A 72,089-nucleotide genomic window follows, 5' to 3' on the forward strand; every position below is an offset into this window, starting at 1 on the left:
TTTATTTCCACGTTGAAAGGTGTGAACAACATTAAAGTTGATAGGTGCATTACAATAGAACAGTCTAAAACAATCGAATTTCATGGATTTGCTGATTCATCGGAGAGTTGTTATGGAGCGGTCGTTTATTGTAAGTCTCTCAACTCTGCAGGTGACATAAATGTGAAATTAGTTGCTAGCAAATTTAGAGTTGCCCCACTTAAACCCCTAAGTATCCCCAGACTGGAACTTTGTGCTGCAGTCTTGTTGTCCAAGTTAATGAAAAAGATACTTTCCGCATTAAAATTGCAAACAGACAAAGTTTACCTTTGGTCTGATTCCATGATTGTACTAGCATGAATTCAAAAGGAGCCAACGAGTCTTAAGACATTCGTGAAAAATAGAATTGCACTCATACAAGAACTGACACTAAAGTCCCATCATGTGCCATCCGAGATGAATCCCGCGGACTTGATATCTCGAGGATCGGACCCTGTGAAACTTTTAGAGTCAAATTTATGGTGGAAAGGCCCTAATTTCCTTTATGACAATGAGTATCCTAACCAAAACTTTCCTGTGTCGCAAGAACTGAGTGTCTTCCATAGTGAACTTAAAAAGCCTTCAAGCTTAGACATTGAAGATCCCTTAAAAGCCTTTACATTAACATCCAACAATTTTGTGCATGAACTAATTATATTGAGTAATAATTATTTTACTATAGTGCGTGTATTAAGTTATATTTTTAGATTTTCTAAGAATTGCAGAAATCCTACTGAAGGAGCTTCAGGACCTCTGAGGAATGAGGAGACCAACGCCTCCGAGCGGTTCCTGTTGAGAGTAATACAGAACGAGGAATTTGGATCAGAAATTCGGAGTCTCAAACTGCACGGGAAGGTGTCTCCTACGAGTAAGATAAGAAATTTGAATCCTCTTTTAGATTCAAATGGAGTTTTAAGAGTTGGAGGACGATTAGGTAACACTGAATTGAATTTTCTTAGAAAACATCCTGCAATACTCCCTAAAAATAGTCCTTTAACTTCTGTTATTATTTCGACATATCATCTTAAATATTTGCATATTGGTCCAAATGGTTTATTAAACTGTGAAAGATAAAAATTTTGGCCCTTGTGTGGCCGTTCTCTATGTAGAAGAATTACTCATAATTGTGTTCGTGTTAAAAACAAACCCATTGCTGCGTCGCAAATAATGGGAAATCTACCTAGAGAAAGAGTTGTGCCAGATTTCGCATTTAATTGCTCTGGTGTTGACCTTACTGGTCCGTTTTTCATTAAATGTAAACATCAAAGAAAAGCAATTTCTCTAAAGGTGTATATTTGATTATTCATATGTTTTGTATCTAAAGCAGTGCATATAGAGATAGTTTCTGATTTGACATCCGAGTCTCTAATTGCCACGTTGAAGAGATTCATCGTGCGTAGAGGCAAATGTGCCAAACTGTTTTCAGACAACGCGACGAATTTCGTTGGCGCTAACAAGGAGTTCCTAATGAAAAATTGGCTAACTATCGATCCGCTGAAGGCATAGAGTGGAGTTTTATCCCGCCTAGAGCCCCCAACTTTGGTGGTCTCTGGGAGGCAGCAATTAAGTCGTTTAAATACCATTTTAAAAGAGCTGTAGGTAATGCCTCTTTAACTTACGAAGAATTGCATACTATAGCCACTCAAATTGAAAGCATTTTGAATAGTAGACCGATAACTCCACTATCCGCGGATGAAACCGACTTAGAAGCTTTAACTCCTGCGCATTTCCTGATAGGGAGAACAGTGAACGCCATAATTGAACCGGAGTTGACAAATTTAAAGGAAAATAGGTTATCCAGGTGGCAAAGAATAACCAAATTAGTACAATTAATTTGGAGAAAGTGGCAACGAAGCTACCTAGGTGAACTGCAGCAGCGTGGCAAGTGGAGATTCGAAAAGGACAATGTCAAAATCGGTAGTCTAGTCTTAATTATTGAGGATAATTTACCAGCTAATAAATGGTTAATGGGGAGAATAATTAAAGTGTTTTATGGCACTGATAAGAAAATCAGAGTTGTAGAAGTGAAAACCCATCACGGGACCCTTAAGAGGTCTATTTCTAAAATATGCTTGTTACCTGTATCATAAAAATATTCTCATGTTTAATTTTATTTTGAATTTAATATTTGTTGTATGAGAAAATCGGTTGCAGTGTAAAGTATCATTAATTTGTTTTTTCTTATTTGTATCAGTGTTACTAATTATCATCTAAATGCTTTGTAAAGATTTTTTTAAATAATGCAAAATGTGCTTTGTTAAATTACATATTAATTGAATGCTGAAACATTGCAATGCCGGGCGGCATGTTCGCGCATGTGCGACTGCCGCGCCACCCCTTTGAGAGAGAATTTTTTACACCTTGAGAACTCCATGAATGGCGGACGTAGTCCGTGAGTCTTTAAAAATAAAGTGTTCTACAGTCCAGTGCAAACCAGTGTTGTTATTTACCAAAAATACATTTTGAGCTATCGATTAGAGTGATCACAAATAAATACCTTCTTCAAAAAATCGGATGATTTAAGAATAATACGGGCAGAATGTTTATTTACATCCTTTTTAGAGCACAATCTGCCCTTAAGCTGAGCAGATCATATCAGACCTTTGTTAAAAAAGATTTTTCGGTAAAACGAACTAGCAAACAGCTATAAATGTGGTAGAACGAAATCTACAAACATTGTGGGAGAGTTTGCTACCCAAGTTACTGAAAAATTAAAGATAATTTTACAAAGACAGCCCTTTTCAGTAGCTACTGATGGTAACAACGATTTTGATTCAAAGCTGTATTCGCTTGCAGAGCAGACTTCGATATGCTGAAATTAGTCACAACGAAGTATCTCCGATGCTACTACTGCCTAGTAGAAGTCACTTTACGAATCTTGTAATTCGCAGAAGTCACGAAACGAAAGATTACGATATGCAGGAGTTGCTGATACATTAACAGACGTTCGAGAAACCTATTGGATTATTAAAGGAAAGCAAAGAATTAAGAGTATTATTTTCAACTGCAATCTTTGCAAGAAATTTCGAGCTAAGCCCTTTACCCAAGACGAAGCTCCTCCTCCAGACAACATTAAACAGGCTCATCCATTCGAAGTAATAGGAATCGACTATGCGGGTCCTCTTTATGTGAAGAGTATTAACGGAATGAAAAAAGCTTACATTTTGCTTTTTACCTGCGCTGTTCTGCTTTTGGCAACAGTTGCTAGTTTGTTGTTTATATTTTGCTATGCCGGTACGGTAACGGCATCTTTTCTCCGTTCTTTAAATAAATAAATACACAATCTAGACCACAATACATTTCTGTTATGTTTTTAATTCAACACGTTATCAGCAAGAAGTTCTAAAGGAAATGTTTTGTTGAGTTAAGATCGATGAAGATTTATATTCCTTTGTCGATGTAAGCAATGCCGAAGTTAACAATGCCAGTGACTCATATTTGAAGAAGTTAAAATATTTTGTTCAACTGACAACTGAAGGAGGTAAAATACTCCGAGGGATATTAATATTTTTTATTAATATTACTCAATCATGACTGACGACTACAAAATACCGAAGCTGAATGGAGGAAACTACCATGCGTGGTCCATACGAGCACGTGCCATGCTTATTCAAAGGCGATGTTGGGATGCAGTAGAACCAGGCATTGAAACAAATATGTCTGAAATTGAACGGAAAAAATGACGAAGCGTTAACATTGATGTTCCTGATCGTAGAGGATACTTTTTTAGACGATATCGGTGACTGTATAAGAGCTAGAGATGCATGGAATCTATTGAAAGAATTGCATATCAAGTTTGGATTGCTCGAAATTTTGCAATTAATGTGGGAGTTCTTTAACGCATCGATAAATCACAAGGATACTGTGCAGTCATACTTATGAAAACTAATGGACTTGCATCGAAAGCTGTCAAATGGTGGTTACTCGTTTACAGACCATGAAGTTGCATTAGTAATGTTGATGGGTCTACCCAGATCTTATGAGTCATTGATTTTGAATCTTGAAAAGAACGAATCACTTTTCACAACCACCATGGTGAAATCAAAACTATTAGTAGAAGAAAAAAGGATTGCTAGGAATGAAAATACAGTTATTGTTAAGGAAGAACGAGCATTACAGACTAAAAATTTTGCTCAGTAGAAGACAGCAAGCAGGAGTGCTAAAATACATGCCTTTAACAATGTCAATTATTTTTCGAAACACATTTCTTCGTAATGGCAACATTGCTTTTTATCTGCCATTCTGCTGTTGGCAACAGTGAGTTGCTAGTCTGTTTACATTTTGCTATGCCGGTAACGGCATCTTTTCTCCTTTCTATTAAATAAATAAATAAGAAATCTATAATCTAGACCACAATGCATTTCTGTTACGTTTTTAATTTAACAATCACAACTGAAGTTAGATAATCAACAACCGACAACTTTGCTCCGACGTATGCGAGAATTAGCAGACGGTGTGCTATCGAACGATTTTTTAAAAAAGTTGTTTCTCAATCAATTGCCTAATTTTGTGCTGGGTACACTCGCGATTTCTAACGAACCATTAGACGCTTTAGCAAGACAGGCAGATCAAATAATTGCTTTTTCGAATCCACAGCAATTTGAGATCCACGCTGTTTCAAAATATCCTGACCCCATTATGGCAGCATTAAGCAGTAATACAGAAGAACTCACAATAAAAATTGATAGATTATCTCGTACTAAATCCAGAACTCGATATCAAGGTAGAAACCGATCTAACACACCCCGACGCGTACAGAATAATTCAGGAATGTGTTATTGTCACGAAAAAATTAAAGATAAGGCACACAGATGTAGAAGGCCCTGTAATTTTGTTATTAACGACTTAAATGATTCAAAAAACGAGTAACGCGAACTTTTGACAAGATGCACGCCGTTCATTTGCACAACAATAAAAGTCGTCTTTCAGGTCAATCAGCATTTTATGCATCCCATTTTTAAGGCTGTCTATGTAAATAAAATTGTTTACTTGTTTAACAAAATATTTTTTTTACACTATAAAATCTAATTCAAATCTTGTTTAATTTCAACAGGGGAGACACAAAGCTCCATTGCTTTTCAGCTCAGGGTTGCCCAGAATACAATATCAGGTATTATACCAGCTGTATGTTCGGCAATAGCTGAAGTTTTAAAAGAAGAGATGCAAGTTCCGCGTTGCCCAGAGGAATGGCTCAAGATTTCAGAGGACTTTTTCGAGAAATGGAATTTTCCTAATTGTATTGGAGCGATGGATGGGAAACATATTTGCATTGTCCCACCTCCCAATTCAGGATCATTGTACTATAATTATAAACATTTCAACAGTATTGTATTGCTAGCTTTGGTTGATGCAAATTTGAAATTCATGTATGTAGATATAGGCACGAATTAGTGATGGTGGCGTGTATAAAAAGTGCACACTTAAAAAAATTATTCAGGAGGGGAAACTAAATATACCAGTAGGACAATTACTTCCTGGTACTAATCTAGCCGCACCATTTGTTATTGTGGCTGATGATGCCTTCCCCAGGAAAATCTCTTTCAATAGAGAATCGAATTTTTAATTATCGTTTATCTCGGGCAAGAAGAGTATCCGAGAATGCATTTCGCATCTTGGCCTCAAGATTCAGAGCTTTTCAAACAAAAATTCTGACACGTCCTGTCCAAGCTACTAAAATAGTCATGGCAGAGTGTAGTTTGCACAATTTTTTGAGGTCAAGATGCCTTAAGAAGACCTTGAAAAAAGAAAATATTTTAAAGGTAGTTGGGGAGACAGCGGCGAGCCCCTTATCCCTCTTACAAAAAGCGCACGGAATGGGTCTTTTGTAGCCAAGGAAGTGAGAACAAGATTCTCTACATATTTTAATGAAGCTGGCATTGTGTCATGGCAAAATAATATGTGCGATTTGCACTGAAAATTTTATTGTTATATATTATGTTATTGAATAAATTTTTCTCTGTTCTATCTAAAACTTATTTTTTTGAACTTCTACATTTTTTATTATTCCACTGATCTTAAAGGACTAATGGTAACTCATAGATTAATTGCTTCATAATCAATAAATTTATAGAACAGGGGTGGCCAATTTGCGCCTCTTTGAAGGATTATTTGTGGATCTCGATAAATGTACTTAAGTTCCCTTTTCATTTTTGTGCTATTATATTTTAATATGTTTCTGAATCCATTTGAAATTTCAAAGGGAATTTTCCATTTCCAATATAATTATGATCCAAAAAGCATTTGAAGAATTATAATAAATAGAAATGCAAAACGATGAAACTCTACAATTAAAATATAAATCGACGTTGATTAGTAAATACTAGAAATTTATAAAAGTATCGAAGTATCCTGAATTATAAAAGGCTGCTTGTCGAATTATTTCAATATTCAGAGCAATGTACTAATGTGAAGAATTTTATTCCACTTTTAAGTTTGTTAAATCCAAACACCGATCAGTATTAATTAACCAGCATCTAAAAGAATTACTGAGAAGTGCTGTCACCAATTATTCATCAAATTTTAAAGAATTATCAAAAGAAGTAAATGTGTTTAATATTTAAGTTCAATACACATATTTTGTACTTTTATTTATATGTTTTCAATAAATATAATTTCTGTAAAAAAAAAAGAAAAGAAAATTATTAATAATTTTTGCATACCTTTTGAATACGTATTTAATTGCGGCTCGCTAAAATTTCAAATTTTGAAAAATGGCTCGACAATCAAGGAGCTTGGCCACCCGTTATAAAATTATCACTTAAAAATACACTTCTGAAATTCATACATATGTACACTTTTAAGTTTCCTATAGAAAACCTTTTCCTAGTGGTAACAAAATGCACACATTATGTGACTTTTTACTTAATAAAATAAATGAAGAAAATTCTAAAATAAATGAAGAAAATTCTGTTCTTGAAAATTCTGTAAGTTTTCAAAAGATAAATAAAAATATGCCTAATTGTGTGAATAATGATGATCAACTTACAGGAAATAGAATTATTTGTTTAAATATACTACAGGATGTTTTTTCTGAGTTATGCTGCCCTAAGTGCTTTGCTACAGATCTCCATTTGGCAGAAGATTCTAAGTATGGATTATGTTCTAATTTTGCATTAAAATGCAAAGTTTGCGATTATGTGAAAGGGTTTTCCTCTTCAAAAAAAATTGGATCTGCTCCTGAAATAAACAGCAGATTTGTGTATGGAATGAGACAAATCGGAAAAGGGTTGCTATCTGCAAAAAAGCTGTGTGCTACTCTCAATATGCCCCCTCCTCTAAGTCGCAGTGCATTTTCAAAGCAACAAGAAAAGTTATTAAACGCTGTGTCAACTGTTGCACAACGTTCAATGTCTAATGCTGCTAGAGAATTGTCGAAGGATACCCCAGAGTTTGAGTGTGGCATTTCTGTGGATGGTACCTGGCACAAAAGGGGATACTCATCTTTGAATGGCTGTGTCAGCGCTATATCTGTTTCAACTGACGTTGAAATAATGTCTTCTTATTGTGTCGGTTGTAAAAGGTGGAAAACTATGCCAAACAATTTAGAACATCAAACTTTCAAAGCTGACCACCAATGTCAGCAGAATTATTCAGGTTCAGCTTCAAACATGGAAGCGGTTGGAGCGTCAAGGATTTTTAATCGTTCAAAAACATTGCGTAGCTTAAAATATGTGGACTATTATGGAGATGGTGACTCTAAAGGTTTTCTGCAAGTTAAAAATACATATGGGCCAGACAGTGTTAAAAAGTTAGAGTGCATTGGCCATGTACAAAAAAGGGTTGGCTCACGTTTGCGAAAACTGAAAGCTACGACCAAAGGAATATCTGGCAAAGGAAAGTTAACTGATAATTTTATTGACCGGTTACAAAATTACTATGACATTGCTATCCGTAGCAATGCAGGAAACTTACAGAAAATGCAACAAAATGTCATTGCTGCACTTTTTCACTGTGCGTCTAGCATAAAGCATCCAATGCATGGACAGTGTCCTAAAGCAGCTGATAGTTGGTGTTTTTACCAGCGAGAACTCTGCGTAGGTAAAGAGCCTAAACAAAAATGTGCTGGCTTTCCCCAAACTGTTTTGAATGTTGTAAAGACAGTATATATGACTCTTTGTACAAAAGAACTACTATCAAAATGCCTACACGGAAAAACGCAAAATGCCAACGAGTCATTCAATGGAGTGATATGGCAGCGTTTACCGAAAGATGTATATGTTGGTTTAAAAACACTTTGCATTGGTGTTTATAATTCAGTTTAACGAAGGATATTCAGGATGCCAAGAAATGCTGAAAGAATTAAACATTACAGACATTGGAAAATACACCAAAGAAGGGTACAGAAGTCTCGATAAAGCTCGTATAGCTTTATCAAGGCGCAAATCAACTGGTTCTGTAAAGCAACAGAGAAAGATTTTGAGGGTTCAGAGGAAAAATAAGACTGCCTCCTCTGAAAAAAAAAGAAGGTGTAACTTATAAGTGTGGAGAATTTTAGTGATTTTTTAGAATTTTAGTGAACATGAACACTCAATTGTTATGTTTGTGCATTTTTGAAATTGATATTATAAATGTTTAAATTTACAATTTGCAACATATGAAAAAAAAATTTCATGTCAAATTATACTTGATCTTAAGTATTTTATATTTAACAATATTTAATAACAAAAAAATTGACAAAATGTGTCGCTTTTATTTTTGATATTGACATTTTGATGAGACTAATGTTGTAAATTTTTTTTACGTCATTCCTACATATTATGATAATAGTTCATAATATTTGTGAAAAAAAGACCTATAACATGAAATATGGTAATATAAATAGTTAAACAGTATGCGTTTGTATTTCTTTACAGTTACACAGACTTTGGGTAAATAAAACACCATAAATATTCAAATGATTTATATTTTTGCGTTTTTCTCAAAATGAATTTTTCTGATTTTTCGATTGTCGCAAAACACAATAACTCATAAACTTTTCATTCAATTCTTTTGAAATTTTTTTACATACTCCTGTTAAATAACTTAAGGTAATAGACCTTGATCTTTGCTGTAAATAGATATTTTGTTAATTTATAGTGCTGAACATTAAAAAAAAAGTGTTGATTTGTTGCGTTTTCACAGTGTATATATAAAATTGTGCTGTAATTTATTAAAATTTTAAACTACAAGCTAATGGAAGGTCTATTCCCTGCATTAGTGGTTATTTAACCATTTAAAAGTGACTGAATTAAAAAATATGAAATTGTTTATGAATTATGGTGTTTTGGATGTGCATCAAAATTTTCAACTTTTAGACACTTTTTCAGCTATAAATGAAAAAAATAAATTTTTAAAGGCAATTTTTTGCTATTTATTTTAATTTTTAATCATAAAGTTTCTAAACAAGCTAAAGGAATTCAACTAAATTCAAAATTTAAAAATTTTTGTGTCGAAGGTGATCAGCCACCTTAACTACGATGGTCTCAAACCATTGGCCTTCTTTTCTCGTAAACTGAGTGCAGCGAAAACAAAATACAGCACGTATGATAGGGAACTCCTAGCAATCTACTTGTCCATTAAATATTTTCGACACCAGCTCGAAAGACAAAAATTTAATACGTTCACTGATCATCGTCAGTAGTAGCTAGGGGTACTCAGTGAATACAATGGAGGGGGGCGTGGCACCTGTCAATCATCTCTGTGGGGGGGTCGTGAAATAAACGTGTTATAGTAGAGGGGTTTAAAAAAAGAAAGTGAGCGTCATCAACTGCTTATTTCTTTTTTTTTAGCAGAAAAGGGATTAGTTTTGGTTTACGAATAAATTATTTCTTTTCTGCGGTGGCAACAGGAGATGGATGAAATATATGTGTTATAGTAGAGGGGTGTGAGAAAGTGAGCGTCATCAACTGCTTATTTCTTTTTTTTAGCAGAAAAGGCTAACTAGCTAATCAATATGACTTTTTTTTTTACCACGGTTTTTGCATTTTATTAAAAGTAAATTATTTTTATGGAATTAATTTTCCTTTGGTTTTCTTTCTTTTTTTTTAAATTCATCATTACAGTTGATATAATTTAATTTTAACAATATTGATTACCACGTGCATTGTATGAAACTATTACTCATTTGTATTTTTATAATTTGCTTTATAAGATTATTATTTATTTTATCGCGTGATAAATTTAAATATTTTTTTTTTTTTATATATATATTTACAGAGTGCTTTTTATTTTTAAAAGTTTCATTGTTTTCAAGAGAGTTGAATTATATTGAATTTTTTTCACGTGTTTTTTTTTTTTTTTTTTTTAATTCATTATTACAGTTGATATAATTTAGTTTAACAATATTAAATACCACGTGCGTTTTGTAAAACTATATCTTTATTTGTGTTTAATATTTTAGTATCATTCTTAATTTTGGCAAGTTTTAATTGTTTTGTTTTAAAAGTAATAAAATTTTTATTTTAACTTACCGCATGTCTTAAAATCTTATCGAAGAATGAATGTATTTAATATTTACCACGTGTTGTTCTTATTTATTTTATATAACTCTCTTTCTTAAAAGTTTTATATTTGTCACGTGCTGATTTTACCATATTATGCCTGTTTGTTGTTATTTGTTTTACCACGTGGATTTTTTTTTTTTATTAACGTATCGGATCGTATTTTATTTTTTAAAGTCTGTTTCTTTTATCCAACAATATTTTGTTTTACCGTATTGTAACTCATTTATATACCGATTGTATTTCATCTCATTTGTTATGCATTACAATATAGTATATGGGATCGATGAAACGTATATTTGATTTTAATTTGGCGGGGATATAGTGGACTCTCAATTTCCCAACGAACAGCATTTCTTTGATAATTATTTTATTTCATGGTTTTCTAGGCTCACAGTGAAACATCGGATATTTTCGAGCAGAATCCTGTGCCTGATGTACCGGAATTAGATTTTATTTTGGATGACGATGAGGTATGTATTATTTAACAGTTATTCTATATATATATATATATATATATGTGTGTGTGTGTGTGTGCGTGTGTTTATTAGAATAGCTTTTCAATTTTTTATCATTAATAGGTGATGAGTGAAACATCTCAAATATTCGATGAAAATCCCCTTTCACCAACACTAATAAAGAGCTTTGATGATCATCCGGTAGTTATAATTTTTTTTTTTTTTTTTTACTTGGCATTATTTAAATATTTGTTTTTAAATATTTATCAGAACTTCAAACAACAATGATATCCGTGTTTGCTTTTTTTTAAGGATTCTCCGAGTGTATTCACTCAATTTCCCCTAAATTTCAGCGAGACATCTCAAACGTTTGTGGAGAATACTTTCAATGTAAACCAATGTGGTGGTGGATTAGAGGAACCGGTAGCAGGACCCTCCTCCAGTTTTTGGACACCATTGCCTGTCATTGATGGAAATTTTAATGTGAGTATATATATATATCATTTAAAAATTAGGTAAAGGTGTTTTCAAATTAATTATCTTATAATAATATTTTTTTTTCTCTTTTTCAGCTCATGGATGCAATCGTCCTAACGGAGAATAGTAGAAGAACAAATCGGACTTATGGTGCAGTCGAAATTGATTTTTCAGCCCTCGTGGACGTAGATAGATTGCCTGCACATGCTAGGGGTGCTTTTTTAATTGATGTGGTGGATGTCTTGGCTTCGCTAATTCAGACTGTTTTGACAAAAGCTACTCGTGGGTTGAACCAAGGAGATCTTATAAGATTTATTTTATACCACGATAAGCTTGATCGTCCAATTTCTACATCTCTGAAAACTGTCGGTGAAATGACGGTCGAACATTTTTTAGCATGCGTCACCAAAGTCCTTCAATCGAAAGACGAAATAGCATTAGATGAAGGATTCACAATTAACGTGGTGACAATAAAGAGGGAGTCAGGTTCTGGGAGAAATAGGCGCGTGATCAATCCTGATGTCGACAGACTTGTAAAATCGTCTGTCATTAGGATTAAAGACGACACAGAAGTTTGCTGCGCAATGTCGATTTTGCTTGGAAAAGCGATTTTAGAAAAGGACTTGGAGTATTCCACATTACGCAATCCAAGATGCAATCTGCTAGAGAGGCGGGCATTAGCGTTGCACGCTGAGACGCAAGTCTCCGTAGGCCCGTGCGGGTACGCAGAGATAGCGGTATTTGAGAGACACCTGGACATTCAAGTCGTTGTGATCAGCAGTGAAAAAATGCATCAGGTGATGTTTTATTTCGTTATATTTTTTATTTACCTTGTATTTAATTCCATTTTTTTTTTATTCATTAGCAATTTTCTATGTTTTTTCTTTCAGGTTTCTTACAAAGGAAGCAAAAGGAATAAGACGGTTTATCTTTATCTTCATAACTCTCATTATGACGTCATCACTTCACCTAAAGGCTTTTATGCCTCCGACTACTTTTGCGACTCATGTTACAGGCCATTCCAAAGCCTTGCGCTTCATAGATGTGAGTTGGTGTGCCATGTTTGTAGACGATCTAGTTGTACCAAAGATGAGTCAGCGATAAGATGCACTCAATGTGACAGGTTGTGTAACTCTTCTACATGTTATAGTAGTCACATAGACAGAGGAATCTGTGCTGCGGTATGGAAAGTTTATTTTCATTTTTTTTTTCGTATTGTATAAATGTTTTCCTTCTGTAACTAAATAAGATGTCTCATTATTATTATTTATTTTTTTTAGATATATCAGTGCATGGCATGCTCCAAAGTAATAGAGAGAAAGAAATGTCCAAAGAGCGAACACAAATGCGGCGAAAGACGCTGTAAATCGTGCAAGAAATTATTTCCTCCGGGACACTTGTGTTTCCTGAATAAAGTTGAACCTAAGAAACATAATGATAAACTCATTTTCTTCGATTTCGAGACAACGCAAGCAACTGGAGAGCATATTGTAAATTATGCCATTTTGCAATATGCAGATGGGAACACAAAAAAATTTGAAGGGGTGAACACGCTTACAGACTTCTGCAACTATGTATTTACTCCTATACATAAAGGATACACATTGCTCGCCCACAACATGAAGGGATTTGACGGACAGTTTGTTTTAAAATGGCTATTGGAAAAGGGGTATCAACCCAAAGTAATTCCTCAAGGGTCGAAAATCATCCAAATTCTCGTTACAGCACTAAGTATCCGTTTCATTGATTCTTACAGCTTCTTTCCGATGTCCCTTTCAAAGCTGCCAAAGACATTTGGTAAGAATGAACTAGCAAAAGGCTTCTTCCCGCATCTATTCAACACTCCTGAGAATCAAAATTACGTAGGTACAATACCAGACCAGTCTTTTTATACCCCGGAGATGATGTCCAAAGACACACGCCAAAAATTTTTATCGTGGTACGAGGAGCAGAAGGATGACGTCTTTGATTTCCGGAAAGAAATGGAGAAATATTGCCTGTTAGTATTATTTTGAAGTATTAGTTTATAATGATCCATATATATGCAATGTATTTTATCATTATTTATCTTATTTTTTATTCTTAGATCTGATGTGGATATACTACGTCAATGCTGCTTGGAGTTCCGGAAACAATTTATTGAAATTTGCAGTGTTGATCCTTTTTGGTAAAGTTTATTTTAAATTTTCAATATTTTATATTTATTATTATTATTATCATATATTTAGATATATTAATGATTATTCAATTTTATAATTTCAGCTACGTAACAATTGCTGCTTCGTGTATGGCATGCTTTAGGAGTCAACATATTACACCGAAGACGATCGCCATGGTCCCAGTTCATGGATACGCAAGTGACAACTATAGCCGGGACAGTATACGATGGTTAGATTTCATTTCTGTTTCCGAAGGACGACATATTAGCCACGCATTGAATGGTCGAGGGGAAGTGATTATAGATGGATTGAAGGTAGACGGTTTTTGCGCTGAAACTAATACTATATATCAGTATCACGTAAGTATTTATTTTTGTTTAAACTTTGATCTCATTTATTAAATGTTTTAAGGAAATATTAGAATATAGATTTTAAACAAATATTTTTTTTCTTTATCAACAGGGCTGTTTTTACCACGGATGTGAGAAATGTTTTGATCCCGATGCTGTCAATCCTGTGTCTGGAGAGACGATGAATAAGCTTAGGACTCAAACAAATATAATATCGGATCGACTGAAAAAAAAAGGATATACTTTGCAGGAAATATGGGAGCACGACTTTAATGATTTGAAGGTGAAAAATTCAGAATTAAAAACCTTTTTGGAAGATCACGAAATTGTTGATCGACTTAACCCCCGCGATGCTTTCTTTGGTGGTCGCACCAACGCAGTTAAACTTGTATACGAGGGAAGTGCTAAATATATAGATTTTACAAGTCTATATCCATGGTGCAATAAATATTGCAGGTAAGCCCAAAAGCCTTTTTTTAATATCCTCTTCTTTATTCTTAGTATTTTTTTTTTTTTTTTTTTTTGTGCTTATAATTTATCTGTTGCAGATATCCCATTGGTCACCCAGCGATAATCACGGATAATTTTGATGACGTTAACAATTATTTTGGTTTCATAAAGTGTAAAATTCTCCCACCACATGGATTGTATCATCCTGTACTACCTTATCGGAATCAAGGGAAGTTAATGTTCCCGTTGTGTAGATCCTGCTGTGAATCTAGCCAAAAGACTCCATGCACTCACGACGAAAATCAAAGATCATTGATTGGTACTTGGGTATCAGAAGAAGTGAAGAAGGCAGTAGAAAAAGGTTATAAAATCATAAAGGTAACTATTATTATCTGAGAAACCAAATTTTTAGTAATAGGAAAGAAAATGCTCATATACATATATATATATATATATTACTTTTTTTTTTTTTTTTTTTTTTTTCCTTTTCAGATCTTTGAAGTGTATCATTTTGAAAATTCATCTACAGAATTGTTTCGCACATACATCGATATGTTTTTGCGTTTAAAGCAAGAAGCAAGTGGATGGCCATCGAATTGTATGACAGAGGCCGATAAGGATGACTATATAAAAACATATTTTGAGAAGGAAGGAATTCTGCTAAGGAAAGATAGAATTGAGTACAACCCTGGTCAGAGAGCCGTTGCCAAGTTAGCACTGAACAGTTTTTGGGGCCGCTTTGGAATGAGCCTTCTAAAATCGATGCTAAACTTCGTTAGCAGTTTGGAAGAATTTAACAAGCTCCTTTGTGACAACACTAAGATCGTAAGCATTATTAATCTGTCAAATATTACATTTCAGGTGTTTTTATGATTGCATATTTTTTTTTATTTTTTTATTGAATCATATTTTTTAACTACTGTTGCAGGTACAAGATGTGTGCTTCCCAACGGATAATATCTGTGCCATGGAGTGGAAGCAAAAGGCTGAATTCATCGATCAAGATACTAGCACTAACATTTTTATCGCGGCCTTCACGACTTGCCATGCCAGGCTAAAATTGTACGATGAAATCGACCGTTTAGGAGAGCAGGTGCTTTATTTTGACACCGATTCGATAATTTATGAATCTACTGGAACAAATGATCCACCTTTGGGGAACTTTTTAGGAGATTTCACTGACGAACTTGGAGGAGAGACAATTTCAAAATTTGTGTCTGGTAAGTTATACGATGAGAAAAAAAAAAAAAATGTTGATTTGTTTTTTTTATATTATGATAAAAATTTTTTAAAGTTATGCTTTTTTTTTTTCCCAGGGGGACAGAAAAACTATTCTTACATAACTAACAGTGGTAAAAGCGTGTGCAAAGTGAGGGGGTTTAGCTTAAACTTCAAAAACAGTCTTATTCTCAATTTTGATTCTATCTATAGTTTAGTGTCGAATCTAGATGATCGCTCTTCCATCCCCATTTACAACCCAACCAAAATAGTCAGAGATTCAAAGAAGAGGAGAGTCTTCAACAAGGAGGAAATAAAACAGTACAGGATGGTCTATAGCAAGAGAGTAATAAAACCTGATTTCTCCACTGTTCCGTATGGATACTGAGGAGCCATGATGAAAAGGAGGGTATCGGAGGAAGAAGAAGAAGAAGGAAGCAAGCAAGCACAAATACACATTTTATAAAAAAAAAGGGCCCTTTTCAGGGCCAACAAATATTACGCAAACATTCACTTACACTCACAGACACAGGTATAGTATATTAAAAAAAAAAAACTTATATGCATTTGTTTTGTTTTTCAATAAAAGTAAAAAGACACATTTTATTTTATTTCCTTTTTGTTTATTTATAAAAAAAACACCATGTTACATAATATGTCACGTTACTTAGTATTTCAGCCAGCGTTTTTTTCTAGCAAACAGGACTGGTGTACTCGTTACAGGAGGTGAGTCAGTAAACACTTTTTTATTAATTACATATTCTTCAGGTATTTTCATTTCTTTTATAGCTTCAAAAAATACTTGTTGCCCTTTTGGTTGTTTCTTCTCGTTTCTAAGTACATTATTAATTAGGTGAGTGATATTCGTTCCAGGGAGTAGTTTTTGTTTGTACAGAATTTCTCCTTTATCAGTCCAAGAAAACAGTTCTTTGTTAGATTGCAATAATTGGAGAAACTTTTTAGCTCGCTCTTTTTGACTTTTAGGTACAACATTCATTAGCTGCATTTCTATTACATCACTGTTTTCCGTAACATTTTCTTCTTTAATTTCGTTAGGCTTTTCTTCCATTTCAGGTGAGGTATCAACCACTGATTCAGTTGTTTTGTTTTTATTTTCCAAAAAGTTAGGAAATTTGACATACTTTTGAAGAATTTGCAAATATAACACTGCTTTTTCATTCTCAGGAATAGTTTGATTTTTAATAATATCATGCATTTGCCTGTCCAATTCAGATAGATATTCTACAGTATTAGCTTGTAACCTATTTTCTGGAACAAGTAAAAATTTTTTAGCGTGTTCCATTAATTAAAGATGTTAGAGCTGTAATGGCAGCTGGTATCAGGAATCCTAAAAATCCGTCACCTCGCTGGACAAGAATTTCCCTCTTACGGAATAAAGGTACTTTTTTTATCAGAAAGTTTTCTTAAACTTCTTTTGAATGGTGAGAGCTTGTTTTTTTGTTTTTTATTGAGAGGAATGTTACCTTTTAACAAATTAAGCACGCATTCACAAATGCTCTTAATAGATTTAGCTGGACAGTGTTTTAAGAATTTCCGTTTTGATTTCAGTTTAGCAACAGCTTGTAAGACCTCTAGACAACAGTGCTTACTGTTCGACATTCTAATCGCATTTGATTGTTTCATTCCTAATTGGGATTAATTTATACTTTAGAAAATGACCAAATGTTTCAGCTTTAATGGAGGCACAGTGATTTCTGCTGAAGTGTTTAAAATTACAGTTAACAGGTGATTTTACCAAATCATTGATTTTCGGGCACCCGAGAGTTTCTAAGTTCACACAATAACGATTCGTAATACTTTGAATAAATTTTGTCTTCTCCTCTCCTTTTATATAAATCTTTTCATATTTCTGAAATATTTCTTTTAAAATGAAACATAACTCTATGTAGGGCGATTGTCCAAAATTCCAATCATATCCATGTGTATTATTTTTTATAAAAAAAATATTGTCTTATCTCATGCTTCCTTAGCTTTACGAAACTAAATGGTGGTTGAAATGTCCAATTATTTAAATGATTGTTATTTATATCAAAGATTGCTAGCTCTTTAATAATAAATCGATTTTCAGTGAATAAATATCCTTCGAAATCTAAGACACAGACACTACTCATCTTCGCTAATGTTAATGGACAAATGACTATCTCGGCTGGTACACGATCATTTTATCATTTGGTAATATACCAGTGCGCAGGCGCAAGTTATCTTCCGTATCTGGTTTCAAATCGACTAACAGGTAGCCGAAAGGTTTCGAAGTCGCGTCTTGATACACTTCTTGGAAAAATTTCAATTTTGTTGGGTAGAGCTGACGACCTAAATGTGTAATTTGGCTTTGATCTCGGGGGTTTTTGAAGAGAATAAGGTAGTGAGAATTCAGAGATATTTCTCTCATTTCTTTTCCTTTATGGAATATATTTTGAACTATAAAAATTACCGAGACATTACGATGATGACTATACTTTGTAAATAAATGAGTTAATTTGGAATTACTTCCTAATTCAGACATAAGATCATCGAGAATAATTAATGCATTTGAAATATTATTTAAATCAGAAGGAACGCCCTCATGAAATGTCACATTCGGTATTGTTTCAAACATAGCTTGATACGCTCCATAACACCAAATAACCGATTTTGGAAAAGGTTGAATAATTTTAGACTCGATTATTTTTTTGCAGAGTTGGCTTTTTCCACATCCTGTTGGACCAGCCAAAATGCACGTGAACGAATGCCTAAGTTTAGGGAACTCCATAATTTATACAAGGGGATTAATAAACGAGAATATTTATTAAAAATAAATAACGCAAATAACGGTATGTAAATAAAAACACAAACACAATTTTTCTTTTTAAAAAAAATATTTTTTTTATTGTTTGTAAGCAAAGCGTACACCAAATTTCTTTTTCACAAATTGATACACTCTAAAATCATTTTTTTTATTAACATTTAGCATTCTTAGAATGGAAACCATAGAATGATTCTGACAACGTTTGTAAATGAAAAATACACAATAGGCTCCACATACATTTGAAGTGAGTGATTGAAAAGTTATAGAATTCCAACATACATTAGTAATGTTAAATAATTTATAAATATCAAGTCCATAAAAATGTGGTGAATGTCCATAGGAATCAAAGAATTCCAGTTTTTTTTGTTCAGTCATGTATAGAGCTAACCAATGAGATCCTGGTCGAGTTGATTCATCTGTATTGACGATGATAGCTTCATTTTCTTGCAAAGTGGGTATTGTGTCTCGTGAGTAAACACCTCTAAACTTAGATGCTGTTGTAGGGTCTTTCGATAATATTTCATAAATCTTTCTTCCGCCCATTGTGTATCATTAATTTCCAAAATCGTATAGGATGTCTCTCGATTTGTTAATTTCTATGACGTTTTCAAATTCGGCAAACACTATGACACACACTGTTTTCTCTAACGGTCTCTCAAATTTCATTTCAACTCTTAAATTACTATGTTTTATTAAATTAAAATGATCGCCATCACATAAGTCAGGAGATAAGTCAAACGCATAGAGAGTATACCCATCACAAAATTCTTCTCTAGAAATAAAGTTGCCCCTGTCGCTTCTCATATGTTCAGTGCTCATAAATAAATTTTGATAAGCTCTGATATATTGTTTTTTCGAAAAATTCAGCTCCAGTGGATTATGAGGGACTGGTTGACCATCTACGTAGACTGCGATAAAATTTAAATTAAAATGTTTAAAATCAAAAGGATTTTTCTCAAATGTTCCATGAAATGCATCGTTTTCCACACATCCTATGATGAGTCGTTTAGGAATCTGGCCCACAAAAACATTGTCTTGCACAAATGACATGTTACCTTTAGGAATGGAATACGCTTTACACAGAACTCGATCGATAGGATATTTTGCAGTATCTTTTTCTAAAGCTTTTGCGTGTCCTAAAATTACTCCAGGACTTACACACACTTTTCTTATTAAAAGTGAAATTCTATCTAGTATAACTTTATAGCCAGATTTTCCGATCAAACAAAATTCAGGTTTACTACGAATCAACTTTATTTTTATATCTACCATGTTCAATAATAATCTGTTTTGGTGGAACAAATCGCTGTGTATACAACCAATCATGTCCACACTTGAACTTAACTTAAAAAAATCTGATCTTTTTTTCAGTCCATCATTGGAATCCTTATAATAAAGTTCTGCTGTGAGTTGGGAGGTTTTACTGTCATAGCCATGGTTTAAAAGTGTTTCTATGTAGGATCTATAAGGGTAGGTGTTGCTCGAATTTGAAATGATGCGGTCGTTTAATGATACATCCACTTGAGAAAACAGAGAATGTAAAAATAGATTAACGGGTCCGATATCGTCATCTTTCGTTAAATTAGTATTATCATTTTTTAAAATTTTTGCCTGCACGTGAAGCTGAGTCTGACTTAAATCAATAAATTCCTCGCCGGAGCCTGATATATGAAATTCTACGGGTCCGCCATCAAATACATTAGATAATGGATGGAACTCTACCCACTGCCCACTTTGAATGACGGTTTGTGTGCCAGGCATATGAAACAATTCCAGTTCAGATTTGACACATTCTGGAGAACCCTTCAAAAGAAATGTCATGATTAGGAGTCAAAAATATCACGTCCTCTCGCTTTCTGTTTCTTTGATGGAATGATTTTTTTCTTTGTCTTGCGCTTTCTTTTATATCCACCACTACCGATCATTGACTGAATTTTTCCAATTGCTTTATTGGCCAATATTTTGCCTGATTCCTTTGTTCTATTTTTGGCCGATGTTTTCAAGTCCTGACCTGCTAATACATCCGACACAACACGTGATCCTGTGATTAAGGCTTCTTTTCCAATAGTTTTTGACCCCCGATATATGTATGGTAAAGCTGCTCTAAATAATCGTCTAAATATACCGCCCAGACCATAGCCTTTTTGGTAAGATATACCTCGATAATATGGCAAACCATGTCCGGTTTGAGAAGTATAATGGTCTTCCAACTTCTTTGAGCAAGAAACATAAGGTACTTTCATCTTGGTAGCTGATTTTGTAATGAATCATTTTTGAAAATACACTCCATATTTATAGTATTTGTCGCATTCGAAAATGCAGTACAACCATCACTTTACCTCTTTCAAAGGGTACAAAGTCACCTGAATTTAGTCTGAGTTCAACTTGAATAGTTTGAAATGAATGTCTCATTAAAGGTAAATATTGAGGTCTATCATAATACTGACTGATAGTTTCTCCGTCTTGTCCTTTTATTCGAACTATCCGCAGTAAAGGAGCTTGCGTATCGCCCACAATTTGGGGGGATACAAGATCTGTGTACACGTAGAAAACCGAAAAATTAGTCCATGCATCCGCAACCTGATCGCTTTTCATGTTACCCGTAATGATTGTTTCACGTTGGAATCCTAACAGCTCACCTAAATTCTCTAAATGAAGGCTGCATCCCTGAACCGCATTAACTTTTACTCGTTTTGTAGCTTTATTGTAAGTAAGTGTGAACCGACTTGGATTTTTAGGTAAAGCAAGTTGTATAGATGATACAATATCGAACATTGTTTCATAACAACCTACATCAATTGTTTGCTTAATAGTCGATATGATATTACCATTACTAATCTTGTAGTAAAAATAATTGTTAGTTTCATTTACGTTAAGCCAAGAATGGGGATAGATGATTTCTGATAGGCCTACTTCCCATTCACCTTTTAAATCCACTGGTATAGGTAATTGAGTTTTAAAATGAGAGATTTTGTTATCTGGAAAGAATCGCATAGAACTATCGGAGGGCAACGTCACGTAGAAAGACATTTTTAAAAATGAATCTCTTACGATTAGCCTTCACTATTTATACTTTTTGAATATCAGTCACCCAATCATTGAACTTATCTGGGTACCCTAAAAATTTAACATAATATTGTAATTTTCCATTAATTCTTTTTTTCTTGATTACTTTTTCTACAGGGTAAAAACCGGAATCAACTACTTTTTGTAATTCTTCAGCATAAAAAGTACCGTTTATTGGTTCATTCTTTAAATCTTTTATTTTATACACTACAGGATTTCTTCTGATAATTTTATCGATGATGAATAATTCTCGAGTCCAATTACTTTCATATCCTTTCTCGAATGTAAGTTTTGACTTACTAATTCGAACTGTATCTCCTATCTTAAAAACACTTATATTTGGTTTTTTATTATTAATTATATCACTATATAACGTATTCCAAACTTCTTTTTGATTATCGATATTAACAGAGACTGGATCTATTTTTATACTTCTGTGTTTAGTATGATTATAACTATGTACTAACTTTGAAATGACATTAATATATTTCTTCGTGTTATATTCTGTAAAGTATTTCCACATCTTAGTTTTCAAAGTGCGGTTAAACCTCTCAACAATACTTGACTTAGTTTCATTATTCGTTGTAAAAAAATGAACTCCTATATTTTTAAGATATTGTTGTACAAGTTTATTAGTGAATTCTGTTCCTTTATCTGATTGCAGTTTCTCGGGTTTTCTTTCTCTAAAAATAGTTTTTAAAGCCGGCAATACATTTTTGGCTGATTTGTCTTTAATAGGCACAGCCCATGCAAATTTTGAAAAACAATCTATACAAGTTAACAAATATTTGAATCCATTATTAAATTTTGCTAAAGATTGCATGTCAACTAAATCAATTTGAAATTGTTCATCTATACCTCCAACAATCACTCGATTCCTTTTAAATTTATGTTTTAATGGTTTATGTAATGTATAAGAATCCTTAGTTTCTAACCATTTTTTAATTTGACTTTTTTTAACTTTGCCCTTTACAGCATTATAAATTGCATTAACACCACCGAAACTACCTGGGTGATCAGGTTTCTTATAAACAGAAGATAGTAAATTATTCATTCCGACTTAGATTTTATTTAAGATTAAAATACATTTTCCAGCTATATATGAAATAATGTTATCAATTTAAATTTAATTTTCCTATTTTAATTAAACTTAAACATACTGGTACATCAATTAATTTAATTATTTCTTTATTATATTAAAGTAATATAAATTAACTAACGTGGAAGCAGTATTTATTCTGCGGAAAACAGTAATTTTTCTCTGAAAAGGAAAATTGTTCGTTTATCTGAAAAAAAAGTTCATGAAATAAAATTTTTCAAAAAGAAAAAACAAAAAATTAAAACATGGTACACAAAGAACAATAGGAATATACTATTTATTCAAAGATAAGTAATGCTCGATTAACAAGTGACAGCTAATCAAAATCTTCAAAATATTCAAAAGTATCTGAAGGACACATGAATTCTCTGGCAGATCTTAATACAAAATGTAAATGTAAATTTTCAAAAAATTCCTCAGTAGCATAACTAAGAGGTGGTAATAATAAAAACTTTTGTCTATCAAATAGGTTAGAATAAAATCGTTCAGCCAATTCCATTGCTTCCAGAGAAAAAGCATTAGAATTAAAAGTTTCACGGCGGTTACCAAATTGTTCCTCAGCAAGTCTACGTGGCTCTTTCATACCATTGTCAATAAAAATATCACATACAGACCTTTTTAAAATTTTTTTCAAGTACTCTTCACCAAGACTAGTGTCCAAAGAGCTTGGTAAAGCTTTATCAATAGGAGATTCACAAACATTTTTAAAAGCATCTAAAAAGTTCATGTTCTTAAATATAAAATCCAAAACTATGAATGAAATATCAATGTATTTGTCTAGCATCTCTTGCCATTGTTCCTTAGTGATAGTTATTCGCTTTGAACTGGGTATTTTATCAGCTTTGTATATGCGTTCAAAACAAAAATCAGAAAAGTTCTCACTTGTGATTCGGAATTCCTTTTCTGAGACGTAAGGTGCAATAGCTAACTCACTTTTTGTTTCAGGAACTTTTTTGAATCCCATGATATATTGTATCCACCACGGTCTTAGAGTTATTCCTTCACTTGATGGGTAGTACACTTTACCATATTTTTTGTATTGCCGCAAGTGTACTGTAACGAATCCGCGATATGTTGTAGCATTTACAAAGACATCGTTGCCGATCGGGAATACCTCATCTGGCATGTGATCATCGGTGAATAATCCATCCTGTAAAAAATATAAAAAAAATACAGATTTAGTAAATTTTATAAAAAAACAAATAAATTAGATATAACATTTTTAATTTAATAATACACAGTATAACAAAATAAACTTACTTTAGAACTATCTGTTTTCGACTTTTTGCAAATATCTTGTGAATTGGCCTCTTGATGATATTTCCTTTTGTCCATAATGAAATGAATGCAGATATAAGGTTTTCAAATTTTCAAAAATAAAGAAAATATTATCTTGTGAAGGTATGAAATTTGGTATACACTGCGCACAACAACGTCTAACACAACAACGAGCCTAAACTAAACGAGTAATGCACAAGAAACTGATGCCATTCCGAGCAAGTAGAAAAATAACTGACCAATGAAAAAATTTTAAAAACATCACGTGTGTACAACAATCTTCTTCAGTGAAAGGAACTGAAATCATCATGCATACGTCACAGTACAAGATCTACCTTGCAAAAAAAATCTTGCCTGAACGAGAAGGGAATGACGTGGAGTGACGTCAGCCCCAAAACCGGTACACACTCTCAAACACGTGCATAAGGGTATCGTTGCCAAGAGGAAAAAATAATTGTAACTGCCAGGTGGTCAGAAATAATATTCTAATAACTGATAAAAATTGAAGTGAAGATATATATCGATGAAACTAGAGGATGTGATCGATATCGTTTGTGCAGATGAATGATATTCAAACTTATTAACGCAAAGATGTACAAGCATCCATAGGACAGTGGTTTAGATACCCAACTACTGTCCCATGGAGGCTTTTTGTTAGCGCAGGTTCGATCCTCCACGATCGACATTATATATAAATTTATAAGAATAATTTTTAAGATTAAAAAATAAATAAACTCATTTAATTATATCTTTTTTTTTTTAAGTTTCCAATATTCATACATAGATGGCGCCATCAGATGATTCTAAATAAATCATTTTTTTCCAAAGATAAATAATACTAATAAAGTATTGCCACCGCAGGAAAAGAAATAACATGCTCCAAAACCGAAACTGTTTCCTTTTCTGCTAATAAAAAGAAATAAGCAGTTTATGACGTTCAATTTCTAACACCCCTCTACTATAACACATATATTCCATCCATCTCCTGTTGCCACCGCAGAAAAGAAATAATTTATTCGAAAACCGATACTGTTTCCTTTTCTGCTAAAAAAAGAAATAAGCAGTTGATGACGTTCAATTTCTAACACCCCTCTACTATAACACATATATTCCATCCATCTCCTGTTGCCACCGCAGAAAAGAAATAATTTATTCGTAAACCAAAACTAATCCCTTTTCTGCTAAAAAAAAGAAATAAGCAGTTGATGACGCTCACTTTCTTTTTTTAAACCCCTCTACTATAACACGTTTATTTCACGACCCCCCACAGAGATGATTGACAGGTGCCACGCCCCCCTCCATTGTATTCACTGAGTACCCCTAGCTACTACTATCGTCCATTAACGTTTGCATTTTCCAAAAATTCAGACTCTTGTTCTCCGCGACAGCTCAGGCACCTTGACTTCATCTCCCAATTTTGCACAGATATTCGTGATGTTTCTGGCACTGAGAACGTCATTGCTGATGCTTTGTCTCGAATAGATGAGATTAATATATGGACTTTCGAGAATCTAGCAGAAGCCCAACAAACAGATCCTGAGCTTCTTAACACATTAAATAATTCCGCAACTTCGTTGCAACTAAAAGCTATTAACATAGCAAACAACATGAAGCTTTGGTGCCAAATAGAAAAGGACATGATGCGCCCTTTTGTACCTGCTTTGTACTGAAAAACAATCTTCGACAGTCTTTACAACCTTTCTCATCCGGGCATTCGGGCTTCAAAGAAATTGATATTGGAACGTTACGAACAATTACAAAAGACGTTGTCACTCGGGTTGTGTGGATTGTCAAAAACCTAAAGTCTTTAAGCACACCCGTAGTCCGATACAACCTTTTGTCCAACCACCTAGGCGATTCGACCACGTTCACAGTGATCTGGAGAGTCCTCTGCCACCTTCTGAAGGTTTCCTGTATCTCCTCATTTGCAACGACCGCTTTACGCGGTGGACAATGGCTATTCTTGTCACGGATATTATGGCTGAGACTGTGGCACGTGCGTTTGTGTCACAATGGGTGTCACGCTTTGGTGTGCCTTCGACTATCACCACCGATCAAGGACGACAATTCCAGTGTACCCTCTTCTCTACCTTGACTAGGCTTCTGGGTATAAGGCACATTAGAACGACACCCTATCATCCTGTAAGCAATGGAATAGTGGAAGGGTTTCATCGTTCCTTAAAGCAGTCTATAATGTGCCATGGTACGCAAAGATGGAATGAATCTCTTCCATTGGTGCTCCTCGGATTGCGTTCTTCATTCAAGAAGGATTTAAAGTGTACATCTGCAGAGCTAGTCTATGGCATGACACCACGCCTGCCAGCTAAATTCTTATCTCCATCAAGTACCATCGATCCTCATCCGTCGGACTTCCTTGACCACCTTAGAGACACTATGCAGTCCTTAGCCCCAACACCGGCATCAACTCACAACAAGCCAGACTCATTTGTGCACCCGTCCCTGAAAAGCTGTACACACGTCTTCATTCGTCATGGTGGTGTAAAGAAATAACTTCAAGCACCATATGATGGACCTTTTCAAGTGCTACTATAGATTGACAAACACTTCACCATTTTGGTAAATAAAAAGCCAACAACTATTAGTGTCGATCGCTTAAAGCCAAGTTTTGTAGAGATGGATGAAACTCAGACCTCATCATGTTCCTCTTCCAATACCGTGCCGAAACAACCATCGATGACCATACATCCTACAGTTCTGACAACAGAATCAGCTCCAGCAGTAGTCACCCGCTCCGGCAGAAAAGTCCGGTTCAACACCAAGTATCTCTAGCCTCAGTGCCTAAGGCACTTGGGGGGGAGTACTGTAGTTCGTTATATCGCGATAGCAAGTATGCGCCCTGAACATCGAACTTTCAGGTGTGCGAATGGCAAAGATTGGAAAAAGGATGAGCTAAATAATATCGGCGAGTAGTTGGGCACCAACCACGATCGGTGAACGACGCACGCTATGTCCTATTAATAATCACCCTCAATACGAATGTTTAACTATGTTATTTCTCTCTAATATTTATTTCTAATTAATTAAGAAATATGTAGTCCAGTTGGTTTAACTTTCATTTTTTATTTCGATTTATAATTAACTAGGTTATCTATTGACTCTTATAAGTTCTTAATTTTACTGTTGCTTTACCCGTTCTTCAACTAGATAATGAGATCGCCATCCGTCTCATTAAGAATTCCGAGTTTCATAATCGAATGAATCATATAGATATGAGTTATAAATTTGTGCGAGAAAAGTTTGAAATTGGACTACTAGATGTTCAGCACTGTACAAGTGAAGACCAAGAAGCTGACCTCTTTACAAAACCCATTCCTAAATTTCGTTTTCAGAAACTGAGAAAAATGATTGGCATGTGTGATTTAAAAACTTTAATTTAAATTCTGTTTTTCAGTAATTTTGTTTTTAAATTTAGCATGCCATTTCTGTTACATATTTTTTTATTTAACTTTTAAAAGGAAGACATTTTTTTTGTACATATGTCAAGTTTGTTATAAAAGTTTCTTTCTTTTCTTTTTTTTTTTTTAGCAAGTATGGATTTAGGGGATGTTTTAAAGTATTACATCAATACTTGTTAGCTGTAACCTGTTTTTATAACCCTAAAGTCACCTCCTACCACAACTTTAATTTCCATCATTAGATCAATTGTTTGTTGTGTGCTGTTCTAACTTATGTCTGTACGTACAACCGGCTGAGCAACTGCGCATCGCTTGAAATGTATCAACGTGTTTCTAAACGTGTACCAAATTTTTTATGCTGAATAATTGACTTAAGGTAGTTTAAGATTTCCACGTAACTTAGTTAGGCTTAGTAGCATTACTTATTTTACGCTTTCGGTTTTAACTTTGTTTTAATAAGAAATGTCTGACAACAAAAAATTGGGCATGAAAACGTGAAATGCAAAGAATGTGGACGAGAATTTACAATGAGGAAAAATTTATACGCTCACATGAGGAACTTGCACGATGATAAGCCCATTGATATGTCCAGCTAGTTAGGGTGCGCTTTGTGCAATCAGATGTTTGTGAATTATTGTTTGTTGAAAAAACATTATCAGAGCGAACATTCTGAAGTATACCTGTCATTTGAAATTAAATCTTTTGATGATCAAAATTCGTTTGACATTTGGAAGGAAAGTTTTGGAAGAGAGACAGTATCTCATTTTATACAGCGATCTATTAAGAAATTGATTTACTATCAGTAGTTAAGTATTATGTGTGTCATCGTAGAGGAAAGAGCCGCATTGAAGTCAGCGACGGGGAAAGAAAACTTCACGTTAAAACCATGGGGACCAATAAAATTAATAACAGTTGTCCAGCTACCATGAAAGTTACGAAACGTTCTGGTCGCGGAAATATTTCTGTTGAGCTTCAATCTGTACATGTTAGTCATGAAGGCGAGATTGCCTCTAAGTCCGAATGAACGTAAGCTTTTAGTTATTCAGATAAAGCAGGTAATACAAAAATCTAGGGTTTTAGCCAATGTTAGATCAAATGATACACCCTCTACGCGATTATCATTAATTGACAAAAAAGATTTGCACAATAATCTGTACAGAATTTAAGTTAAATAGTGAGGTATGTTTGGATAAAAATAATGCTCTTTCTGTGCATCTTAAAGTTCAAAAAATGCTGAAGGGGCCTGGCAACCATGTTTTGCTGTACAAGAAAGTTGGAGATGCCTCTGAAATGCCAAGAATTTACGAAAATGATTTTTTGCTTTGTATTATGAGCAATGCTCAACAAAAGCAGTTAGAATTAAATGATGGTATTATTATGATAGACTCTACACAAGGTCTTAATCAGTATCAGCGTAAATTCACCACACTGATTGTTAATGATATTAATCGTGAAGGTTTTCCAGCTGCTGTATTTTACTCTTCTAGAGAAACAGCTGACGTGGTGAAATATTTTTTTGAAGCAATAAATAAGCGTGTACAAAATCTTAATTTCCTACTGTTTTTATGTCAGATAATGCACCAGCCTATTATAATGCATGGGTTAATGTTTTGGGGGAATGAAACTTTCACTTATTATGTAGCTGGCATGTTAAAAGGGCTTGGAAAAAGAACCTGAAATCTAAATTTAGTGTCGCTGATTTAAGATCCACCATTAAATCTGATTTATTTGAGCTTCAAGAAGAGACTTATGTTGTGACATTTGATCATTTATGCAAATCATTCTTTGAGAAGTATAGCTCTAATACAGATGCGCAAAGTTTTTAAAATTATTTTAATGACGAATACATGTGCAGGAGAAAGCAGTGGGCTTAATGTTATAAAGTTGATTGTAGGATAAATGCTAACATGAAATTGGAAAGGTGGCATAGGTTGTTAAAGTATGAAGAAGGCGCTGGGCGTGTTATTATGAGACTTGATAAATCACTTTCTATGGTGTTGAGTGCTATAAGGGCTAAACTTTTTGGAAGGTTATTTTCTCTTGAGAGGCATAAACTTACAGCTAGGGTATTGGATATGAGAAATAGGCATGACAAAATAAAAGATATGAGCGACAAATATTCTGTTTTAGAATTAGATAAAACGTGCAGTTGGGTGGTTTCGAAACCTCACGGTAATTTAATTGTAACATATGATGTTAATAAAGTTGATGTTACATGTAATTGCCAGTTAAGATGTGATGCTTGTAATATTTGTGTGCATCAGTATAAATGTAGTTGTGTAGATAATTGTATCAGGTTCAATATGTGCAAACACATCCATTTTGTAATTTCACGTTTTTCTGTTACATCTTCGAATTCTACTGAGCCAGTCATTTCTCCTAGCAACTCAGGGGAACATAGTGCTATATAGGCTGAATTAATAACTAACCATGCATTAACCACTTAAAATAAGAGGAAAATGCTCCTCGAAAATCTAAACGATATAAAAGATTTAATAGTCAATGCCTAAACTGATTCAGAGCTAGATTTGATTCATAATACATTTAGCGAGTTAAAAACAAAATATCCATTGATGTCAGACAATAGTTTAGTTAATTTTACTCAGTGTGAAAAACAACCAGCAAATAAGATTTTGTGCATTCTAGACTTTTTTATAATTAGGATTGATTATAAATTTCTTTACGTGAGACTCATTTGGTCAAAAGTTTTTTTTTTTTTTTTTTTAAATATAGAAGTTCTCTCTGTACATAGTTGATACACATATTTCAAATAACTATTTATTTATAGATTTTCTTTTGATCAAGATTCTATTCTTCTGATCGAGAGTTTATTCTTTTGTACATAAAAAACAATCAAGAATAATTTATATAGAGTAGTCAAATTTTAACGTATATAGAAAACTATAATCAAGAATAGTTTATGTAGACTGTATAATTCCTTTGTACACAGAAAATTATAGTCAAGATTAATTTATAATCCAGATTGTTTGTAAATTTCTTTGTATATAGAAAATATAATGAAAAATAATTGTTAGTCTGAGTTTTAGTTGGATTTGATATATTTTTTACCTGGAGCTAAGTTCCTAAATGTTAGTACTTTTAATGACATTGATAATATAATAGATTTTCTTTATGATTATTTTATCCTATGTAGATTTTCAAATTATGGTACTTATGAAGTTGAATTTATCACATGTAGTAAGTATATTTTTTTCTGGAGATAAAAAAAAAATGATTACTTTGGTTGAGCCTACTTAGCAATGTGGTGACTGTAGACTTTTAAAAAACATTGAATTATGTTATAATTATTTATTGTGTGCATGATTATATTTCCCATGTATATATTATTTTTGTAATGTAACTAATATTCAGTGGCAACACATAGTTTATCTGAGTGCTTTGGCAACAGTATTTGTTGTCGCTTGGCTTGAGAGATCGGCGAATGTATCGCTGCATGTAATTCCTTTATTTCCTTTTGCTTAATATATTATTAACTTTAATATAGTATTAAACTTAATAGATTATTTGTGCAGCTTAATTTATCCACTAAATCATAAATAACAACAGGTTATGGGCACCAGCGAGTTCAATGCGCCAAGATTATGTGCAAAGTGGATATGAAAATTTAACGGCAATCCATAGGCCTAACTAGATCGGAACACGTGATCATTTTTCCCCCGATACTTCAAGACTGTGTAATATATTCTAAAAATGGAACAGGGTAAGATCCCATTTAAGCCATTATCGGCCAAAAATTATTGGCCCATGTGGAAATACAGAATAAAATTCGTATTGAATCATTATACAGATGCCTTGGATGTCGTTGAAGGAAGATTGGAGACAGTGCCGTAGCGAGCTTAACTCGCGCCCGGGGCACAATACCTTTTTAGCGCCCCCCATTCGAAAATCATCTAATATTATAAGTAAAATATACTCGCAAAGTAATAAATAAATAAAGTCATAGGCTCAAGCTAGGCATTAAATTTGAGACAAAAAATGTAGTTGAGAAAACAAGACTAGATTTTGAAATGTATATGATCATCTAGAATTAGTTCAAAAGATACCTATTATTTATTTTACATATTTATAAAGAAATATTTTAAAAACACGCAGTTTTAAAACAATAAAAAAGTAAATATTTATTATCTCTAAGGAGATACATATGTTTAATGTAATCATATTTAACAATATGATAGGAGATAATATGTAATCATATTTAACAATATGATTATAATATATTAATAAAACTAATTACTATGTATAAATTTTCCGCTTTTGATGAATCAAATTTATCAATAATATCATCAAAGTTGATCATTTCAAATTCTTTCATACCCTATTCACTGAATAATAGAATCGTCGAGTAGATGTAGTAAGTAATCTTATTTGTTTTATTACTAACCAAGAATGCCTTGAACTTGAAAGGTAGCAACACAGTGAAATATACACTAAAATTTATGCTAATATTAAACTTATAACATTTAATAACATTTCATTTTTATTCTAAGCAGAGCGCGATGACAATGACGCAAAACTGAAAAATACAAGCACAAAATAACTTCAACGTTAATATTTCGGGTATTTACCTAACTTGTAGCGGAATTCCACAACCTGTCGCAAGTGTCACGGATATGTACAGTCACGGAAAAAAGTATCCGGAAAGTAACAAATAAAGAATCATTAATTTTTTGAAACAGATAATTCTCAGGTACAGAACAAATACGGCGTTTGTGTCCTTTCCTAGAAACAGCAAAACGCTGTATTTGTTGTGTGTCTGAGAAGTATCTATATTAAAAAATAGACAATCTTTTAGTTGTTATTTTCGGGATACTTTTTTCCGTGACTGTACGTATAAGTACATTAGAGTGCTATTGTTATCGTTTTAAAATAACAAGCGTAAGCTACATTACGTTTATAGAAACAAAAATAAATAGTGTTCTGAAAGAAAGAATGTTTGTACTTTGTACACTGTACAAACATACAGACACTTTGTACACTGATGTTTGTACTTTGTACACTGCAAATATTTGGAGATAATATATGTAACCACACAGCGTAGATGCCATGAGGAAGTGCTGACAGACACAGGTCGAGTCAGCCCAGTGGAAAAGACGTGTCATTTCTATTATGAATATATTATTACAGTTTGATTAGTGTTCCTTTTTATTTACGAATTAACATTTATTATATTTCACCGGCACTAAATTTAAAATATATTTTCCAGAAATAAATTATTATAAAAATAAAAATCATCCAACCATTTTTTTTTGTTTTGCTGACCATTTGGCGCCCCTTTGTGTGTAGCGCCCGGGGCATGATGCCTCCCCTCGCTACGCCACTGATGGGAGAAACCAGAACAACCGAATATAGCAGATTCTGAAGCTATCAAGGAAAAATATAGATTTTAAGGAAGCAAATAACAGTGCTATAATGGTTCTAACTAACTCCATGACCGAAGATACTTTACAAAAAGTGATGAGATTTGATTCCGCAAGTGATGTTTGGCTCGAATTGCACAAGATTTTTGAAGATTCATCGGACAATCAATTGTACAATATATGTTTACAGTTCTTCAAGTTCAGCTGGTCTGAAGGATGGCAGATCATCTGTCTAAATTGAAAAATTTGTGGAACGATTTAAACAGTGGACTTGAGAATAAAAAGGAAAATAGACTTTCAGAAATGTTGTTAATTTGTAAGATATTGGATACAATTCCTCTAAATTATCACCCTTTCAAGTCAAGTTGGTTGTAGCATTCAGGCACAAGCCTCAGCTCTTTAACTATTCACCAGCATTAACAGGAGAGGATGTTTTGGAAAGATGGTAAGCTGCGTTCCATGCTGGCTGTCGTTGCATTCTTAATTTAATATTAATTTAACCTTAATCGGAATAAACATGTTGTAAATATAATTTTATCACTCATTGCTTATTTTTATTCAATATGAAATTATTTCGTTAATTTAAATATACATACAAGTTTCTCCACACCTTAACAATGGAGAATCGGACAATGCTGACCCGGACTATAAAATACTGATACCTTCTGATAATATTATCTAATTTAATTAATAACAATTATTTAATTAATATTCTTGATTCTGATATCCTTTCATCTGTTAGTGATTTAGTCTTTAATATACCTGCTGACACTCCTTGTACTATACTAAAAGATAGACTCCTTTCAATCTTTGAACTATCTGCAGCTCAAAATACCAAAGCCCTATTGCAGGAATTGTTCTTGGGCGATCAAAAACCTAGTGTATTGCTCAGACGTACGAGAGAGCTGGCAAATAACCAGGTGACAGATGATTTTCTAAAAAATCTTTGGCTTCAACGCCTTCCAAACAATATACAAACTGTCCTAGCAGTAAGTGAGGATAAATTGGAGAAACTTGCTTTACTTGCTGAAAAACCAGAATAAAGAATTAGGTCGGCAGATGTGAGGTATAAGAGACAGTCTAAAAGAAATAGGTTTGTTTTTTAATGCTTAATTCTATTTAAATTTTACTTAATGATTTAGTTAACTCTTCTTAGTAGAATTCTTCCTTTAGCATAATTCATAACACAACCATTTATTATGTCTTCAGATAAACTACGTTTAGGCACAGAGTTTGGACATGGTTATCCAGTTGCACATTTTATTACCAGCAGTTTAAAAACAGAAACCATTTATTTCTTTGGCTTTAATCTAAAATTCCAGCCTTAAATTGTATTTGTATAATGACTGATGATGATAAAGTTAGAGCTAATTCATTCAAAACGATTTTTGAAAAGGTTTCACGTTTATTATGTAAATGGCACATTCATAGGACCTGGCAAAGACAATTATCATCGAAGATTAAAGATGTATCTTTAAGAAATGAACTATAATGCAGGTTTATTATCTTTTTTAGAAGAATGATATCTTTCATCATTTTTAAATAGACTTCAGTTGTTTATACAAGAGTTCAAAATAGTTGCTCAGCAGTTAATCTCTTATATTGAACAAAATTATTGCTCTGAGCATAGAATAAAATTAAGGCCCATGGCATATCAAAATTTTCCTCGGGCCTTTACTGTCGTGACTAACATCAACCGACATGCACAGATGGCGATACTAACAAACATCGCTGATGTCATCCCTTTCCCTTATCTCACAGACTGTAGTACCAACCACAATCAACAGATGGCGATACCAACGAGGATTGCTGATGTCATTCCTTTCCCCTAAAAGGAGGAACGCCACGGACAGTGCTGCTCGAACACTTGACGAGGTGAGACCTCAACGATCAGCTCTGATGCGAGAGACTCTTCCGATATTCTTCGCGTCACCTCTAGAGCTGTATCACGATTATATTTTACAATATTCTAGTTAGTTTTACTTTTATCCATTAAATCTATTAATTTGAATATTATCAGTGTCTGCGTGGATTATCCTCCAACATAAATCAACAAGCATGCTAAATTACTGATACCAATGCTTATTGTGAGTCTTTTTATAATAAGTTAAAAGCAAAGTGCTTTCAATAGAAAGGTAGATAAATTAATTGAAATACTTATGCAAATTGAAAAAGATATTTTCAGGGCATATCGCTTATGGCCTACAATAGTGGCAGAGCTCAAACAACACGCGTTTTGGACTAAGAACAGGTGTAAATATGAAAATACACATTCTACAATACACAATACTTGTACAACTCATAATTCAACTTGAAGGTAATCTTCGTTCCAGCAAACGATAGCATTTCTTATGTATTTTGCTTAGCAATGAAAACTTTGAACCCACTTATCTCAAAACTTGATTTTTTTTTAGTTGTGCCGCTATGACTATAATTTTATATTATTTCAATGTTGCTGTTCGTCTTCATTATTTAGTATATTGTTATTTTACCATTTTCTATATAACTGTTTCTATAAATTAAATGTCTATAGGGAGTTTTAAAATTAGACATACTTAGCCAAATAAGTAACCAAGCTCAAAGGTTGCTGTTTTTTTGGGTCCTAGATTGAGTAAGTTCGGTATGATTCAATCCTATCCATCCAACTGTTTATAAATTTCTACGTGGTTTCTACAATTTATGTTTTTGTAATTAACATGGCTCCAATAAAAATAAATATTCCAGGCGACATTTAAATTGAAAGATTAAAGATGATGTTGATTGTGGATCAACATCATCTTTGATTAACAGAATACAAAACATCACGAGATTGCTTCAAGAAACTTCTCGTGATGTTTTGTATTCTGTTACTCAAAATCCATCTGTAAGTTCTGGAAAGCTTGAACTGCAAAAATTTGAAAGTTCGAACTGTGAAATAAAAGTTTCTGATTATGATATAGATAAAGATTCCAATTCCAGTACTGATTCTGAAAGTTCTGACTCCATTGAGAATAGCACCTTTTGTGCCAGTGCAAGGAATGAGACTTTTAGTGGAGAGTTTAAAGAAATAATACTTCGCCATCGTCTAGAAAATAATGTTGTCACTGATTTGTTGTCACTATTTAATCGTTACACTATAGATATGTTCCCTAGAGATGCTCGGTACATTTCTAAAAACACCACGTAGCACTGAGATCAGAAGTTTAGAAGGCGGATATTATATACATCTGGGTGTCTGGGTGGGGGATGTTAGCAAAATTTGCAGAATAGTTTTATTTGCAAATGAAGATGGATCGCCCACTTCCACAAGTGAATCTAGTCAGATTTGGCCCATTTTAATAAAAGTATATTTTGAAAATTTTTCTGATATTTTTCCAGCTGGGATATTTCATGGCAAACAAAAGACAAATTCATCAAACCGTTCATTGATGAAATTAAAAAACTGTGTAAAGATGGTTTGAACATTCAAGGTAAATCCATATGTATTGCTTTAGAAGGTCTCATTTGTGACACTCCAGCCCGAGCCTTTTATCATGAATGCGAAAGGTCATAATGGGTATCTTGTTCGGTCGAAGGAAAGGATGGAAGAGTTGCTTTCATAATTTGCTTTCATATTTTCATAATTCAAACACTTATTTTGATCAACTTCCCTTCAATTTAGTTACCCAAGTACCTTTTGATTATATTCACATGGTATGCCTTGGTGTAGTTCGAAAGCTACTTAACTTTGGGTTAAAAAGTGATTTATCTTGCGAAGGAAGGTAAATGAAATTTCTTCTGCTCTCGAAAACTTAAGATCTCAATTACTAACTGAATTTTCTCATAAGCCAAGATCATTGAAGGAAATAGATCGGTGGAAGGCAACGGAGTTTCGGCAATTCACCTTGTATACAGGCGCGGTCATTTTGCATATAGTTGATGCTGATGTATATTTGATTTTTATGATGTTGCATTCTGCAGTTCTGATTTTGTGCCAGAATTCTTGAAGTTCCATGCTAAATTCTTATGCAGAATCTTTATTTAAATCATTCATTCATTAAAATATATTGCGAAGAATTTGTATCATTCAATGTTCATGGGTTAATCCATTTGCCTTCAGATGTTAAAAGATTCGGATGCTTGGACAAGTTCAGTACCTTTACTTTTGAAAGTTATCTCCACAAATTGAAAAAACTTCTTAGAAAATCAGAAAGGCCATTGCAACAACTACATAGAAGAATAGTAGAGCTCACTTGCAGTGTAAAGCTCATTCACGAATAGTGTAGAAATTTCTTCTACAACTTAATACTTATTTTAAATTAATTAAAGAACAAAAAAAAGGAGTTACTACTAACATTTACTGTGGACCACATTATTCAGAGAAAATCCTGAAAGGTTCGAAATTACTAAATAAAAGACCGAACAACTGTTGTATGCTAAATGATGGTTCCATTGTGCTCATCGAAAATTTCAGATGAGAATCCTTATGTTGTCGGACGTCAGTACGATTCAAAAGCAGACTTTTATAAAATTCCATGCAACTCTTCCCTTTTAAAATTTTTTTTCGTTAATTCTTTATCGTGCATAAAAACTTAGCACATAAATGAAATTAAAATTAAATGTGGTTCATTTCATTATGGCCAAAAAAATTCTGTTTTTCCCATTTTGCACTTAACTTAGAATTTTATCATTAGTTTTTGTACATAAGTTATTTTTCATTATTGATCGTGTTAAATGTATATATGTTTGGATTAGTGAAAAAAAATTTGTATTATAAAAGTTTTTATCTGCCCCCAAATTTTAATTCCTTTAAGTGAAAGTTGAAATCATATAAATTGTAATCTTTAAGCAAATATGTTGTTTATCTAATCTAGACTAGGAGTTTCATTTAAAGGCTGAATTGTCAGAACGCAGTCTAACTTTAGACCTGGTCTAAACCTCTAAGTTAAACCGAGCTGCATTGCAGAAACGAAGTTTAAGGAAAAACCTTGGTCTAAACCGTAGTTTAACTTAGACCCGCTCTAGGGTAGGTTTAAACTTCAGTTTTCTTCTGACGCATGCGCAACCGAGTAAAAAAAAATTTCCATGATGCTCCGTATCGTTTATTTACTTTTGTCGCTACCGTGAGTTTACCTTTGGCTTTCATCGAATTGTCGACGAACAGTAAGACCTGACAGGATTATGCGGGATCGCCGAAATCCATTCGACAACTTTTCTGAAGAAGAATTTATTCGGCGATTCCGTTTTTCTAAGTCAGGTGTGTGGGTTGTGCTTAACAGGCTCAACTTACAAGAGCCCACTGTAGAAATTATTGAGTTATGTAAGTATTGACTGAACATGACATCTTTAAGTTAAACTAACTATTTATTCAGTATACTACAAAAAGAAACAAAATGGAACGATGATCGTAATGTATATAAAAAAAATAAAGAGCACGGGCTTCATAGGTGAAAGTTAAATTAGTAGTTCTAATCTGTTGCCAGATTTCCTATTGATGTAAATGCCAATCTTTTTTCTTATTAAGGTGGCTGATCACCTTTTTTTTGGCAAAATCGACATTTTTTAATTTTGATATTTTTAAAAAATTCGAATTTTTATCTTTCTAAATCTGTTTCTCTTTTTTTTCTAACTTTAATAAAACCAAAGTCATAGCATTTTAAAGTAACCTTACAATCGAAATTTTGATACCGGAAGTCATATTTCTTCATCCGGAAGTTCTTTTCTTCAACTAGTTTCTGTTTGGAATAAATAAGAATGACGCAGTTTGAATACTTTTCACTTAAATAAAACTTTTATTAACCCTGCTGATCTGTTCGGGTCTATCTGACCCGAAAAAAAATTTATGCGTTTATAAAAAAATATATTACAGAGATAATTCCTTGAAACTTCTTGACATTGTTGGTTAATAATATTAATATGTACTTTCTGACGGATTTTTATTGATTTGTATTTCAAAAAAATATTTTTCAACTTATACCTAATGTATCGTTCGGGTCAATACGACCCGAAACATTTAATTTTACTCACATACGTTCTCTCTTGTTTACAATAATTCGTAAGAAAAGAAAATCATCATTTCCCCAAATTTATTCGATTTCGAAATCGGTTCATTGCCGTATGTCTTTGGTCACGTGACAAGCAGGTGCAAGATCGAAAAGTTGGCTAAGGGCCAAAGTATTTGCTCTGATTGCAACTTTTCTTTTATTCTGTTCTATTTTACTTTCTGATATGCTGTAAAAGAGATGTGCTTCTTGTGAATACAAGACCAAAAATGGCAAATCGGATAAATTTGAATCAATCTGATATAAATAAAGTAATAGAAGCTTCTGACAGTGAAGAAGAAGTATCCGAGTATGAAAACCATACGAGTGATGAAAATGACAGTGAAAGTTCTGACAACTATTTTGATAACGATATTCAACAAATGAACTATAAAGAGAGTAGTATTCCATCCAAGAACCGTGAAATAAAGTGGAAATTTGAACCGCTGCCATATTCTTCTCAAACAACAGCTGCTAATATAATAAAAACTACTCCGGGTATCACACGATATGCAACGGCAAGGATAACAGATGTAAAAAGTGCATTTCAAGTTGTGTTCAATTCTTCAATTGAAAACGAAATAATAAAAATGACTAATATTGAAGGAGAAAAAGTTTATGGAAAAAAGTGGAAAAATATCGAAAGCAAAACTTTTCAAGCATACATTGGATTATTATTATTAAGCTGGTGTTTATAAATCATATGGAGAATCAACAAAAAGTTTGTGGGATAAAGAAACTGGCAGAAATATATTTCGTGCGACGATGTCTCTCGAAACATTTTGTGTCATTTCCAGAGTTATTCGTTTTGATAATAAATCCACTCGTCAAGAAAGAAGAAATTTGGATAAATTAGCTGCAGTACGAGATATCTGGGAAAAGTGGATAGAAATTCTACCAAAATTATATAATCCGAATGAAAATGTTACTGTGGATGAACAATTAGTAGGCTTTCGTGGCCGATGTCCTTTCAAACAATATATACCAAGTAAGCCATCTAAATATGGGATCAAAATATGGACTTTATGTGACAGTAAAACTTCATATGTATTGAAAATGCAAATTTACACTGGAAAAGAAAAAGGGTCTATGCCGGAGAAAAATCAAGGAATGCGAGTAGTGTGTGATCTTACTTATGGATATTCAGGACACAATGTGACATGTGATAATTTTTTTACATCTTACAACTTAGGACAACTTCTTCTGAAACGGAAAATGACAATGCTTGGCACCATTAGAAAAAATAAAAAGGAACTTCCTGAACAAATGCCAAACAAAGAAGTACACAGCTCATCATTTTATTTTACAGCAGACACAACTGTTGTGAACTACATTCCAAAAAAGAACAAGAATGAGTACTTTGCATCACGACAAAGAAGTCTGCAACAGACCTGACAGAAAACCACAAATTATATTAGATTACAATTCAACTAAAGGGGCTGTGGATACTCTTGATCAACTTTTGAACACATACACTTGCAAACGAAAACGCTGGCCTATGATAGTATTTTATAACATGCTAGATACATCTGCGTACAATGCATTTGTTCTATGGACTTCAATACACAATGAATGGAACGAAAACAAACTAACTAAACGAAGGCTATTTTTGGAAGAACTGGGAAAATCACTCAATTTTCCACATATTGAAGCAAGGCAACATCTACCAAGAACTGAGGACTCAATGAAAATTGTGAAACAAGTGCAGAGTAAAAGTAAAAACGTACCATCAAGTGAATCCGAGAACACTTCATTGCCTGTCAAACGAGCAAGGTGCAAGCTCTGTCCATCGAGCAACAATAACAAAACTAATATATTATGCTGCAATTGTAAGAATCACATTTGTAAAACTCATGCAAGATATTACTGTTCAAACTGTAAATAAAGGTAAATTAAAATTTCAAATATTTTTCTGTTATATTTATAGGTGTGTTATAGTAATATTTTAAGTCTCAATTAAGGATATTTTTCTCTTATTTATATGGGTGATTTATACAATTAGACATATTTTTAAACTTACATGAATATACTTTAAACTATTTCTAAAATGACACCTGTCATTTATTACAAGAAAGTATAGATTTCCGAATCGGGTCATATTGACCCGAACGTTACATACGTGTAGTAAATATGAACAGAACAGCAGGGTTAATCGATTTACTGCACGGCATATTATTTAAGGAAGTTATTTGTAAAAGAGGGTCTGGCAGCAAAAGAATAATCAATCAATCAGATCCTTGTTTATTTTCGAACTTGCGATTGCGCTCTATTTTCAGCTTTTCATTCTACATTTATTTTCGTATTATTATTACTGTTTGAGTAGTTAATTTATTATTGTTGAGTTTTTATTTATTATTTTTGAGTTTTTATTGATAATTTTTACTTTTTTTATTGTTATTCCTTAAAATGGGAAAATCTGTTGCTAGAAAGCGAAAGAGAAAGTTTTATGGAAATCAGTTTTCGTCAGCTAAAATAAATGAAGAAAATTCTGTAAGTTTTCAAAAGATAAATAAAAATATGCCTAATTGTGTGAATAATGATGATCAACTTACAGGAAATAGAATTATTTGTTTAAATATACTACAGGATGTTTTTTCTGAGTTATGCTGCCCTAAGTGCTTTGCTACAGATCTCCATTTGGCAGAAGATTCTAAGTATGGATTATGTTCTAATTTTGCATTAAAATGCAAAGTTTGCGATTATGTGAAAGGGTTTTCCTCTTCAAAAAAAAATTGGATCTGCTCCTGAAACAAACAGCAGATTTGTGGATGGAATGAGACAAATCGGAAAAGGGTTGCTATCTGCAAAAAAGCTGAGTGTTACTCTCAATATGCCCCCTCCTCTAAGTCGCAGTGCATTTTCAAAGCAACAAGAAAAGTTATTAAACGCTGTGTCAACTGTTGCACAACGTTCAATGTCTAATGCTGCTAGAGAATTGTCGAAGGATACCCCAGAGTTTGAGTGTGGCATTTCTGTGGATGGTACCTGGCACAAAAGGGGATACTCATCTTTGAATGGCTGTGTCAGCGCTATATCTGTTTCAACTGACGTTGAAATAATGTCTTCTTATTGTGTCGGTTGTAAAAGGTGGAAAACTATGCCAAACAATTTAGAACATCAAACTTTCAAAGCTGACCACCAATGTCAGCAGAATTATTCAGGTTCAGCTTCAAACATGGAAGCGGTTGGAGCGTCAAGGATTTTTAATCGTTCAAAAACATTGCGTAGCTTAAAATATGTGGACTATTATGGAGATGGTGACTCTAAAGGTTTTCTGCAAGTTAAAAATACATATGGGCCAGACAGTGTTAAAAAGTTAGAGTGCATTGGCCATGTACAAAAAAGGGTTGGCTCACGTTTGCGAAAACTGAAAGCTACGACCAAAGGAATATCTGGCAAAGGAAAGTTAACTGATAATTTTATTGACCGGTTACAAAATTACTATGACATTGCTATCCGTAGCAATGCAGGAAACTTACAGAAAATGCAACAAAATGTCATTGCTGCACTTTTTCACTGTGCGTCTAGCATAAAGCATCCAATGCATGGACAGTGTCCTAAAGCAGCTGATAGTTGGTGTTTTTACCAGCGAGAACTCTGCGTAGGTAAAGAGCCTAAACAAAAATGTGCTGGCCTTCCCCAAACTGTTTTGAATGTTGAAAATGCCTACACGGAAAAACGCAAAATGCCAACGAGTCATTCAATGGAGTGATATGGCAGCGTTTACCGAAAGATGTATGTATATGTTGGTTTAAAAACACTTCGCATTGGTGTTTATGATTCAGTAATTCAGTTTAACGAAGGATATTCAGGATGCCAAGAAATACTGAAAGAATTAAACATTACAGACATTGGAAAATACACCAAAGAAGGGTACAGAAGCCTCGATAAAGCTCGTATAGCTTTATCAAGGCGCAAATTAACTGGTTCTGTAAAGCAACAGAGAAAGATTTTGGGGGCTCAGAGGAAAAATAAGACTGCCTCCTCTAAAAAAAAAGAAGGTGTAACTTGTAAGTGTGGAGAATTTTAGTGATTTTTTAGAATTTTAGTGAACATGAACACTCAATTTTTATATTTGTTCACTTTTGAATGATATTATAAATGTTTAAATTTACAATTTGCAACATATGATAAAAAATTTTAATGTCAAATTATACTTGATCTTAAGTATTTTATATTTAACAATATTTAATAACAAAATAATTGACAAAATGTGTCGATTTTATTTTTGATATTGACATTTTGATGAGACTAATGTTGTAAATTTTTTTTACGTCATTCCTACATATTATAATAGTTCATAATATTTTCGAAAAAAAGACCTATAACATGAAATATGGTAATATAAATAGTTAAACTGTATGCGTTTGTATTTCTTTACAGTTACACAGACTTTGGGTAAATAAAACACCATAAATATTCAAATGATTTATATTTTTGCGATTTTCTCAAAATGAATTTTTCTGATTTTTTGATTTCTGAATTTTTCTGATTTTTCAGCATTTGGATGACGACGCTATTTATGCTTCGTTTTTATCAGATAGTTTTGAGTTAAAGTTTATCGGAAATGGCGAAATCGGTAAAGCGAAAACATGATCAGCAGTATAAAGAAGATTATTCTGAGACATGGCCCATTCTAAAGAAATCAAGAGTATCATTTAATCACGTATTTTGCCAAGCATGTGATTTAGATATTAATATATTACATGGCGGTCGAGAAGATTGCCGGCGGCACGTGGAGTCCGTCGACATATTGATAGATGTAAAGCAAAAGAATCACATCGAGATATACGATCGCTTTTTATAAAGCGAGAGGACTTGAGTATAATTAAAGCTGAAACACTATTTACCAGCTTTTTCATAGAGCCCTATTGCTGCATCAGGCCATGCTGGGCCGTTGTTTCGGAAAATGTTTCCCGATTCGGAAATAGCTGCAAAATATGGCTGTGCTAGGACAAAGACTACTTCCATAATTCAATGTTTTTCTAATACTACCATTGAAACAATTTGTCAGTTTTTGAAGACAGCCTTATTCACCTTTTCAACAGATGGTAGTAATTCTAGGGATAATGAAAAGATATCGTAGTGACTTATTTAGATGCAATGATGGAAAAAAATGTCACTATGTTATTGTCTTTAAAAAAACTTACTGGAGAAAATATTTATGAATTATTAAATACTGAAATACTGCGTAATGGAATACCTTGGAAAAACTGTGTATCATTTTGTTGTGATATTGCGTCTGTTATGACAGGAAAGTTTCTTTAAGTTTTTGAAAGAGAAAAATTCTGAAATGTTTCTGGGTGGTTGTACTTACCACTTAATTCATTTGGCATCTCAACATTCTGCTAGAGAATTAAAGTTCCCATTTGAAGACTTCCTAGTAGATGTCTACTATTAATTAAAAAAAGAAAAAAGCTCCAAAAGGCAAGATTCCTTAAAGTTATGAAATCACACTTCATAAAATATTGAAGTATGGCTCAACAAGGTGGTTATCTTCAGAAAAAGTTGTAAATAGAATCCTTGAGCAGTGGGAAGCTTAAAAAATGTGTTTTTTTTTAAAGAAGATAATGAGTCTGATGCTTTGTTGCGCATAAAAAATGCATTGAAAATCCTCTGACTCAATTATACTTGCTTTTTTTACAGAGTGCTTTACCCCTATTTACGAAAACTAATGTCTTAACGCAAACGGAGGCACCTCTTATTCACAAACTGCAAAGAGAACTTGTCTCCTTGTACTCAGAATGTTTATCTCGATTTATTAAACCTTCCTCCATTCAAAGTTCCAATAACATTTTTGAAGTTGATATTTCACTTCGAAAGTTACAGAAATCTAAAGAAGATTTGGTGATTGGCTACAAAACCAAACAGTATTTGATGAAAACTGAATTATCGGACTAAGACAAAAAGGACTTTACTGGTGTTCGTGCATTTTATGTTAAGGCATGTACTTATATGTTAAAAAAGTTTCCACTTCAGGATTTGATAAAAAAAAATGCAACGGTTGCTGACATTAGTCTTAGAAAAGAAGAAAAATTTGATTCTTTGATATATTTTTCGGTATGTTCAGTAGTTTTTTTACTGAAGAAGATATCTGCAAATGTGAAACTGAGTTAGCCTCTTTTCAAATAGATGAGCTAAATGATGAGATACTACTTAGTGAAAGGGAAGACACTGCTTGGTGCAAGATTAAGACTTTAAAGGATCATAATCAAGCCTATAAATATACCATTCTGCCAAAAATAATGTTTTGTATTCTCAAAATGAATTTAGGTCTAACTTAAGTGTTAATACTCTCGAATCTTAAATGATTCAAAAGTGTGAATATTTTAATTATGACTCACAATGTTACAAGCAACAGTTTTCTGAGGAAGAATTAGTTAAAGCTAAAAAATCTATTTATTCCTCTTTGAAATCCTGAGCTTTCTTATGTTAATTTTGACTTTAACTGTATTTTATGGACTTATCTTTGAAAAAACCATACAATTTTTATTGTGTTTGCTTTTTTTAAAAAAAAAAATAAATAAATATCTGATTTACATTTTTAAAGAGCTCAGTTTCAGTAATGTTTTTTTACATATATTTTCAACAATTCGGTTTTAGGAACTGTCTGAAAAGCAGCATAGCTCTGTTTCATATTGTTATATTCTATAATTTATGTTCTTGTATTATAATTTGATTTTTTTCCTTCAATTCTTTAGGATTTAGTTTTGAATTATCTTCTTTGCTTCATTTATATCAAAATTCTAAAGTTTTTTTTAAACAAATTTGTGCATGAAAGTTTTTTATATTTTTTTTAACTTATGTGCTGTCAATTTGTAATTTTATAATTTCAAAGTATACTAAGTTGAAGTTGATTAGTAAAGAGTTGGTTGTATTATGAGACTTTTAAAAACATGATTTCATTTTATAACTTACTTGGAAATGTGTAAGTTTAGTATCTGCATATGTAATTAAACAAGTATATTGACCTTTTAAAGTGTGAGTTTTTTATTATTTTATCCATTTTAATTGTACATTTATTATATAAGATATTTAATAATGCATGCATTTAATTTTAAAAGTACAAATTTAATCCCAGTGTATTGATTTATGGTGTAGTCTGATTGAGATAATTGCTCCTGATAAGCCTTCCTGGAAGTTGGTATGTCTGTCAACGTTGCTAAAAACAAGTGGAGATTTTCGGATGAACCTTGAAGGAAATATAGTTTTGTGAAACCCCTTCAACCCAAAGAATAGTCAGAACGAGAGAATGAAGGGCAACAGTTGACTACCTCGCAACGGTTTGAAACTGATAGATTATATTTCCGTTCCTCCTTATAGAATGAGCCCACATAAGAAAGAGCTATTGAAACAGGAGCTTGGTTCTTTTTTAGAACAAGGCATTCTTTGATTTCCAAGACGGATGGAAAAATGCAACTTGGCATTGATTATCGAAAATTAAATGCTCAGACTGTTACCGACACTTACCCTATGCCATGAATAGACGATTTATTTAAGGAAGCAAAGCCAACTCCACACATGTCAACAATTGACCTCAGTTTCGGCTATTATCAGGTAATACGTAGTGACTAAATAAGACCGACATAAGACTGCTTTTGTATGCCCTTTTGGCATATATAAATTCACCCGAACGGCCTTTGAGTTAAGAAATGCTCTGGCCATCTTTTAAAGACTTATGGATAGGTAACTTAAAGACTTATGGATCCGTATTGGGTGACGTCTTTGTTTAATCGTTTTTGAATAACATTATCGTGCTGTCACCTACATTTGAGAGACATATTTCAGACTCAGAAGAAGTTTTCAAACGATTGACGTAGTTTAAGTTGAATGCTAATCGAGCAAGCCACCCGTCCACCTTTAAGATTTCCAGTCAATTTAAAGAATGTTGCGAATGTACGATTTTTCGATTGCTGATTGTGATTTTTCTCCTGTATTTATATAGTAGTTAAAACTTAGTTTAAAGTATCGCATTTCAAATAGTGCCTTTAACTAATTACTGTATTCGTATTGCATTTCAAGAAATACGGCAAAATAAACCACTTTATCAACTCGGGCGCACCGTCCACCGGTGCGGCTTGAATTGCCGCAGTTCACTTTAATGTAAGTACTGCTTGTGGATTGATACAATCTTCCATCATATCTTAACACGAGGGAAGATGAAATGGACTTCGGAACAGATACCGAGGAACTAGAATATGCAACGGCTGGTGGGTTATCCACATATGCTATCCTCTTTACTCCTAATGGCCACAATTCATTTCCAAAAAAAAAAAAACGATCCTGTTAAAAAATTTTTTTTAACAACGTTGTTAGCTGCCCTGGAAAAATCATCTCGTGTATGCACACACGCAAAGGAAAATTGATAATAAAAACAAATGACGCGGCAACTGCAATTCGAATAAGTAAAATAACCAATTTAATGGGAATACCATTCCAACCATACGTTTTTCCTGAAAATATCACAACGAGATTAATTCCAGAAATTCCCACTGACCATTCCATCGCTGCTTTAGCTTCAGAACTCTCGTATAATAATCTATTTGTTCACAGTATTCGGAGATTCACCAAGAAGAAATCTTCACAGTTGTCAGAAACCTGCCTAATCACAATCTATGCCACGTCAATTCCAACAGAGGTTAAATTCTGGTATAATATTGCACAGCCTACTCTCTTCTCTGATCGCCCGATGTCAGTGTTCTAAATGCTACAAATTTAACCTCTCTGTACAAAAATGTCCATCTAAATCTCAAATTTGCTCATACTGTGGCCCGACAACATACTGCATCAAATTTAGGTAGAGTTTTAAGTTCTCCAGAAAGTCTATATTAAATATAATGTGTTACTCAGATTATATTTATGTGTTATTCAGATTATATAAGAGATTGTGTGGGGAAAGACAAGCGCTGGATAAGTTTTTTGATATTATTAGTCCATGTCATGTCAATTTATCTATCGAACCTAAGGGACTGTTAATTTGTGAGGACGAAACTTATCCTGGGGCTACGCCTGATGGTCTTGTTAAATGTGACTGCTGCAAAAATCACATTTTAGAAATTAAATGCCCATTTTCACGTAAGTCTCACTTAATGGCAGAAACTTCTTTTTAGATGACAATGAAGTTTTAAAAGATAACCGTCATTATTGTGAGCAAGGGCAAATGGCCATAAGTGGAATTAAAAAATTTTTTATTTGGTAACCCTTACACAAAAACAACTACACTATCAAACTGTTGAATTTGATGACTTAAAGTAGAATTATTCAAAGTCAATCGTTAAACTTTTTTTTCTACCAAGTTGTATTACCTGAAGTGATAGACCACAAAATTGCTAACAATTTAAAAGCTGCATCTGAATAATGCATCTGTAATCTTAGATGCTCGTTTACACAATAATCCAAATACTTGGACCAAGTTCTTGGACGATAGTAGAGCATGTTCTACTTTCCATTCAAATTTTTCCTCCCTAAACCAATCAGCTTCTAAAGTTTCATGACGTCACCAAGCGGGCATATATAGTTGTTTCTTGTCAGTTTTCATATATTCTGATAAATTATATTAATCTCTCCCGATCGGTTTTTTAAAAATTTAATCCTGTTAAATATAATTCTGTGATTGTTGCCTTCATGTAAGCATGAACTTTTAGAAACCAATTTTTTTTCGGAAATATTTTAAGATATAAATTAAATTATTGAAAGTACTTTATTATTTTTATAGAAGGAAGTGGACCAAAAAGTTACATATATAAACTCATTGTTGAATGTGAGGAGAGGCCTGAATTGGGAGATAGCAATATCCTATCATACTCAGACAGAAATCTGTGAGATAAATCTCCTAACGACATCGCAAAAATCTTAACACAGATGCGGAAAATGTTAAAAAAAAAAATTAATGAGAACACAGTTTCTGGAGAATCAAAAGAGAGTGATTGAGTCGAGGACAAGTGCAGCTGGTAAAATAAATACTACTTTCTTCCTTTTTTTATTTTAAAGAATTTATAAAAATTTAAATGAAGCATTCATGAAGCTAGCGGATTAAACTAAATATTTATCATTATAAGCGTTTTATTTCAATCCACTTCAATTTAAATATAAAGCTTTAAAACAAACGTTACTAGGTTGTTCTTTTTCTCAAGAATTTTTATTTCAATCTGTTAATACAATTAATATGTGATTTAAATGATTTTTTTTATTTTTAGAATTACTCTTTGCATAAAAAATTCCAGCACTTAACCAAACAATTTTATATATTATTAATATAATATACATTATTACCTAACTTTCAGTTAGTATTATTAAAATATTTTACTTTAAAGCAAACTATTCTTTTCCCTTGCTTTCTTTAAACAGAAATATATTGAATTCCTTTAATATATTTCTGCTGAGTTCCATACATTTAAAATATACAAGGTCCGGCTTTTAATTTCCAGGACTGAGGTAACTGTAGGAGAAAGAAAAGCCGGAATATGGCGCTAATGATTGCATATTGAAGAGTGTTTCCTTGTGCATGTGCAGTGCAATCGGCGCCATTCTGAAGTGAGTGGTTCTCGTGGAAAGGCGTATTAAAAGGGAGCTCTTAAATTCCTGTTGTCGAAGTGAAATGGAGCAAAGAATTAACATTAAATTTTGCTTCAAATTGGGCAAGACAGCTGCAGATACCTACAAATTGTTAAAACAAGTTTATGGCAAGGAAGCATTATTTCGCTCAAGAACTTTTGAATGGTTTAAACGCTTTTGAACGCGAAAGCGTTGAAGATGATCAGCACACAGTTCGCACGCAAGCCGGAAGGAATTGACGTCCACACATTGCGTTTGCCTGTGAGCCGATTCTTAGCACAGCATGGTGTCGTTGAGTCGCAGCATCCACCATACTCGCCAGACCTAGCACACACTTTTTCCTGTTTCTTAAGCAGAAAAATTCACTGAAGGAAACAAGATTTCAGGATGTCGAAGCCTTCACGAAAACTGTAACGTCACTAATAAAGAGCATTCCAAAAGAGGACTTTAAAACTTCATTCCGAAATTTGTACAGCCGAGCACAGACGTGTATTACGGCTAATGGGGATTACTTCGAATAATATTAAATGGCTATGTGTTTAACTTTTTTTTCTTCTGAGTTATTCCTTGAGTCCTGGAAATTAATAGCCAGACCTTGTATAATTTAAGTTTTTGTTTGATAAAACTAAAGAAATTTTGATGAATTATTTCCCTAGCACAATTTCCTTTCCTTTGCTTTCTTTAAACAGAAATATATTGAATTCCTTTAATATATTTCTGCTGAGTTCCAAACAATTAAAATATATAATTTAAGTTTTTGTTTGATAAAACTAAAGAAATTTTGATGAATTATTTCCCTAGCACAATTTATTTATTTCCCAGGATAATAAGAAACTGTACTATTTTCCAGGTACAAGTTATTGTCAATATCATAATTAAAAAATTTTTTGTCATGATTTTTTCCAAGTACAGTTTGCTGTTTCTGCATCTTTTTTTGAACTAAATATGTAAATATTTAAAATATGTAAATTTAAAATAATTACTTTTATTTTATATACTTTCATCAATATATATTTGCGTCAGTTTCTGTTCATTTTATAAAACTAAAATAATTCATTTAGATTTCATTTAAAAAAGAAATGGTGTTAAACTGTTTTCTTGATACAGTTTTTTAATATTTCAGCCTCATAAATTTCATCTTGAATTAGTGACATTATTATTGTTTTTGCATATTTTTGAAGTAAGGGAATAAGTTAATACAAAGCAAATAATTATTACTTTCTAACTAAATTTATAAAATGAAAAGAATTTTTTTGAATTTTTACTTAAAATTAAAGAAATGTTGGTGGTATTAGAACAGTTATGTGTGAAGTAAGATAATTGTAAACAAATCTTCATTTCAGTAAAATAATTAGTGCCATTTACCATTAATCTCAGTTGAAGTTTAGTTTTAAACAACCTGATGAAGAAGTAAGAGTTTCTGAAACCACATATAATTTTAAACATGGATTAGATAATTATTACATTTTATTACAGGTCTCTACGATGTCTATGAACCCAAGTGGGCCTATTATAAAGAGATGATGTTCTTGAAATCAAGTACCGTTCCTCGTGACAGTAGGAATAATTTAAAGGTTCGTTTAAAAATTAGATTTTATCTTTAAAATTAGGCAATCTGTTATTACTTGAAACCCAATAAAATATTTGATTTAAATCTAGTTTAAAACTATGAAATTAATATCTTTTTTTAAATTTAATTACAGCATAACTGCTGTAATTAAAAAAAAATTCTAAAATATCCTTATTAATCCTATATCTTTCGCAGGTCTTTAATTTGAAGAGCATATAATTTTTTAATCTAACTGTTAAGTCATTTATGAGGAAAGCAGGTTGTTTTGTTATGATGTGCGGGTGAGAATGTTGACAATCCTATTGATTTCAATTTTATAGAAATTTTGATTGAGAATAGAAATATATGATTTGATTATAGAAATTTGAGGTTGAGCTATTAGAAACTATTTGAGCCGCGTAGGGCCAAAATTAATCCATTCTTCAAAACAACGTCGATTACGTCGCGTAGGACGATAATCACTAGAACTATATGAGTCGAGAAGGACTAAAAATTACTTCTTAACTGTAAAACTACGCTGAGCATTGCGTAACCAAACTGTGAAAATCAAAACTGTGGACCAAATACTGTGAAAACGAAACATTCCACTTTTCAAGTGCCGCGCAGGGCAGAATTGAATGAAAAACGCTGTGAAGTTGCAGGAAACTACTAGATTTGCCGTGGAAATTGCTGGAAACAACTAGAATCGCCATCAAAATGGCTGAAAACTACTAGAATCACCGTCGAAGTTGCTTGAAACTACCGCATATCGTCAACTGATACAGAGTTCGTGCCTGAATTGTGTGTTGCACCAGTGTTACCGGATACCAAAAATTTTATCTGCAAAGAAACCTTTGAAGTAGGTGACTCTTTATTTTTTTCTTCTTTTTGTGAACATCATCATGTATAAATCAACAAAAAGAGATTTAATAACTTTATCCCAAGAACTAAATATTCTCACTCCTTCTAACGCTACACTAAGCGAACTGAAAACTTTAATTGAAAATTCAGACGAAAATAAAAAAGACCAGAACACAGTAAAGAAACTATTAGACGAAATTATAAACGCAAGGAAATTAATAGCTGACGAAGAATTACAAATGCAACAACTTAATTTAGAACTAGAAAAAGTAAAATTAGCTAGAATAGAAAAAGAAATTCAACTTCAATCACTTAGTCAAAACGAGCGAGATATGAGCGTAAACATCAGTTCTGATTTAACTAAACCGCATCAAGATTTAGAATCACTTATTAAAAGTTTACGAACCTTAACAGTAACTGTTCCGAGAAATCCTGAAAATCTTAGCTTATTCTTTAATTCTTTGGAGCGAGCATTCAAAACAAAAAACGTAAAAGATGAACTTAAGTCCGAAATTTTCATAGCAATTTTGCAAGAAAAAGCAAACAAAGCGCTTTTATACGTGGAAGAAGAGGAATTAGGTATCCGACTGGGTAAAAATGAGGGATTTCGAATAAATTATCGGATTTTTTATTAATGAATATTAAAGCCCAATTCATTAGCTTTCCAAATCTGTTTCACTTTCTGTTGTTGTTGCTAATTCCCATATGGTCTGATGGGGTCAGACCAGATCAATAAATTCGTTGACATTAAAAAATCCGAAACCAAAATGGGAGAGGAATGAGTGTCGTTCCAGCCCAGCCCTAAACAGTTCAAGATGTGCTCAGGTGATGCTTGGTTTTGTTGGCATTTAGGGCAAATTTGTTTAAACCTTAAGGGTTCCTCTGGAAGCATGGAAGTTGTCGGTGTTTTGAGAATTTTTACACGTTCAGAACTTTTGAGGGGTTTGCAGTATAAAGAATATTACGGAGACGGGGATTCAAAGGGATACGAGGAAGTTAAAAACACTTATGGACAAAATTCAGTTAAAAAATTAGAATGTATTGGCCATATTCAGAAGAGAGTTGGTAGTCGGCTTAGAAAGTTGAAGAAAAATAAGAAAGGTTTGAAAGGCAAAGGAAAGTTGACGGACAAATTTATAGATAAGTTACAGGATTATTATGGGATTGCCATTAGAAGCAATGTGGGGAATTTACAAGGCATGCAAAGTGCAGTAATTGCTGCATTTTTTCATTGTTGTTCTCGTTATGATAACCAAATGCATGGCCAGTGTCCAAGAGGATCCGAAAGCTGGTGTGCATACCAAAGGGCTGTATTCAACGGTGACACATACAGCGAGAAATCTGCTGCCTTACCAACATCAGTCATAAATGCAGTAAAGCCAGCCTATATGGAGCCTTGCGATGCTAAACTATTGGAGAAATGCACTCATGGGCGTACACAAAATTGCAACGAAAGTTTCAATGGAGTTATTTGGGACTTCGTACCGAAAGAAACTTTCGTTGAAATTCAAACTCTACGTTTAGGAGTTTATCTTGCCACTTTGATATTCAATTCGGGATATGCAGGGTTTTCCCCCCTTCTTGAAAAGTTGTGTGCTCAAAATATGAAGAGAAACTTTTTCAATTTCGACAAAATGAGGATAAAAGATGCTCAACGTCATTTTGAACCTGCTACTAAATTAGCCCGCAACAAAAGACGTGCAAGTCGAAAAATTTGTGCTACAAAAAATGAACTTAAAGAAGGTATCACCTATAAATATGGGGGGATTTAATTGTAAAATTCTGAAGTTTTTTTTCCATGTTATATTTCAAGAGTAATTTTTAATTTTTTTTGCTTTGACACTTATTGTAAAAACAGTTGGTATTGAATAAATTGATTGAGATTTTATTATTGTTTGGAGTTAAAAACTACTTTCTAACTGTGATTATACTCATCTTATAAGGAATATCTCTTTATAATGCTGTTTTACATATTTATAAATTGCAGTGTAGACATTTAATAAAATGCCACAAAGAAAATACTAGGCAATAAATCTTTGATACACTTACTCTATCCACAAGTAGGAAACTTAAAAAATTATATAATATCCACAGCCAGTAATAAGCATTTCCAGTAATTTTTAACAAATTCACATTTTAAATGAATTTTCTGATAAAAGTCGTTTCTATGAAAATCTCTTAACGCTAACACTATTTATAAAAAAAGTTTTCAATAGAATTGTTTGAAACTTGGCATTCAGAATTTGTTATATTATTTGTGTTTTGAACTAAAATTTAATGTCTATGTGTGAATTTACTGCTTTTGTGAAACTTTAATTAAATAATTATTGATTTTTTTTTTAAAGAAATTTAATGATATATCACATATTTAGCCCTAGCTCACTTTATATTTAAATTTTTTTAAAGATTTTAGTTTAGAACATAGATAACTATATTATAAAGCTAGGAAATTTTTTTTATTCCAATATATGTATTACAACTTACTGTAGAGTTGTTAGCGTGCAATGAAAATTATGTTATAAATTTGTTCAAATATGACCATATTTAACATATTCTTCCAAAAAATAAAGTTAAAATAGTAATTAAGTTATTTTTTTAAAAAAATTGTGTCGCACCCAGTCGGATACATTAAATTGATCGACTGACTTTTCCATATCGATGATTCCCACCTTAACTTTAACCGACTAGCGCTTTGCTCCTTTCCGCGTGCGTTCTTGGCGTCAGTCGAGGAAGCCACCGTGAGAGAGAAGCATCGCTGTCATTTTTTAAGAACTTCAAGGCGCTTGCCTTCCTGCTCAGCGATTGCCCCTTTTTTACAAGAAATAATTATGGAGACTCATTGCGTTAAAATCTAATCAATTAATTTCAAGACACTACCACATTCCATTAATATAAAGATGAGGCTTGGCACGTGTTCTTGTCGCCAATGATTTGGCGTGATTTCTATAGCCATGCTGTGCATGCAGCACAATTCAGATTTGATTTTCTAAGAACTGGAATTCATCTTCTTTCGAAAGGAAAGTTTTTTCTACATAAAATTTGTGATTTTACCCAGGAGATCCCTTATGTTTCAACACCACCTGCATCCCTGAACCCATGATGAGAAGTAAAGTTTTTAACATTTCCTGAAACGAACTCTTTTCAATCATTCATATCCGTCATACAGCATCTGACCACCTGAGCCTGGAGATCCTTCTGGAACGAAGGATCAGGTAAATTCATTTGAGCACTGTTTTTTTAAATATTACGATCACATTTTATGTTTTCACTCATTTATGTTATACACTGCCATTAGAGCCTTAAATGCTTCCTCCTATGATGTTAATACTTTAATTTAAAAATTGTAATTATTTATTTTATTCCCAACTATTTAAATCGTAACAATACGATATATTTTTGGTGCTGTTTTTCTTGTAATATGTATTGTTTAAATATTGCTTATTTGATGATTATGATTCAATATATATGACAGAGGTCACAAATCTTATTACTAGAGGTAAAAATTACGAAATGGCTGAAAAGGTAAACATTAGCAAAGACGAGTCTCCAGAATGGTTTCTTGAACAAGTAAATGATCTAAGAGAACTTAATAGTTGGTCGGATGATGTTGCTTTGTTGTTTTGAAAATCAAAGCTTACTGGCAATGCCAGAAATTATTTTCAAACATCCCCAGAATTTAAATGTGTTAAGTTTGCAATAGCCCTATTAAAATCTTTTTTTTTCAAATGAGGATGATCCTTCAACTAGTCTATTGGCTCTTAATAATATCCAGTTGTTGCCGGGTGAAAGCATTAAAAATTTTGGCCACAGAATCAACACATTAGTATCAAAGACCTACAATTCTGTTACAGATCCTATAGCTCTTAATCAAATTAAATCCCTCCAACTATTGAGGAGTTGAGCATCGACGCACGTGTGATGTTTGTTTGTTTAGAATTAATGGCGCAAAAGCCACTTTTGGCCATACCGCACCTACAACTTGTGCACGTGTGATGTAGCAAAATCACAGGGATACAATCATTCAATAACACTTAGTGATAAAAGAAAGTTAGTTGTTTCTATTATTTTATCAAAATAAAATACATTTCTTGTTGCCTTAAAGTATCCTTAGCTAGCTTTAAAACTAGAAATAATAATATATATTTATATTTCTATTTATAGTTTTATTAATTTCACTGTATTTGCTACTCAAATACATTATATATTATCTTCCAATCTTATTTAAATAAGTCTGTTTTCCTGCTAAGCAAAATATTTCCAATGGTCTCATTTTTTAATATATTTTGTCTGTAGCACCACCTGGCGCGACGTAAAAAAAGCTCTGAAAGTACAATTGGATGACGTTAATTTAAGCATAATTTCCAAGCAGAAAAGACTGAGATTAGACATTTCAAGTCTAGAGATCCACGAAGAAAGTAATAATTTTTCTTCAGTACCTTACCTGGAAAAAAAGTCAGAGACCGATTACAAGTCTACCGACGATGATGACGAATCGTCAAAAAGCGACTCAGAATCCTCAGCAACGAACTTTGAAGAAGAGAATAGCATGGAATTTTTGGAAAAAACTAAGGAATCAAAAGACTCTGATGCAGAATTCGTTGATGTTGGAAAGAAGCTCCTGACGTGGTTTGATGAAAATCCCAGCACAACTATAAAAAGCTTCACGGATTTATTAAAATTGCTAAAACCAATGCATCCAGAATTGCCAAGTGATGCTAGAACACTTTTAAAAACTCTAAGAAAACTAGGCATACAGACTATGGGAAATGGTTTGTTTTTTTTATTTCGGTATAGAAAAATATATTGAAAAAAATTGATGTGATATTGAAAAAAATTGATGAAATATATTGATTGAACAATTGATGAATATGTGATATTGAATAAAATTGATGAAAACAATTGCATCGATATTTTAACATTATCTTTCAATTTCGACGGTCTTCCGTTATATAAAAGCAATAATATTCAATTCTGGCCAATTCTTTGCATGATTGAAGAAGATGTTTCAAAAACGCCATACAAAGCCACCAGTTGAGGAATATTTACTGCAATTTGTGGAAGAAATGAAGCCTTTACTCTGTTCTGGTTTTAAAAAAAACAATAAGCAAATCAGTGTGAAACTAAAATGCTTCATATGTGATGCGCCAGCAAAAGCATTTATTAAATGTATTAAGCCATTTAATGGCTGTGATCGTTGCGTCCAAAAACGATCGAGCAATGGGAAGGTCGAGTCACATTTCCCTCCATAGACAAGGTCCAACCTTTTTTTTCTTCTATAGTCAGGGATGAGATTAGCCAAAAGACAAAAAAGCTGAATTTCCACTATATTAAATTTTACGCAAGCACAACACTTTAATAATAAATTCGCACGAACAGTTCTTTTAAGAACATGGAGGACAGTCACCACCACAAATGTTAAAGTCTTTTAATTGAACTAGACATTGGCATGGTATCCTTGTTTCCACAAGACTACATGCACCTGGTGTGTCTTGGAATGATGCGGAAACTCATAAACATTTGGCTCAGAAAAAACTCCAAATCACATGTTGGGCAAATATCTAGGTCCCACATTTCTTCTGTAAATGTCTATTTGGATAAACTTCGAAAAATTTGACCAACAGATTTTAATAGAAAGCGCCGCTCTTTAAAAGATGTAGATAATTGGAAAGCAACGGAGTTCGGACAGTTTTTGCTTTACATAGGACCAGTGTGTTTGAAGTCTGTGCTTTTACAAACACAATATCACCATTTTTTGAAATTCTTTTGCGCAATATTCATACTTTCTTCTTCCTGCTTATGTGGAGACTTATTGGCGAGAGATTCACAACTGTTGAAATCTTTTGTACGCCAATTTTCTAAGCTTTATGGGTCTGATCAAATGGTGTATAATGTGCATGCATTAATACACCTTTGTGATGATGTTGAAAAGTTTGGTGCGCTAGACTCATTTAGTGCATTTGAATTTGAAAATTATATGAGCACCTTGAAACGTAAAATAAAAAAGAAAAACTTGCCACTGCAGAAAGTTTGTAAAAAGCTTTTAGAAAAAAAAGTTCATAAATTGACAACAACATCTTCTTCCGCTTCTTTTAAGTTTCATTGAAAAGTTTAAATCCAAATTATTCTGGAGAGTCTGTCGGAATCTTTGGGAAGCATTTTTCTCAAGTCAATGGCCCATATAAGTTAAATACAGCTCGGTTGATGCATACAGGCCACTATGCACCTCCCGTTTACCTGAAGCACGGGCCGAAGCAGTGTATTGGGGTACCAGGATGCCACTCAACTGCCAGGATCCCCTTTTCCAGGGACACGGGTCTCCACGCGGGTAGTCTCTTCCCATCTGGGTTCGATACAACAGGGTGGTAATCGAAGACAGACAAAAAGCCCTTACTAGTAAATTAGGCAACCACGACAAGGGGGAAGAGAAAGTAGGAGATAAGGGAGAGGAAACAAAATGGAGGACAGATCACTAGGGTACCCCGGGGCGTGACTCTCTGTGTTTACCTAAAGAAGGTAAACCCCCTGAGGGATTTTCGTTTTTAAAAAGTTAATTGCTAACTATATTACAGTTTACTCCAAGTAAAACACTATAGTGTGGTAAACTTTCCAGACGACAAGGATTGCTTAGCTATAGTGGTGAATAAATGGATTTCCTATGTAAATGGCAACTATGTTACCTTATGGCCTCTTTACAAAGATTCTTCGAAGCTCAAAAGAGCTATAACAGGGAGAGTGGACCCACAGCCTAATTGGAAGATATTTAAAATTAACATTGTCTTCCAAACTCGTACGATAATTATTAATATTTCAATTAATGATTTATTTGATAACTCTATGAGGTTATCACTCACTTCTAATTAGAATAAATTCTAGAAAATTTGCATGTAATAAAATAACTAAACGTTTTCTGCCAAATTATATATATATTTTTGTTTAAGTAAGAGAAAGATATATATGTAAAATTTACGTATTATATATAGCATAGATTTTGCATTTTAATTTACTTCTTTCATTTCACTGACTTTTAACCCACAACCACTTTTAATCCTTCAAAAAATACAACAGAATAGAGACAAACGCAAGTATGAATTTAATTTTAGAGCAATAACTAAGGGAAATGGATTTCCATGGCATGCATTTAAAATAAGTTTTCAAGTTTAATTTATAGCGATGTTGGGGAGTTGTCTGCAGATACTGATGTGAGTATGCAGCATGTGGATGCAAACACGGAGGATGAATTTGGAATTAACAGTGGAAATGATATGACTCCAAGGCACAACCACATCAAGAGTTTCTTTTGGAAAATGCGATACGTGTGTAGAGATTAAAGGTAATATCCCTATAATTTATAACTTTTTTTCTAAACATTTTTTAAGAAACTTTCCAACTAAAATATCTTGCGATTTGAGTTAATTTCCTTACTTTACATAGATATGCGTTTCATTTGATTTTAAAGTTTACTTAACAGTAACAAGTATATCCAGTATATTATACTTTTAAAATAACTGAGTGGTACTATAGGAAAAAAAAAAACTATATGAGTAAAAAATAATTTTTTCTTTTGTATCAGTAGTTTAAGTTTACAAACCATCATGAAAATACTCCCTTTTTTTATCATTTATATTTAATTCAAGTTTTTTTTAAAAATTAATATAGAATGTTCGAAGTGAATATCAAAGCTGCTAGTTTATAAGAACTTGCAGCGACCTGCGCCAGTGTAACGATTAACGAACATTTTCTGGGAACCCGCTCTTCCATTTGGCGAGTTCCTCTATTAGTTATGACAACCCAAGCAGAACAGTTTTTTCTCTCCCTGCAGTACAGTGACTGTTTTTCCTCCATCGTAGTGCATGTGTAGTATTTTCTTCTCCTGGCATTTTCGGCCAGGCTTATTATGTAGCATTTATTTAATCTTCTTATTTTTTTATTAAATGTTGTTAATTGTTATTTTATGGCTGGCATTTTAATTTTACAATGTTTTATTTATTAATTAATTACTTCTTTTCTTTTTAGCAAAAAAACGTAAATTATTTTACTTTAATTTATCTCAGTGCATGTGGCCTAACCACGCGTACTGAACTGGTGACCCGGCTTAACGAACTTAATCTATTTTAATCTCCTAAAATATGCAAAGACCAGCCATGTAATTTTTTTCTTATAATTGCTATTCAAAATTTTTAATATTTCGCGAATTTATTTTGCTAATTTTTTTTCTCCAATTGGATTTCCACGTGGTTTCAACTCAGCAAAATCAAGGTATGTGATCAAACTTTTTTTAGAACTCTGTGATTGGTCATTTGTTTCTTTAAAATATTCTAAAAGTTATTTAGTTAAATTTTACTATTTTTAAATATTATTTTAAAGTTATTTTCACCTTATTGTCGTATTACTGACATATTTTATTATTGTATTATTGATAGTGCATTTGTTAGGATTCCCTTATCGTATTTCTTTTAACAAATTTAATCCATATGCCCGAGACCGATAATGCTGTAGCCGTAGAATCTCAGGTATCCCACGTGTCAGTGAAACTTCCCTCGCTATGGAAAACCAGAATCAAAATATGGTTCATTCAAGTAGAAAGCAATTTTGAGCTCGCGAAAATAACTAAAGATGTTACAAAGTACAACCACTTAATTGCTGCAATCGACCCAGAAACCTTAGCCGCGGTATCGGATATTTTATTGGAACCTCCTGCCAACAACAAGTACAATACACTTAAAAAACGATTAATCGCAGAATTTTCAGATTAAACGAACGAACAAATATTTCGGCTTATTTCAGAGATGCATTTAGGAGACGATAAACCTTCCCATCTGCTGCGTAAAATGAGGGAATTAGGTGGAAGATCCATTACTGATGATTTTCTTAAAAACTCTTTGGCTCCAGCGACTGCCCTCAGAAATTCAAGCCATTTTGTCAATAAGTTCCGAATCTCTAGACAAGTTGGCGGAGATGGCAGAGAAAATTTCAGAAGTAAGAGCTAAATATTATTTTCTTATATTTTATAGAGATACTGAAGAAGCTGCTGGAATCTCATGCTCGACTGCACCAAAAATATGATAACAATTTTCTAGTTATACAAAAAATGTTTCCCCACCAAGCAACAGTCAGGGATTAAGATGAGCCTGCAGCCAGGGTAGATGATTTAAAAACTCTAAATGAGAAGTTACTGAGTGAGGAGTTTTTCTCAGCCACAGTATGGTTCTCTCATCATTGAAATTTTTTTTTTTTAACCCTATAATACAAGTAATGTGTGTGTCCCTACTATACCCGGCACTAGTGTGTGTGTCCCTACCATATTCATTTATTTCTCTTCCTGACACTGTAATTACGAGCAAAAATATATTTCGTATTTCGGTATTTTTTAATTATAAACTATAGTCAAAATAGTTACTAAGAAAAATTTGTAAGATTATAGAAATTGTATTTATATTGAAATATAAAATCAACAAAAAGTAGTTTGATTTTTTGTAAATTGACGAAATTTCAATGAGGAATAATGGTTTTTCTAAGATCTAAATCACTGAAATTTGAAAGTTATTGTATGAAAGGGAACCGTGTTTTTAAAACTTTGCCTTAACACAGAAAAAGATACCAGTGTCTAATGATGTATTTTATATCCATCAAATATTAAAAGGCTAAATGTAGAATTTTCACTTATTTTGACTTAATTAATACAAAATAATAAAAAATAGAAAAAAAGTATTTTAAATAATATTTAGTCAAAGGGTTAACAGAAGATCCAGTTATAATTAAGTCTAGAAATTAAGTATAGTTAGTAATAACATTTTTATAATGAAATTTATATTTTTAAGGTAAAGTGCTTTCTGATTTAATATAAATAGTATATGAATAAACAGTTTCAGTGGCCATTTACCTTTTCATTACTTCAGGAAACATTTAAATTAATGTTTTAAAAAGTATCCGTATTTTGAGATATTAAGGTATCATTAACTCATCTCTTATTTTCTACATTAAATTTTGTTTTGACAAATTTTTTATTCTGTAAAATGTATTATCAATAGTATTGAAAATTCTAATATTTTTGTTACAATGGCTTAGGTAAAAGAGAGAGCAATATTTTAAAAATTAAAAAAAAAAGAACTTAATTGATGTTATTGTTGTTTTTTAGGTTTTCTCTTTTGGATTGCTAGGAGGGAAGGATCCCACTGATGGAGTCAGAAAAAATACTTACTAGAATCATCTCAAATAAACTGGCCACTGAAATGAACTGGGTTGGAGGACGTAAAAGGTCCATACAGGAGTTTCCCTCTATTTTAAAGCTAATTTTAGGTACAGAAAAGCACATATTAACTTTTAAGGAAGCAAATTGAAAATTTCGTAATATGTATATTAATGAAAAATTCATTTTAAAAGAAAAGGGGGCATCATTGCTTCACTTAAAAATTAGATGAGGTATTTTGAAAAAAAGAAAGTGTTTTATTACTAACTTTTTATGAGTTAATTTTTAAATCTTGAATTTAAAATAAGCAGCAGTTACAACGCAAGTTGCCTAGCATGTATTTTTTTTCTGTAAAATAAAATTTTCGAAATTATGAAGATAATTAATAATATTTTAAATGAAAATCCATTAATAAGCTCAATTGTTTCTACAGGATCTCTAAGGAGCAACAAGTTCTTTGAAAAAACTCAACAAAATGTTGTGGAGGATGTAGTAAAAGGATGGCTAAGATCGGCGGGCGATCGTGATGGTGGAAGATCCAGAAGAATGAAGAGGTCGATACAACTAGCAGAACCAAATATTTTGTAGCAATAATAATAAAACAATTTCTGTTTTTTCATATTTTGCAATCACATTTCTATATGAAAAAGGAGTATAAATTACTTGTCCTATAAAATTATGACAATATGATTACAAAGAAGGAAATAATTATTCAATATTTGTAATTCATTCCTTAGCATTATACTTTAACATACTTTTTTTCTTTTTAATTTTTTCGATTTGATTGCTTTTAATCAATGATGTAATCAATAAAGTTAAATACATCGTAAAAATTTTCATTTTTATATTACAATATTGAAGTAAACTAATATTATTTAACAAAGAAATTAGTATGAATATTACATAAAATAATTTTATAATTCAAAAACCAAAACAAGGTTTATCAAAATAAAAAAAGTTATTGACAAAAAAAAATATCGTATACCAAATTAAACTGTTGTGTGATTTTTATGCACTGTAAATGATTAATTTTTTTTTTTATTTTGGCCAAGTTCACTTTATTAACGGAACCGATACGGCAATGAAAAGCCCGCCGTAATGGCATTTATGGAGAATCGACAATGTCCCTTCACTAGCCCAAAAGTCGTGTGCTTGTTGGGAAGATATTAGGGCTTTGTGCCGACAACACCAACACTAACTTTGGAGGCATGCGAAGAGCCGGGAAAAATAATATTTTTACCAAGCTAAAAGCTACTTTGGACGGATGGGACCTTATGGGAATTGGTTGCTCAGCGCATATTTTAAACAATTCTATACAAACCGCGGCGGACTGCCTTCCAATTGATATACAAACTTTAATTACCAGGATTTACTCTTAGTTTTACATTTATACTGTGCGCGTCGGTGAATTAAAAGAATTTTGTAGACAGAGAATATAAAAACTTTTGGGTTATAGTGCTACGCGGAGGTTAGCGTTACGACCAGCTACTGAGCGCGTGTTGGAAATATTTCCTGCATTAAAATCGTATTTTGCGTCGAATGGAAAAACTCCGACAATTATTAAAAATTATTTTAAGAATCCTGAAACCGAATCTTGGCTTTTGTTCCTCCATAATGTGTCTTCAATGTTTCATAACACGGTTTTAAAGATAGAAGGACCTTAAAACCAAAATTGCTAACAGGATACCAAATGTATTTCTGCCACTGCAAGTTCGACAAAATTTAAAAAGGCTAGAAGAAGACGGCTTAGTAAAATCGGATATTTTCAAAGAAAAAGTGGTGGAATTTTACGGCACATGTTTTCAGTATCTGGAAGAATTGGAAGGCCATTTTGAGGGAATCGAGAAGCTTAATTGGATTACATTAAACATGAAACGTACGCATCAAATGGTTCAAGTATGCAGTGACTATTTAATTCAACCTTATCCAGAAATAAATTTAATTGAAGATGAGCTCTTTATTGAAATCTGTTTCATTCAGCGCTACACCACAGATGGGAATTTAGGGCATTGGAAACAAAATTGTGTTTCGGGATCAGATAGGTGGATTGAAATTTTTAAAGCCTTGAAAGAAAATTATGTGTCCAATAATATTGACAAATTGGTAGAGTATTGCCTCTGTATGCCAGGAACTGATGCACCGTCCGAACGGTTTTTTTCTTTATTAAACATCTGGACTAGCGAGAAAACCCAATTGATAGTCGAAACTTTGAAATCCTTGTTGATTGTCAAAAATAATTTAAATGCAACATGTATGGAATTCTATGAAAATATACAGGAAAGCAAAAATTTGTTAAAAGCAATTCATTCATCAGAAAAATATAAAAAAACAAACTAAATTAAATAACTCCATATGTTTTATTATGTTATTATATTAGGTATGTCTTATCATGTCATGTTTTATTTTTATATTGTAAAATCATATTTTAGTTTTCACATTTCTTGTGTTTAAAGAAACACAACATTTTTTTACATCTAAAAGTTTTTTATTTACTTAGGTATACAGGTTGGCCGTTGGATGAATTTTTGATAAAAATTTATAAAATTTGGGCGTGGCTGGTCAAAATTTATACTGTCCTGGTTTCAGGCTAAAAAATTTTTTTCACCTAATACTATATCAACATTTCTTATTGCACTGGTTGTTGGATATTATTAATTTTCAGAAAAAGAATGTATTGCAGACAACAATTACCTTTATTAATGATTAATACGAAAAAACTATATTAAGAAATATATAAAACATCTTAATAATTGCTAATCAGAAAAATAAAAGAAATGAAAAACATATAATGATTAACACTTTTTACAATTAAACAAAAGATTTTGTAAACAGGCCTAAGTGTCGCATTTGAACTGTTAAATAAGTGTTCGAAAGAGTTTAAAATGCCTGACAAACGTAAATATATATATATATATATTATATATATATATCAGTCAGCTTCTAACAAAAAATATTCTGATGATTTTCAAGAAAATGAGATACTTTTGCATTCTGCTCTGCGTGCCAAACAGATTTATCTATTGCAATCTCTGGTGATATTGTTGCCCACATCAATCGTGAAAAGCATCAAAATGCTTCTAGATTACTCGAAGAAAATCAGAGGATAATTTTTCAAAAAAAAAAAAAGGATGATTTTTTCTGTTATTAGTTCCGAATCATTTTTTACTGCTTTTATCATAGAGCATAAGATCATGCTGGATATTTATTTAGAAAAATGTTCCCCGATAGCAACATCGCCAAAATTATGGGCTGCGTGTTGAGATATAAAGAAAATGGTCAAGCAACAATATTTAATTGGTTGCAAAATAGAAGTAGCGACACAGCAGTTCTTAACCAGCAAAATCAAATTTTGAAAGCTGAAACTTTATGGTGTTTGCATGTAGTTGAGAAAAATATTTCTTTTAAATTTTGTACAGATACAGTCGATTTATTCAAAGTAATGATTCCAGATTCACCCATAGCGTCGGCAATACAACTTAAATAGAAAGAAAAAAAAACTCCCTATGTATTAAACCATGGTATATCAAAATATAGAAAATCTTTTGATGAAGGATATTGAGAATGCAACTTAACTAACAGCGCTTGATGAGAGTACATATGTACTAGATGTATATGCCAGATATTGGTCTACTGAGTTTCATCTGGTACGAAGTAGATTTTTAAAAAGTGTATTTTTAGGCCATGCTACAGCCGATATTAATTCAAATGAACTTTTGGACGTGTTATCTACTTGTGAGATTGATTCCATTAAAAAAGTATGTCTTTCAATGGATAATCCCAATGTTAACAAAAGTGTGATGAAGAAATTGGTCCAAATATGTTATTGACACTTGGTACCTGCAATTTGCATGTGGCAAATAATGCATTTAAAGTTTTTTTTTTTTAATTCTTTAGAAATAAACTTTCGAGTTTGCCAACGATATATATTTTTATTCTAAAGAACAGTGCTGTGCGCAGGGAAGATTTTAAACATATGGAAGAAGTAACAGTAACTACTCTGTTTTCAGTGAGACATGTTAATAGCAGAAGGCTTACAGCCGGCCCTGTTGCTCAGAGGCTAGTTGAGCAATGGGCAAATATCTGTGAATATTTTTTACGTTTTCTGCCTTAACAAAAATTGCTGGATATGCAACTAAGTACTTCGAGCATTTATAAACGTATCTGTGAGAATTTAAGAGAGCCAACAACCTTATGCTCATTAGGTTTTACCCACTAATAAGCACTTTGAAACCTTTTCTTCATGTTTTCAAAGTGAATCCCCTAAAACACACTTGTTGGTCAGACAAGTTATGATGCAATTCATAAAAGATAGTATTGCTGCAGCTAAGGAAGACACAGATTTAAGGGACATTGAAATTAATAACGGTAAAAATTGAAAGAAATCGTCTTCAATCGAAATAGGTATGTCAGCAAAAGGCTATGATTCAGCATATGATTTTCGCCATGCAGTAAGAAAACCTTTTTAGGTCCAGATGTAATTGAATAGCTGCAATAAATTCTCGAGGTGGGTTTCTGTTAAAAGTTTAAGCCTGCTGTTGTGAATTTTATCAGGTCCAGGGGCCTTATTACCAACTCATCGAAATTTATTCCGCTCGGAAACTAACTTTCATCGGATTGCCAATTTGTTATAACCGACTTTGCCTTAACATGAGCATATCGGAATCCGGAATCGAAATCGCCATTCCACACGATTCCGGTGAAATTGAAGTTTGTAGGCGGCACTAACTTTGACCAATTAGAAAATTACTATAATTCTGATTTATTAATCTGGCAACGATATCTTTGTCTTCTCTACTTCTATGCGAGTTAAAACATAGCCACCGAGAGTGAAGGCCTCTCAGTAGATTTGTGACGTCATCCTCTGATGGGTTAGCGAAGCATAAGATAACGCGGTATTCAGGTTTGTATTAAGAGAAAACTATAATAAATAATTCAAACTTTTGAGCCACGTAATATATTTTTGCCTCAGCTAATTTAGTAGCACTTAAATTTTTTTTTCAAGTGGTGAATTTTTGGCTTTTTCAGTTATTTTTAAAGTTATAACTCAATAAAATGAACCTGTAGGACTTCTTGATGCTTTTCAATAGAAATGAAGAAAGCAAATTTAATAAGAAATTTTTCACTTTTAATTTTTAAATCTTGATTCCTTATAACTGTTTTTAATATCAAAAGAATAAACCTTATTTAAGTGTATAATTTACTATTTTCTAATATGTAATTAAACTTCATATATTTGAATAAGAAATAATACATTTTAATAATGAAACGGTTACGAGACAAATAAAAATATGTTATATCATGGCAAAACAAATAAGAGACAAATAAAGAAATAATAGTTTTATTGTCACATTTCTGAAGTTTTTATTTTACATATACTCTTCCAGACTTATAAAATAAGCATTAAATTTGGGATAAAATGAGAATAGTATATAAATATATATATATAACTTAGATCTCTGGAGCAAACTCAAAATTCATTTATCCTTAAGATTGCAAAAATCTAAATTCAAATTTTATTTATTTTTTCTTAAAAAAAAGGACATATACTCTTCCAGACTTATAAAATAAACATAAAAAATGGGAATAAAATGAGAATAGTACATATAATCTGGAGAAAACTCAAAATTTATTTATCTAAGATTGCAAAAATTTAAATTTATTTAAAAAAAAATAGAACATATACTCTTTCGGACTTATAAAATGAACATAAAAATTGGAATAAAATGAGAATAGTACATATAAGCTGGAGCAAACTCAAAATTTATTTACCCTTAAAATTGCAAAAATCTAAATTTAAATTTTATTAATTTTTTTAAAAAAAATAGTGTTTCTTTTTTAGTTTTAGTATAGATCATTATATGGTAGTTCAAAAAATAATAAAGAAAATAATAACATAACAATTTAATAATATTTTTTTGTTGCCAGATTTGTACAAAAATATATTACAAGGAGGAAATATTGATTGGATAATTATAGGGAAAAAAACATATTCTAAGAAAATAGAGAAGATTTTTTAATATGAACAAACTACTTTGAATATTAATTAAAAAGTTGTCTATTATATTCTAATATATACACACTAGCAAGTAACGGCAGAATTTTAGATTGGTTAGCTTCGTGGGGAAAATTACAATGTTCGGGCTATATATATATATATATACATATTTTATATATATATATATATATATACATGCCTTTCACAAAATGAGGGAGAAAATGATACAGAACGAAACAGTTTCAGGTGCGAGTTTTAAAACGAATTCAACATAGTAAATAAAATATATTAGTTTACAGAACTGTCCTTAATTGGTATGAAATGTTAATTGTTAAAATAGTAAAAAAAAAATTTTTAAGGTATCAGCACAAAGATAACAAAAGATAACACAAATACGATTCATCTGTATTCGAAAGATTCATACCATATGAATCAAGAACAACAGTTTCATTAATATTCATTAAAATAATAACATACAAAACTTAAAATGGCTACTAACAATGAATCAAATTCCTTTTTTATTAATATAATCTAATGTACTACCGGAGTTTTTTTTTCAAGTATGAATATTTATGAAGTTTTACTCATATGATCGTAAGCTATCGTTAAGAATAAATAAGCTTCAAATGCCAATCAACATTGCTATTAATTTTTCTTTCTTTTAAAAGTATAAAACTAAAGATTCTTTACTAGTTTTTTAAATAATATAAATGTTAACTCTTAATGACATCTTATATTTGTTTATATATACATTTAAAAACGACAAATGGTGTTTAAATTTGTTTTATTCCACGTCTAAGAGTTTTGCAAAAGCACGAATGTTAGTTTCATATTCTAATGTTTGCCAACAATAAGCAATACTTAAAGCAATGTAATTCTTAAATACAATTTATTTCAATATTTAATTAAAAAGCTTATTATTAAGTCTGCAAAAACGAATATTAAAACATGAAAGATAAATAACACTTACTCGACTATTAACGGTTATTTGATAACTGTCTCGTTTGGTAGAATTAATCCATTTTTTTCTTTTTAAATTTCCTCATTTTTAGGAAACCTAAATACTGATATTTTAGGCACATTTTTGTAGTTCCCTTTACATCTTGGAACTACACACGATTATTTGAAATCGTTTAAAAGGACACATCCGACGGACAATCAACACTGCTATTCAATGAAGGACAAATATTTGAAATTGGCGGCTAATCACATATCCCCACAGAATGTGACGTCACTAAAAGACCTTGATGATCTCGACGGCCTTATTTCTCGGTGGCTATGGTTAAAATCGCATTAACTTAGAACTGAAAGCTTAAAAATTCATACGTTTTACTTTAAAAAATGGCTTCCCGTACAAAAATCAATATTCGCCAGCAAACGATGATTGTAGAATACCTGGAAAAGAATCCAGATTTGAATAGTACCCTTACCGGCACCTTTACCTCTAAAGTAAGGCAACAACACTGGGAAGTGCTTTCGAAGATGCTACATTCCGAAGGAGGATGCATCAAATCTATCGACAAATGGATGAAGGTAAGAAAGATAGTTTATCAATTTTGTTACTAATTGCACTAGTTTAATTTTATATAAAGCCAATTTCGCTTAAAACAAGGTACCAGTTTAAAATTCTGTAACTGCAACAGAATTTAGCACAAAATTATTCAATTCATTCTATATAACATCTAATTATTATTGGTTCTTTACTATGATTAATTAATATTTATTTTAAATATTATTAACAATAAGTTTTCTAGTTTCCCTAATTAGAAACATAACAAGCCACTGATATTTTGTTAACTAATATGTAATATTAATTTTGTTAATTATTAATCTTACTGCACCTCTTTATTATGAAATCCATTTTTATATCATTTTACGATGTAAATAACCTTTGAATTAGAAAATTGAACTGGATTCCCCACTAAAAATAATCTTAAGATTTTCTTAAGAAATTCTTCAGAAATCTGAAGACTTTCTTAAGATTTAACTCTATCTCCAAAATATCTTAAGAATTTTTGCAGACATTTTGAATATCTTTAAGGTGAATTAAGTTTATATTCAAAAATTCTTAAGACAGATTCCTGAGTTTGAATTACCTTAAAGCATCTTAAGATTCTTTAAAATATCTTAAGAATTTTTTCAGACATTTTGAATATCTTTAGGATGAATTAAGTTTGTCTTAAGAAAATTTGGTTTGTCTTAAGAAAATTTGAAGAAAGTTTAATGTTACCTTAAAACATTAAGATTTTTCAGAATATCTTAAGAATTTTTGAAGATCTTTAAGGTGAATTAAGATTGAACAAAGATTTCTTAAAAAATTTTTCAGTTCACACAAAATTTGTCTTGTCATATTTTCGATCTTGGTTTTTCAGATCTCAGTTTTTGTTTAATTGTTTGAGAATTTCAATAATTCTCTAATTAAAGTATATATTTAAAAGGTTTTCTGCTATTTTTTTTCTTTCATGAAACATACAAAATATTAATTTGAGATCTGGTATCTACGGAATTCAATACACCAATTAGATCAATTTTTATTAATCAAAAACTCGCACATTATTAAAATTTGAATCATTGGAAATTTTGCCAAGTTGAATGTATAACCAATTCACTCTCCGAGATTCAAATTTTAAGTTTATATGATATACCTGATTAAGAAATAGATCGCATATTTACAGTAGTTATTAGTTTTATTTTTTCACGAATTGATGCAACAGTTACGTGTAGCATTCACATCAACAAATATTTGTTTGAAGTGTATAGAGCTTGTATAGGCGTATAGATAGTGTATAGACGTATCATTTTCAAATGGCTTCTCGCACGAAAATTAATGTTCGCCAACAAACCATGATTGTTGAATATTTGGAAAGGAATCCTGGTCTCAATAAAGGAACCCTTACCGGCACCTTTACCTCTAAAGTAAAACATCATCACTGGGAACTGCTTACAAAGATGCTGAATTCGGAAGGTGGATGTATCAAATCTGTCGACAAATGGATGAAGGTAAGAAAGATAGTTTATCTATTTTATGTCACTAATTGCACTAGTTAAATTTATTGGTAGCCAATTTCGCTTAAAACAAGGTACCAGTTTAAAAATCTGCAACTGCAACAGAATTTAGCATAAAATTAGTCAATTCATTCTATATAACATCTAATTATTATTGATTTTTGACAATGATTAATTAATATTTCTTTTAAATATTATTAAAAATAAGTTTTCTTGTTTCTTCAATTCGAAACATAACAAGCCAATGATATTTTGTTAATGAAAACGTAATATTAATTTTGTTAATTATAAATCTTTCTGCACCTTTTTATTATGAAAACCATCTGTAGTTTATGTGATGAATTTAAAAAGATGAAATTAACAGAACGAGTAAATTTGGTGAATAAAAATAAGTTCTGTTATAATTGAATCGGTGAGAGCAGAAACCACTTCAGTCAAAAAAATCCGAAAACTCGTTTTCAATGAAAATAAGCGTAGAAAGGCAAGATGCGTGTTGGGTGCAAAAACTACGTTAGTCTGTTGAGTAGTTCCGTAAATACAGGACGTTTGTTTCGAGTGTTGAGTGCAGAAATAACATGAGTCAGTGACTGACGTTGCTTCTGCACACACCGCTAGATCACGTGACCAGTCTTGTCAGGTACCTTGCCGAGCATGCGCCGTGTGATTAACACCTTAACCTTGAGGTGAGGGTTGTATCGAAGTCAGGTCAGTCAAGTGTTTCAACGTGTTCTAAGTTAGTTTCCAACGTCTACTGTCAGTCTTTAGCAATATGTCAGTGAGTCTCACAAGCAGTGAGAGTGATAATGAAACAGCTCCCAAGAAGAGGAGGAGGAATGAAGAGAAGTTTCGAAGAAACGTGATTAGAATATCGAAAGTTCGTGGGGTTGAACACATCAACTGGAAAGGGCATCTCATCCCATCTCGATCAACAGGTGCGGCTTGTAAGTGTAAATTACAATGCTTTACTAACTTTAGCGATGATGAGAAATCTGAATTTGTTGCTAATTTGAATCAGTTCCAATCAAAAGATGAGCAAGATATTTTCTTACAACTGATCGAAAAACACGCCATTAAGCACCGTAGGCCTCGTTCTGAACAGCCTAGAGAAACAGCAGCTAGTTTCAAATATTTCTTACTATACAGAGGAGAAAGGAAAAAACGTATGTAAAAAAGCGTTTATTTCATTGTACGGCATTACTGAGGGCAGAGTTAGTAGGCTTACTGATCTCCTGATTAAGGGGAAATCACCTCATGATAAACGCGGTAAAAATCCCAAGAAGAACACAAT

At 32.5% G+C, this 72,089-nt stretch overlaps 5 protein-coding genes, 1 long non-coding RNA gene and 1 other non-coding gene across 11 annotated transcripts in view; 5 read left to right on the forward strand and 2 right to left on the reverse strand.

Annotated features, from left to right (window-relative positions):
* LOC107444294 (uncharacterized) overlaps positions 1–6,803 on the forward strand; it is a 7,821-nt gene extending 1,018 nt beyond the window's left edge. For both annotated transcript variants that reach the window (XM_087151571.1, XM_087151572.1), the window contains exons 1-2: positions 1–6,330; positions 6,381–6,803. The exon at positions 1–6,330 is cut by the window's left edge and continues 1,018 nt beyond it. In XM_087151571.1, coding sequence (XP_087007697.1) covers positions 1–35 — 35 coding nt within the window. In that variant the 3' untranslated portion in view covers positions 36–6,330; positions 6,381–6,803. The remainder of the gene's footprint in view (positions 6,331–6,380) is intronic.
* On the forward strand, positions 5,050–5,581 carry LOC107442947 (uncharacterized; the record flags this gene model as incomplete). The annotated part of the gene is made up of 1 exon (XR_015429141.1): positions 5,050–5,581. It is a non-coding gene; the product is annotated as an uncharacterized LOC107442947 (transcript).
* A 3,520-nt stretch (positions 6,804–10,323) lies between the features above and the next one.
* On the forward strand, positions 10,324–23,786 carry LOC147803959 (uncharacterized). Of its 2 annotated transcripts, XM_087151564.1 has the most exons (12): positions 10,324–10,969; positions 11,078–11,155; positions 11,267–11,437; positions 11,527–12,228; positions 12,322–12,612; positions 12,712–13,430; positions 13,518–13,598; positions 13,694–13,949; positions 14,053–14,396; positions 14,489–14,768; positions 14,883–15,215; positions 15,319–23,786. In XM_087151564.1, the coding sequence occupies exons 2-12, from the start codon at positions 11,081–11,083 to the stop codon at positions 15,994–15,996; spliced, it is 3,930 nt and encodes a 1,309-aa protein (XP_087007690.1). In that variant the 5' UTR covers positions 10,324–10,969; positions 11,078–11,080; the 3' UTR covers positions 15,997–23,786. The 2 variants fall into 2 exon arrangements, with proteins under 2 accessions (XP_087007690.1, XP_087007688.1); XM_087151562.1 differs by having other exon boundaries at positions 11,527–12,612.
* Positions 18,967–20,235, reverse strand: LOC139426739 (uncharacterized protein F54H12.2). The gene has a single exon (XM_087151352.1). The coding sequence runs from the start codon at positions 20,233–20,235 to the stop codon at positions 18,967–18,969; it is 1,269 nt and encodes a 422-aa protein (XP_087007478.1).
* Positions 21,161–23,977, reverse strand: LOC147803960 (uncharacterized). The gene is made up of 2 exons (XM_087151569.1): positions 23,840–23,977; positions 21,161–23,729 (listed from the first exon to the last, which is right to left on the reverse strand). The coding sequence occupies exons 1-2, from the start codon at positions 23,912–23,914 to the stop codon at positions 22,896–22,898; spliced, it is 909 nt and encodes a 302-aa protein (XP_087007695.1). The 5' UTR covers positions 23,915–23,977; the 3' UTR covers positions 21,161–22,895.
* Positions 23,978–25,810: 1,833 nt separating this feature from the next.
* Positions 25,811–26,368, forward strand: LOC107448126 (retrovirus-related Pol polyprotein from transposon 412). The gene has a single exon (XM_016063233.2). It carries the CDS (start codon positions 25,811–25,813, stop codon positions 26,366–26,368), a length of 558 nt encoding a protein of 185 aa, XP_015918719.2.
* Positions 26,369–58,819: 32,451 nt separating this feature from the next.
* LOC122269947 (uncharacterized) lies at positions 58,820–62,419 on the forward strand. Of its 3 annotated transcripts, XR_006225501.3 has the most exons (4): positions 59,203–59,870; positions 60,626–60,813; positions 61,750–61,910; positions 62,234–62,419. It is a non-coding gene; the product is annotated as an uncharacterized LOC122269947 (long non-coding RNA). The 3 variants fall into 3 exon arrangements; XR_015429156.1 differs by lacking the exons at positions 59,203–59,870; positions 60,626–60,813 and adding an exon at positions 58,820–58,944; XR_006225502.3 differs by lacking the exon at positions 60,626–60,813 and having other exon boundaries at positions 59,204–59,870.
* The last annotated feature ends 9,670 nt before the right edge of the window (positions 62,420–72,089 follow it).

Source organism: Parasteatoda tepidariorum, chromosome 9 (assembly GCF_982258835.1).
Source record: "Parasteatoda tepidariorum strain Cologne lab strain chromosome 9, Ptep-v5.0, whole genome shotgun sequence".
Taxonomy (NCBI): domain Eukaryota; kingdom Metazoa; phylum Arthropoda; class Arachnida; order Araneae; family Theridiidae; genus Parasteatoda; species Parasteatoda tepidariorum.

What these genes read in the sequence shown, in the direction of transcription:
- LOC147803960 (XM_087151569.1), bottom strand. Translation starts at nt 23,914, where the DNA reads ATGGACAAAAGGAAATATCATCAAGAGGCCAATTCACAAGATATTTGC. An exon ending in CGAAAACAGATAGTTCTAAA is followed by an intron (nt 23,730 to 23,839) that starts GTAAGTTTATTT and finishes TATTTTTTACAG; the next exon opens with GATGGATTATTCACCGATGA.
- LOC147803959 (XM_087151562.1), top strand. Translation starts at nt 11,081, where the DNA reads ATGAGTGAAACATCTCAAATATTCGATGAAAATCCCCTTTCACCAACA. An exon ending in GAAATGGAGAAATATTGCCT is followed by an intron (nt 13,431 to 13,517) that starts GTTAGTATTATT and finishes TTTTATTCTTAG; the next exon opens with ATCTGATGTGGATATACTAC. An exon ending in TGCAGTGTTGATCCTTTTTG is followed by an intron (nt 13,599 to 13,693) that starts GTAAAGTTTATT and finishes TTATAATTTCAG; the next exon opens with CTACGTAACAATTGCTGCTT.
- LOC107448126 (XM_016063233.2), top strand. Translation starts at nt 25,811, where the DNA reads ATGGCTATTCTTGTCACGGATATTATGGCTGAGACTGTGGCACGTGCG.
- LOC139426739 (XM_087151352.1), bottom strand. Translation starts at nt 20,235, where the DNA reads ATGACATTTCTTTTGAAGGGTTCTCCAGAATGTGTCAAATCTGAACTG.